Below are 54,748 nucleotides of genomic sequence, written 5' to 3'. Positions count from 1 at the left end.
ATTCTCAAGGGTTTTATTTTTCATACTGGGTGCTTCATTTGTCCCCAGTCACCATGTGTATTTTCTCGGTTGCTGCATATTTATTTTACTGACAGTAGATGTGATTCATCGTATTCTGACTGGAAATTATTATTGTCTTTTTTTTTTCCAGTCACAGCGTGTAAAAAGGACTAAAATGAAGCTGTTGTCTGAGGAAGAGGCACACATACGGGCGGGGGAGAGGGAGGAGCAAATTAATCAAGGACTTTAAACAGTGGTGTAACTTACCATGCATGATTTAAGTGTACTGGAAAATAAGTGTAAGGAGTAAAGTGGTGGAAATGTAAAGTGCAGCCACGGGCCAGTCTGGCATTCAGTGTGTGTGCAAAATGAATGTCTCGTGCACATCCAGGCTATGCCTCCACTGGAGTTTTAAGGTGAGGTTCTCCAACGAGATCACAAACGCACTGTGAAATCTGAGGGTGGACTGGACAAGTTGTAGTTTTACTGAACCCTACAGGAGAACCTAGAGCCCATCTCGACCAACTAAGTCAAGGCAAATCAATTTTTCAACGCACTCGATTCCTAAGACATGTGCTTGCAAGCATAGCACGGTGGCCAACTCCTGCTTCTCCTTCCTTGTGCAAGTGATCACTCTGTCTTCACTGGGGCTACTCACCTGAGTAAGGGAACAGGATGTGTTCCACTGTTGACCAGTCCACAAGTAGGATAAACCCTTCGATGGGCTGTTATCTCAATAATCTACCACTCATGTGGGAAGATTCAGGTTCCTTACAAGTCCCCTAACTCTTTTGGCCAAAACCCTAGGGTTCTTCTGGCGTATCTGTACTCACCTACACAGTGCTTCACCATCTACACTGCTGTTTATACCCGTGCTAGCTGGGCATGCAGTGTGTGTCCTCTACACACCACCATAAATGGAGACCTACCTTAAGAGGTATAGCTTGGAACGTTCAAAGCAGTTAAGTGCCCAAACCCGATTGGCTGCCTCACTTCCTTAGGTTCTATTGGAAATCCCAAGCTCTTGCCTGTTTTGCTAACCCAGAGGAATCTCCCTGGACGTCAACAGAACTGCTCATTCAAGGAAAGCGGTCATTGAAAAGCCTGACCCAAAAGGAGCTCCTGGAATATTTGGAGCGAGAAATACTATCTGTTTAAGGGACTTATCCAGCTCCTATCATTGTAGTCTCTGAGCACCTCACAATCTGTAATGATTTAACCACACAGCACCCCTGCGGGGCAGGGCAGTGCCGTTATCCCCATTGAACAAATAGAGAATTGAGACCCGGAGATCCTAAGTGCCTGATCCAAAGCCTCCCCACAGCAGAGACTTGCTCCTAGGTCTTCCAGCTTCTAGGCCAGCAACCTAACCCCAGATCAGCCTGAAACAGTGAAAAGTTTCTAAAGAAGATGGATTTTTTTATCTTCGCGTCCCAGTTTGTGGCTCATTATTTAAAACGTCCAGCCATGTCTGAGGTGACCTAATGCTAATTCTGTGCAGATTTACAGTTGCTGACTTCCTGTTAACTTCAGCTGCGTATAAATCAGCACAGAATTTGGCTCATTACTCATTGGTGCATTCCCTCTTCGTAGGTTCTTTCTGGGCAAAGGCAGGCTGATTTTGATTCGCCTGTGTTTTCATGCCTGCTGACAACGTAATGTATTATTCACCTGCCTGGTTTGCATCCATCACAGTCTGCGCACCATCAGTACATCAAATGTTAATTCCAAAAATTTAGACACGAGAGATAGCAGGAGGATGACAATTCTCTTTTGCAGCAACTTTCGAGGTTTGAAAGTTGGTCTCCACTTGGAATGGTGCCAAAGTGTCCATTTTCTGGTTGAAACCTCCATATGAAATTTTGTAGGAGTCCACAAAAGAAAAAAGTTTGAAAACCACAGCTGTAAAGCATAAGTCTCACCCACTGCCTCTGACAAAAGCTTTATGGAAACAGCTACATTTTGTCAAAAACATTCCATCAAGTTCCAGTAGACACATCACAAAGAGTGGCTGGGATGGGTGCAATGGAGACATCTAGTAGTAAATTGGTGCATGTATGGTGTTACCTCTTTTCAACTCAACTTATTTGAGTAGCCCCGGTTAGCTAGTTTTCAGGGTCTAGTTGGTTATTTCCATTAGGAGGAGAAACTGCTGATGGAGTCAGGTGCTTTTTTGATGCAATCCTGTTTATGTACAACGTCCCGTTTCCCTGAACACAGCAAGAATCAAACAGCAGGACACAGTTACGAGCCTCTTTCAGTCAGCACTCAGCCCAAAAGCTCTCCCTTAGCTTTTTCTCTTGGTCTTGCTACCAGGGCTTCTCTGGTTGTGTCTGGAGCTTCTTTGATCCTTCTGTACGTTTCTGTTGGTTGTTTCTCTCTCTCTCTCTCTCTCTCTCACACACACACACCCCTGCACCAACCAATGCCCCAACCCCTGCATTCACTATGTCAGTCTCTAGGGGAAACCCCTTGGGCCACATGGCTCAGCTTCTATTTAAGCCTTGCCACGTGCCTGTGCTTTAGTTTAGGTGGTGGCTCCTATTGTTTCAGAAACCTGGTTCCATAAAGTAGCTTCATTGTTTCTTACATTTACTCTCAACGAAGGGCCTCGGTTACTTCCACCAGCTTCAGTGAAGTTTCACCCAACCTCCCAGCATTTTTGGTAGCCTATTGTTCGTTTGTGGTAGCCAGAACATTATCAGATGAAGAGCAACATGCATCTTTCTACCGCACTTGGCCTAAAGCTAGAAGTCCAGTGGATTTATTAAATGCTCAACAGCTTAGTCTTGGTGCACCTTCACTGAGTTCTTCCACTGTCTGGGCCCCAATGAGGACGTGTCATGGTGGGAAGGCCAGGTGTCTGTCAGGAGCTTGTTGAGGCTAGAGAGAGGGAGGAACTAGCAGCAGAAAGACAGGTCAACACAGGAGGGAGTCTGAACTGTGCTGGGGGATGGAGCAAAGGGAGCCAGAAAGTTTGCCGGGGACATGGCTCAGGGGTGGGATAAGGCTGGCTAAGCTTCAGAGACACATCTCATTCTGGGGATACTTATATATGAGCAAATTTAAAAACACAGTAAGAGAACCAAAGAAGTGCCACCGTGGCTAAACAACAAAGTAAAAGAAGCAGTGAAAGGCAAAAAGGCATCCTTTAAAAAGTAGAAGTTAAATCCTAGTGAGGAAAACAGAAAGGAGCATAAATGCTGGAAGATGAAGTATAAAAATATAATTAGGAAGGCCAGAAAAAAATTTGAAGAACAGCTAGCCAAAGACTCGCAAAGTAATAGCAAAAAAATGTTTAAGTACCTCAGAAGCAGGAAGTCTGCTAAACAATCAGTTGGGCCACTGGACGATTGAGAGGCTAAAGGAGCACTCAAGGATGATAAGGCCATTGCGGAGAAACTAAATTAATTCTTTGCATCGGTTTTCACGGCTGAGGATGTGAGGGAGATTCCCAAACCTGAGCCATTCTTTTTAGGTGACAAATCTGAGGAACTGTCCCAGATTGAGGGGTCATATGGGGAGGTTTTAGAACAAACTGATAAACTAAACAGTAATAAGTCACCAGGGCCAGATGACATTCACCCAAGAGTTCTAAAGGAACTCAAATGTGAAATTGCAGAACTACTAACTGTAGTTTGTAACCTATCATTTAAATCAGTTTCTTTACCAAGTGACTGGAGGATAGCTAATGTGACGCCAATTTTTAAAAGGGCTCCAGAGGTGATCCCGACAATTACAGGCCGGTAAGCCTGACTTCAGTAATGGGCAAACTGGTTGAAACTATAGTAAAGAACAATATTGTCAGACACATAGATGAACATAATTTGTTGGGGAAGAGTTAACATGTTTTTTTGGAATGGTAAATCATGCCTCGCCAATCTATTAGAATTCTTTGAGGGGGTCAACAAGCATGTGGACAAGGGGGATCCAGTGGATATATTGTACTTAGATTTTCAGAAAGCCTTTGACAAGGTCCCTCACCAAAGGCTCTTAAGCAAAGTAAGCAGTCATGGGATAAGAGGGAAAGTCCTCTCATGGACTGGCAACTGGTTAAAAGATAGGAAACAAAGGGTAGGAATAAATGGTCAGTTTTCAAAATGGAGAGAGATAAACAGTGGTGTTCCCCAGGGGTCTGTACTGGTACCAGTTCTATTCAACATATTCATAAACAATCTGGAAAAACGGGTAAAAGGTGAGGTGGCAAAATTTGCAGATGATACAAAACTATTTAAGATAGTTAAGTCGCAAGGAGACTGTGAAGAGCTACAAAAGGATCTCTCAAACTGGGTGACTGGGCAGCAAAATGGCAGAGGAAATTCAATGTTGATAAATGCAAAGTAACAAACATTGGAAAACATAATCCCAGCTATACATATGAAATGATGGGGTGTAAATTAGCTGTTACCACTCAAGAAAGAGACCCTGGAGTCATTGTGGACAGTTCTCTGAAAACATCCACTCAATGTGCAGTGGCAGTCAAAAAAATGAACAGAATGTTGGGTATCATTAAGAAAGGGATAGATAGATAAATAAGACAGAAAATATCATATTGCTTCTATATAAATCCATAGTACTCCCACATCTTGAATACTGCGTGCAGATGTGGTCACCCCATCTCAAAAAAGATATATTGGAATTGGAAAAGGTTCAGAAAAGGGCAACAAAAACTATTAGGGATACGGAACAGCTTCCATATGAGGAGAGATTAATAAGACTGGGACTTTTCAGCTTGGAAAAGAGACGGTTAAGGGAGGGATATGACAGAGGTCTATAAAATCATGACTGCTGTGGAGAAAGTAAATAAGGAAGTATCATTTACTCCTTCTCATAATACAAGAACTAGGGGGTCACCAAATGAAATTAATAGGCAGCAGGTTTAAAACAAACAAAAGGAAGTATTTTTTCACACAACACATAGTCAATCTGTGGAACTCCTTGCCAGAGGATGTTGTGAAGGCCAAGATTATAACAGGGTTCAAAAAAAGAACTCGATAAGTTCATGGAAGATAGGTCCATCGATGGCTATTAGCCAGGATGGGCAGGAATGGTGTCCCTAGCCTCTGTTTGCCAGAAGCTGGGAATGAGCGACAGGGGATGGATCACTTGATGATTACCTGTTCTGTTCATTCCCTCTGGGGCACCTTTGGTCTGACCCAGTATGGCCATTCTTATATGTCAAACCAAACCCTTGGAATTTGTGAAGGTCTCCATCCCTGAATACCACGTCTCCATGCCCCGCCATATCAGCTATCAGAGCTGAGCACATTGCAACTCCCAGGCACTGAGGAGCAATGACATTCACATGCCAGGCCTGGGCTTTGCAGAGCCCTGTGCAAAGGAAAGCGTGAATGAGCCTCGGGCAGATTGGGACTGCTTGGCAAGAGGAGGATGCTCATTAGGGAGATGGGAAGGAAGGGGTGGGGGGCAGGCAGGGTGACCAGATGTCCCGATTTTATAGGGACAGTCCCGATTTTTGTGTCTTTTTCTTATACAGGCTCCTATTACCCCCCCCCCCCGCCCCCATCCTGATTTTTCACACTTGCCATCTGGTCACCCTAGGGGCAGGGCTCGGCCCTTGTCATGTCTGTGATAGTGTCACAAGCAGGGAGCAGACAGGAGAGGGAAGATTTCAACCCCTGGGAGGGGGTTGGGACTGCACAGTTCAAAGTAGGGGGAGTCAGGCCATCGAGAGGGGGATGATCTACACTGCATGCTGGGACGAATGCTGACAAAACAAAGGCCTGCAACAGTATGGCTGCGCAATTAGGGTATCTACCTAGGGCTGGCCCTGTTAGCTGAGAAATCCCCAGGGAGCTCCTTCTTCTCTCAGCAGCATCCTCTTCTCACTGACTTTCAAGGCATGCTATTTTGGTGTCTTCAAACCGCTCTGGGCTGAAAGCAGGCTGGGGGGGTTTCACCCCCTCCCTTCCCCAAACCAGATGTATTTTCTTTCAGCTGTTTTGCCCTTTATTGATGGCAAGCAGAGTTCTGCTTTCACTAAGGGCAACTGAAATGCTGCTCCCGACTGCGATTCTGGAGGTGCCAGCAGATCAATAGGACAGCGCCAACATGCTCTGTGAAATAGCCAGCTCTGCACTGGGCCATGTTGTGTAGGATGTAAGTCGGCAGCTCAGCGATCCAATCAGACCTCTCTCACTAAGGGCCTACATCCTGGGGGAATGGCTGCCTGCAAAACATACTGTTGCTTGTTTGTTTGCTGGTTAGTTAGATAGGTTTGTTAGGGACCGAGTCTGACCTCGCTGACAACCGTGTGAATCCAGAGTAACTCCATGGAAGCCATTGAAGACACCTCTGGAATTATGTTGCTGCTGCTAAGAGCAGAATTAATTCATTACCTAGTTGTGGAGAAGCAAATTCTACCCTGCCTTGTACCCCTGGCTCCTGCTCTGTAAACAGTGGGGTTGCTCAGGGCAGAAGTTAGTCAGTTAGTTCCTATCATTTGGAGTTCCAGGGGACTGTTCTGGGTCAAACTCCGGCTGAAGAAGCACATTCTGCTCACATATCAGCAGAGACGCCATAAATGCAAGTTAACGCACACGCAGAGCCATTGCCCGGGACTGCCCCGGAAACAGGGTTCAGAAATCCCTGCTGCGTTCTGCCAAGGTACCAACTGCTGACCCATCGTTGTTGCGTTAGGAAAGCTGGGCCAGCTTTCACAGCGTGCTACTGAAAATGAGGATGCCATAAAGAAATACATTTTTCCCCATTCCCTCTTGACTTATTTGCAGCGCCCAAGGGAAGTCAGCTTTAATGTGTGAAACACTGAAGTGGTCTGATAACCTGTCTCAGGCCTGTTGCTGGCACCCAGTGCCGAGAGGCAAAACAACAGCAGGGGGTTGGTTCGCTACCCGGTGTGCTTCACCCAGTAATCACAATGGGGTGGAGAAGCTGAAAAGTTTATTTGAAGCTTCAAAAAGGTACAGGGAGAATAGAATCTCAAATCCTGCACACAAAGCAGGAAGTTACACAGGCTTTTATACATCCTTTCTTCAGCATACTTATCCAATAGCAAGCTGCCCTAAGTATCCATACAGCCAGCCAATCCAGTTACCAGCTAGTTCCCTTGTTTTTTGTATCATTTGTTAAACTATACATAAAGCTGCTTTATTCAGCATTTTTCTTCCATATCCGCCCTGTTTGGCCTTGCTTAGTTTCAGGCAGTCTGACTCTGCAACATATTGTTGCAGATCCTCAGCATAACTGCTGTGTGTGCCTCCAGGCGGGGGGGCCAAGGACACTTGGGCCTAGTACACAGAGCTGCTGCAAGTGCCTCTGGGCGGGAGGGGGGGACCAAGGACACCTGGGCCTAGTGCGAGGGGGCTTCATCGACACTCGTGGTCTTCCATCCCCTCGAGTTACCTAGTGGCCATGCCCCAGTGTCCCCAACAGGCCTATCCCTGATATTTCAGAGGAAGGAACAAACAACTAACCCATAATGTACCTACTGGACTGTACAATCCTTTGTAGTGGTGGGAAATTCCTTTTGAACCCCCCGGCCGATCAGTGCATGCTCCGGACTCTGAAGCGATCGAACTGGGATCCCGTGTAACTTTATGACTTAGTTTCTGCATCTGACAATGTTATTCTTGGAGATAAACAGCTGATCCTTTCCTAAAACAGGCTAGACCAGTCGCTCCATGGAGTGCTGGCCAGGGTGCAATTCTCAGGTTGATGAAACTGCAGTGTCCAACAGCACTTCCATTGATCCTTCTGGAGCCGGGTGTCACGCCCTTCCAGCCACCCCTTTGGCGGGCGAATCGCTTTAATTTAGTATGAACCAGGGATGCACCTTCAGGAGCTTTCCCTCTCGCTGCTGCTCGGGAGGGAACCTCTGACAAGAGAAAAGAGAAGTTGGATGGAAGGTCCCACGTGTGCTTTGCCACTCCGTGAAGCGCCCCAAAATGGCTCTTCCAGGTTAACTACCTGCCGGGGGAGGCTGCTCCCGTCTAGCCACGCCCGCCCCTGCCCTGCCCCGGGGGAGGAGCCCGTGATCGGAGCGTGCAGCCAACGATCCAGACAGAGGCAAAGGCCTCGCCGCTCCCGGCCACGCAAAGCACCCGCCGGCTGCTCCCGGGCTCCGCCGGGCAGACAGGCCGGAGCGAGCCGCGCGCAGGCGGGGAAGGAGGCCGGCAGCCCAGGCGGAGAGAGGACGCGGGGGGCCGCTGGGGCAGCCAGGCGAGGGTTCAGGGGAGTCGGGGCGGCCCCCGCGTTCCGCTCGGCCGGCTGCGGGGCTGATGCAGGCGTTTGTCACCCGGCGGATCCCCCGCGAGGGGCTGGCGGCCCTGAGCCAGGCCGGCGTGTAAGACGGGGCGCGGGGTCTGCCGGCGGCGGCGGGGCCGGGGCCCCCCGGGCGGGGTCTGCCGGCGGCGGCGGGGCCGGGGCCCCCCGGGCGGGGTCTGCCGGCGGCGGCGGGGCCGGGGCCCCCCGGGCGGGGTCTGCCGGCGGCGGCGGGGCCGGGGCCCCCCGGGCGGGGTCTGCCGGCGGCGGCGGGGCCGGCGGGCCGCTGGGCCCGTCGCGGCAGGCGGGTGCCGTGGCCAGTGGGGCTCTGCGGGGGGCGGGGGCTGCCCGACTCGGGGCTCGATCCTGAGCGGTGCTGAGCAGCCCCGGCCCTGCTGGGAGGCCCGGGCAGCGCCTCGGAGGGGTGGCAGCCTGGGCACCCAGGATTAGCCGCTGCTTCTGGAAAGGCAGGCCCCATGTCCGCGTCCCGGGGGCTGAGGAGTCCGTCACCAGCGCCTGTGACGGGCGCACAGCCCCCCTGAAATGCGCTGGGGTCCTCTTCCGATTGCTGCCACCGACAGCCAGGGGCCTTGTCAAATGGTCCTTGTTGCGGTGTTATCCGCTCTGCGTGTGGCCATGGTGCCCCGCAGTGCCCGCCATGGCCCCTTGCGCTGGGCGCTGTACAAACACCGAACAGAGACGCCCCTGCCCCCAGGAGCTGCCAGCCTGAGAATAAGAACCTTCAGCTGCTGCTCTAGAGAGAAGGACCCAGAAGGGAAATTAAGGTTTTTGGGTCCAGATGTAGTCGCTGAGTTCGTCACTTGTCACTCTGTAAGTGGACCTGGAGCCCTAGTAAAAAGACAAGAGACCCAGCCCTGAAGAGTTCACAGCCTGTTTCAGACAGCGAGATACACAGTGTGATTATCTAGGGTGGGCGCCGGTGTGTTCCGTGTCCCAGAGGGCGAGGGCAGGTGTTTACAGTGCGGATTGTTGTGGTGGCAGTTCCGTCCCTTTCTGACCCTTTCCATGACCAACTCGGATGATCAGAGGCGTTTATAGAAGGGTGGTAATTTCCTTTTTTCTTGTAAATGACCCGTCAGAGGCTGAGGCCTGGGGGACAGAGAGCTAGTGTTTATTTACAAGGAAAGAAACAAACTGCTGTGCCCTTCTTGTGTTAGGCACTTCTGAAAATGTCCTTTGAAGCCTCTGAGTCCCACTGACTTTCGATAAGATTTGGGCTCCTAAATCACTTAGGTGTATAACTATCTCTGTGGATCTGGGGGGTCTAACTCCCCTTGATTTTGGGATATATGGCACTTTTGAAAAATGTGCCCAGAATCCTTTTTTCCCCCTTCCTGTGACTTGAAAAGACTTTGCTTTAAAAAAAAAAAAAAATTAAAAATGCCAAACTATTTTGTAAACAATTGATTTCTGATGCTGGTCGGTGCCTTTGATTCCAGGAAGCAAAAAGTTGAAATAACAATAACTATGCTGTGCATAGAATATAGCTAGCTAAGGTCCCAATTCCAATTGTGTAAACACTTGTGTATATCCTTAATTTTATGCACCTGGTTAATCCAGTTGACATCAGTGGAATTACTCGTGTATAAAATTAAGGCCATGCCTAGGTGTTGGTAGGATCAGGGCCTATGTTTTGCAGCAGGGAAATCAATGGGAGTTTTGCCACTGACTTCAATGGGAGCAGAAGGAGGCCTGTTATGTGTCCTCCCTCCCTCTCTCTGGCTGTGGGTTACCTGAATGTTTTAACCTTAGTTTGACATTGTACGTTATCCTCAGATCACCAGTTTAACTATCTCTGACTTTCCAGTACTTCCCAGACAAAACATTCAGAAACAAAACCTGCGTCTTGTATTGAAAGTTGTTTTCCTAACTACAGCTGACCCCCCTCCCCCTTCATTATTTTGTCTATGCAAAGCCAAAGAGCAAACGGTGCCTTAAAAGAATTAACCTCCGCCACCCCCAGCTCTGCTGTGGCTGCCATTGGATTACGCTTCTCCTGGCGCATAGGTTCCGACAGCTCAGCGTCGTTTCGTGCATTGAATGTGCTAAAATGAGTTACGTTGTGTTTTGTGCCTGTTTTTGTTCTTTAAGAAAACAAGCAACTTTCACATATGACAAAATATCAGTTACTGGGGTTACGGAAATGCAGTGACCCCTGGGGTGCCCCGCCCCCCCCGCTAGTGCCTGGGCAGTAAGTGGTTGTGTGGTGTCTTCGTTTAAATTGCCTGCAGCATTCTAGGCCTTCTGTAAAATTGTAGGCCCCCATGCTGATTTGCAGAAGTGTGTTCGCAGAGCACTGTTGGGGCACCGAGGGCAGTAAAATGAAAAGAGCAAATCGACCAGCATCCAAAACAAGGCCTTCAGAAAGGAGTGGGCAGTTAGGTTTGTGTGATTAAGGGGTTGGCTAGGGATGCAGACTGCCCTATGTGACCTTGGAAAAATCATTTAGTCTGTCTGTGCCTCAGTTTTCCCATCTGTAAAATGGCAATGACAATACTTCCCTGCCTCATGGGGGTGCTGTGGAGATAAATTCATTGTTGATTAGGAGGTGCTCGGATATTCCAGTGATGGGAGAGCCATATAAGAACCTAGAGAGGCAAGTGCCATCCAGGGAAAGTTTCATTTGCTATTTAAAACTGGAAGGATGAAGTGGGGCAAAGGTTAAGGGAAAGCCAGTTCTGCATCCCAGGACTCTCCACAGTAAGGGCTGCTGATGCAGTCCAGCTGGGGGGATCCCTGAAAGATGGGTCACTTCTGAGCACAGATACCGTCCAGGCTGAGGCTCAAGGGGAAGTTCTTGACCTGCCCTAATGTCTGTACCATTTGGAGCTTTAAAAACCAAGGTTTCCACGTTAGACAGCCTGTGTAAAGAACACCAGACCAGTATGCAGTGATCCCAGCTGATGCGGGCTTGAGGCAAGGTTTGACCAAGCTGAAAGTGATGCCAGAGCTCAGAAGGTGTTCCAAGCGAGCAGCGTGCATGTGTTGTCAGGTCATTGCAAGACTAATGTTTTTTGCTCTATGTCTGAAGAGATCCCGCCACTATTCTTCCTCCTTCCGCCGCTGCAGTTATTGAAAGAAGGTGCCGGACCTTTCATGTGCCGGTTCACAGGTGGCTTGCGTGCGCTACACAGGACACCATGTGGCTGTATTTTAGCAACTGTGTGCCACCATCCTGGATGTGAAAGGGCAATCCACAAGGGAGGAAAAGAGGGAATCCTAATCTCCCTGCCTAAAATAAGAGTGTGTTCCTCACTCCATTTTGTTGCTTTCCCTTGGCAAAACAGTACGGATACCTGGGGCAGTACGGAGTGCTGGCTTGAAGGGGGCCTCTTTCTCTTGCTTTAATGTGATTGTGACTTTCCTGTATCCTTGTAGCTGCAGCATCCAGCAATGGGATTCGGACGAACCTATCCCGCGGTCAGAATTGCTGGCGGGGGTGGCTGGGAAGCATGGACTGCTCTGTGTCTTGTCTGACCAGATAGACAAAGAGGTCCTGGATGCAGCAGGTGGGTATGGGCGGCGGCTCTCTTGTGAATGGCTCTAGCTGATCCTTTGTCATTGAAGAAAGAGAGGACATACAGAATTGTGTCCGTGCTGCCTGGATCTCAGTCCCGGTGTCTCGCCCTCACAGCCCTGAGAAGCGGATTGGCTGAGCCTTCCTTTGCTGCCATGCATTAATATGAATCTTCCACTTCAATTCCACCTCACACTGTGTCCCTCCATCACGGCGGCACAGAGTTGTAAGACATGAAGAGATGTGTCTAGCTCCCTGATGTCCGCTGGCCAGAAATTCAGGGTCCAGTGAACCTCACTAGCCAGAATTCACTGTCAGTCCCTTTTGGGTGTGTGTTTTTTCCCTGCAAAAAGAAACTTCTCTGCCTAGGGTAGAGTTCCCCAGAAAATGACCACTAAAGAATGACTTGTTCCCATCCCAGCCAAGGAGAAGAAGCTAGGAATATAGACACAGCATCTTTAAAGAGACTTTTCCTTAGCTAACGGAACACTGTCAACTTTCTTTGATGTTTTTGGCATTTAAAAAAAATCCTATTTCTGGCAAATCCTCCTGATTTTGGTTTCAATTCTTTAAAGGGATTTTCTGCTTCCCTTCCCAGTTAATGTTTACAAGGTGTCTTGTAAAAAAATCTGTTCTCATCCAACAGAAGTTATGAGCTTGATGCAGAAATAACTGGGTGACGTTCCCTGGCCTGTGTTAACAGGAGATCAGATCAAATGGCCATAAAGGTCACTCTGGCCTAACTCTGTGAATCTCAGTGAAGGAGGAAACTGACCAGCTGTGAGGGGGAAACCATGAAACTGACTAGACACAAAGCACTGTCAAATGTCCAGAGTCAGCTGCCTGAGAAAGTAGTATTGACCTCCTTCAGTTTCAGCCCTGTTAGGTGTTTCTGGTCCTTAGAGTAGATTCCGAAGATTCAGACAATTACAAACCAGTAATTGTAAGACATTTTTATCCTTTAATTTTTCCCTTGTTCTGTTGTTGTGTTTCGGTCTTTTTAAGCTCTGTAGGTTTTGAGAGTTCTGTCTTCATGTTTTGCAGGGTCCAACCTTAAAACAATCAGCACGCTGTCTGTGGGTGTTGACCATCTGGCTCTAGAAGAAATTAAAAAGCGGTATTGTTTGCTCCTTTGTGTGCTCACTCGTAACCATGGAATGCATTTTCTTCTGCTATTTTCTATGTCCCCTGCCGTTCTCTTGGGTGAAAGAAATGGCGAACTGTTAATTGAGAGAAACCAATTGGAACAGAGGATGGGTCGGCTTGGGGGTAAGGCATTGCACTGGGACTCGGGAAATGTTGGTTCAGCTCCCAGCTTTGGGAAAGCCACTTAGGGCCAAATCCTTGAAGGTATGTCTGTTCCTAACTCCCATTGATTTCAGTGGAACCTAAATACCTTTGAGGATCTGAGCATAAGGACCAGATTTTTAAAGGATCCCATTTGGCACCTGTCTACATCTTTACGCACCTAGATAGCTTTTAAAACGTGACCCTCAGTCTCTCTGGGCCTCAGTTCCCCATCTGTACTGCCTGAGCTCCCAGCGGGGTTGTGAGGGTCAGTGATTGATTAATTATGGTTTGGTTGATGCTCCGAAAAGATGGTGATATAAGAACACGTGTAGAAAAAATGCCCAGCAGAATGCAGTGTAAAACAAACAGGATTTCATCCAAATGTAAACAAACGAGCATTTCATGTGTTAACACTTGAGGACTGAAATGCTGTGTTTAAATTGCAGTGGAATCCGTGTGGGATACACCCCGGACATCCTGACCGATGCCACGGCTGAGCTCTCGGTAGCTTTGCTCTTAGCTACGTGTCGCAGGCTGCCGGAGTCAGTGGAGGAAGTGAAGAAGTGAGTATTTACAATTTAGGACTGGCTTCTGAGCTGTGTGATGTCAGTGTGAGTCTGGAGTAACTCCATAGACTGTGTGCTTGATCAATCCTGGACCCAAATACACCAAAGTAAAGGCAGTCCCTGCCTTGAGAAGTTTAAATGGATGCAGTTACAGTTACTCTGGATTTGCACTGGACTAGCTGAGATCAACATCGTTCTATGAGCCCAGTGAGTTAAATGCAATTATCTTGCACCTTAACAAAGAGGCGGTTTTAAGTCCGAAATCTAAGGCATAACTCTGTGTGCTTGAGCAGTGATCCAGCTAGAGCGTGTGTAGCAGTATAAAGGGGCCTTAAAGGAGGTGAAAATGGCCCCCTGAAGAGCCCCCTAGATTGTGCATGGGGCCTCCCCGGCCAGAAGAGAGCAGCTAGAAGCGCCCTGCACTGGACCTGCTCCCAGTGTGGGAAGGACGTTGTGGGTATGGCCAGAGTTCACTGCACAAAGGCTGTACCCAGGGGTTGTGGAGAGTTAAACAAAAGTTAGATCAGTCTTGAGGCTGCTCTAATTAATGCTAAGGTGACTTAAAGCAGGAACATTATAGACCCTGTCGCTGCATGTTCGCACCATTCATACCTGTTTCTAGGGTGCTAAATCATTTCTACCAGTATGTGACACATAGGTTGTGAAGTATTTGTGCCATTTGTAATTTGTTGGGTCCATATCCAGACTCCAAGCCAACCTGGAAAATGGAATCGGTCTAACATCTGTTTGTATTTCACTTCCTTTTGTAGTGGTGGTTGGACAACATGGAAGCCTCTGTGGATGTGTGGATACGGGCTGTCCGGTAGCACTGTAGGAATCATAGGGCTGGGAAGAATAGGTGAGTGTATTCTTTTGTGTAGATATATACTAGTATTTATCTCCCAATAATGTGAGCACTGTTGACTGACATAGCAACGCGCGTGTGTGTGTAAGATATAATTTTCCAAAAGAAGACACTTCATTGCACACACTTCTCCCTCTGGGGAGAGGATGAGACAACAGATACAGACCAGCTGTCGTTACTTAATGCACTCATGGAAGGCGCTCAGTTACTGTGGTGATGAGCACAGTACAACTACCTGTATAGAATAGAATGATTGATTAAAATAACGAACTCAGTGATCAGTAAGCTGATGTTTAGATCTCCAGTGTGTACTGTCTGTAGCTTTAATATTTTACTCAATTTTATCACCGCCAGAAACTTTCTTCTCTCTGCCTCTGTTTTCTGTGTGCATGTGAACTTGTGTCCAGCCCCCTTTCCTGCAGGGAACAACCCATGACTCAAGTGTTCTCTTTCTTGTTATTCATAGAATTCGATGAATCCTGGGTGTAGCTTTCAGCCCCTGTGTTCACACAGGCTTTTGCTGAGCAGACATTTATGCTCTCACCCATTAGGTGGGGAGTTCACAAGTTACTTCATTCTTTGGTTATGGTAACAATTTTGTGTTTAACTTTGCCCCGTGGTAGCGGTGCTGAGCACATTCACAGAAACTGCAAAATAAATAAAGAGAACTGTAAAGGACAAAAGATTCTGAGGACATTCAAACCAGTGGCTGATGGGACACTCCCCCATTCACCTGCCCCCCCGCCAGGAGCCCGAGGCTGACTAAGCAGGAATGCATCTCTCCATCCTACCAGTTAGCGTGCGATTGCAATCAGGCTTAGACCTTAATTTGTAAAACATGCACATATTTCCACCTTATCAGACTCCTAAAGCAAACTGGACTTTCTCTTGCTTTATTTCAGTTAAACAAATATCCCAGACAAAGTCCATGATGTACGGGAGTGCTGGCTTGTCTATTAGCTTGTTGAGTTGGTCAATGTTCGTTTTTTTTTGTTTGTTTTTGTTTTTAATCTCCCTTAAATTTTCTCTCCAAAATGTCACTTCAGATTTAATGTCCCATCATTCCCTTTGCTGCAGCCGCCCTACCAATCAAAAATTCCTTCACTTCCCACGGAGTGAATGAGAGCATGTTCCCTCCATAATGAATGGGAAACCTCAGTGACAATCCTAGCTGGGGAAGTTACAGTAATCTCTTAATGAAAGTGGCAGGTTTCATTGCAGTTGAGTGAATAGTGGATGCATTCTGCGGCCTTGCCGAAAGATGCAGAAGCAATACACTCGGTTTTGGGCTGTCAGATTGCAGGGTTAGTGATATACCTCCTGCAGTGCATGATCTCAGTGTGCAGAGACGTGATCTTGTCTTGTTTTTAGGACAGGCAGTGGCGCGCCGTCTAAAGCCATTCGGGGTCAAGAAATTTTTGTATACAGGAAGTCGCCCAAAACCGGAGAACGCCGTGGAGTTTCAAGCCGAGTTTGGTAAGAGATCTAAATGAAGCTGGAAACACAGCTCTGGAAACAAAACTTTCTTCGTAAGTGCAGAATAACAAAGCATACAAATGAGTTGATGCAGGGAAGATCTTGTCCTTGGGTGTGGTGATTGGAAACTTGAAGGATTCCTCAAGCGCAGTGTAGCAGTGCTGAATTATTATTAAGGCCCCAAAGAGTGGCTGGTGTTTGAGTGTAGAGCACGACCACATTTCATATGTTGTTGATTGAAAGTGGTGACAATATCATGAGTGAAATCTGGACCCCACTGACTTCAGTGGGGCCAAGATTTCATCCCAGACCTCTTAGAAATAACTGGCAATTCCCAAATGAGACTCTCTTCAGATATAGTCTCGTTTATATCAAGTATTTGTTTTCCTACCTATAATAATGCACATTCTCTGTACTGTGCCTTTCTGCATGTTCAAACTCACTGATAGACTTTTTCCTGCAAAGTCCCAAGCTGTTGCCCAGCTGTGACTTGTGTTTGAAAAATAAACGGTTCCAAAAAAATCAATTTCTGTTGGGGTCAATCTTTTGGTTTGTAAATCCAGGGAACTCTACCTATTTCTCTCCTCCCTTCCTTGGGTGAAAGCTGAAAGAGTTGTCAAATCTGTCTTCAGGCCTTACAGAACTTAGAATCATAGAATATCAGGGTTGGAAGGGACCTCAGGAGGTCATCTAGTCCAACCCCCTGCTCAAAGCAGGACCAATCCCCAATTTTTGCCCCAGATCCCTAAACTTCTAAATGTTCGTTTAAAATATTATGGTAATATTTTGCTAACTAATCTGTACCACCCCTGAAATGCACAATGCAGCCACCTCTGGGGTAGAAGACGGACTTGCTAAGCATAGGTAAATTTCCTCTTTTGGTTGATGAAACCTGGTCTATTCTTTTTAAAGGTCCTTTAAAATATGGCACCTTGTTTATATGTTGTTTTTGTTTGGGTTTGGCAACCCAGTCATGGGGTGAGGTTAGCAAGGTCTTCCTGAAGCAATAGTCCCTCACTAATGACTATTTAATGGACATTGGGTAGTTCCCAAACTAGTGAAAATAAACAAGACCCTCCCTCCCCCCAGGAAACTCATTACATGTGGGGTTTTTTTGGGTTTTTTCCCCCCAGTCCCACTCGCCAAGCTAGCAGAGGAGTCAGACTTTGTGGTTGTTACCTGTTCCTTAACTCCTGACACTAAAGGAGTGTGCAACAAGGATTTCTTCAGCCGAATGAAGAAAACGTCTGTGTTTATCAACACAAGCAGGTGAAAGTCTTCACTGTCATCTTAAACAAGACTAGATTGTGGGTGCAAAAGGAAAAGCGGGTGATATTCAGGTACCTGATACACGGTGTTATGGAGGTCAAGGGATTATGCTGAAATTGCCATAGCCATGGGGGGCCAGTATTGGCTTGTGGCACCAGCTCTGAGCTTGTGCTTGCTAGCCTTGTAGCTTGGCCTGCTGCGACTATCTTTTAAATGGATATTCTATATTAATGTACACAAGAAAGTAACTTTTCTCCCCATTTGGGTGGAGTTCAGCGAACATCATGGGATTATTGCCGCTCTAAACGCTGCAAAGTGGGTGCCATTTTAGAGTCTCTCCTTCCTGGGAGGAAGTGGCTGCGGCTGTTCTCCAGGGTGGAAAAGCTTTGTGTGTGTTGGTGGTGACGCTCAAACGCCTTTCTCCCAGGAATGGGTGTGCGGGCTGTCACCAGGGAAGATAGGAGCCGCCTGGGTTTGGCCAGATGCTACGGTCCCATCTACATGGATGTTACAGCTGAGGGTTAAAACGGTGCTTAAACACACTTCAAATTATGTGCGTCCAAATGGGATTAGAATGCAATGGGCGACTACGGCAGTGGTTCTCAAACTTTTGTACTGGTGACCCCTTTCACAAAGCAAATCTCTGAGTGCGACCCCCCTTATATATTAACACTTTTTTATATATTTAACACCATTATAAATGCTGGAGGCGGAGCGGGGTTTGGGGTGGAGGCTGACAGCTCACGACCCCCCCCATATAATAACTTTGTGACACCCCCCCCGAGGGGTCCTGAGCCCCAGTTTGAGAACCCCTGGACTACAGCCAGGTTTGTACCTGAGTACAGTGACTGTTACAATAACCCGGTACAGAACATGGAGAAAACAGTTAAGCAGAACCTGATGGTTAGTGGTATGGAACAGCGGGCACAGAGTGACATACAGAGCTGAGTATTCATGCCTAAGGCCCTAATGGGGCAAACGCTCAGGCAGGTGACTCATTCCACTGAAACTGGTGGGATGACTCGAGTGTGTAAAGTTAAGCATGTGGCAGTGTTTGTATCCCATGCTTGTCTGGCTTACTCGTAACAATATCTAGCTCTTGTATAGCTTAAACTGTGTTTCTTAGGGGAGCGGTGGTGAACCAGGAAGATCTGTACCAGGCTTTGGTTAGTGGCCAGATTGCAGCTGCTGGTCTGGATGTCACAACCCCGGAGCCGCTGCCTACTGACCACCCTCTCCTTTCCCTGAAGAATTGTGGTAAGCCACCGTCTTTGCAAATAGCAGCTGTTTGCACCTTCTCTTACATTCCACTTCCTGCACTTCTAATGGGGAGGCAGTGGCTTCTAGTGGCTAGAGGTGGGGGCTCATGTAGTTCTTGCTATTCTGTTTGCCACACTGACCTGACAAGGAATTTCAGTCCTGGTGAGCTTGGCATGGTTCATGTCTAGCAAGGGTTTAATATGAGGGGCTAATTAGTCACAGGCAAGGGAAAGTCAAACCATGTGTCCTTAAGCAAGCTGCTCATAGCATTGAGCCATAGCAAGGCAGTGTGATATGAGGGGCATTGAGGAGGGAAAACCTTGTCAGCTGTGTGTGTGTTAATTAAAATGTATTTGCTCATTTGCAAACATCTCACTGACTGATCTCAGTATTCCATCAGAGAACTTAGATCCCATTTCAGCAAGGGACTTAAGCACATTGTCTAGCTTTGAGCATGAGTAGTCTCATTAACATCAATGGATTGGGACCTTAGTGCTCAGATACCGAGGTGATGAGCGTGTTATAAGTAGGGCTGTCAAGCCAATAAAAAAATTAATTGCGTGATTAAAAAAATTAATTGCGCTATTAAACAATAATAGAATACCATTTATTTAAATATTTTTGGATGTTTTCTACATTTTCAAATATACTGATTTCAGTTACAACACAGGTTTCAGAGTAGCAGCCGTGTTAGTCTGTATTCGCTAAAAGAAAAGGAGGACTTGTGGCACCTTAGAGACTAACAAATTTATTTGAGCATAAGCTTTCGTGAGCTACAGCTCACTTCATCGGATGCATTCAGTGGAAAAACCATTGAATGCATCCGATGAGGTGAGCTGTAGCTCACGAAAGCTTATGCTCAAATAAATTTGTTAGTCTCTAAGGTGCCAAAAGTATTCCTTTTCTAGTTACAACACAGAATACAAAGTGTAAAGTGCTCACTTTATATTTATTTATTACAAATATTTGCACTGTAAAAAAAAATAAATAGTATTTTTCAATTCACCTAATACAAGTACTGTAGTGCAATCTCTTTATCATGAAAGTGTAACTTACAAAGATACATTTTTTTGTTTGTTTTTGTTACATAACTGCACTGAAACAAAACTTTATAACTTTAGAGCCTACAAGTCCACTCAGGCCTACTTCTTGTTCAGCCAATTGCTAAGACACACAAGTTTGTTTACATTGACAGGAGATACTGCTGCCTGCTTATTTACAATGTCACCTGAAAGTGAGAACAGGCATTCACATGCCACTTTTGTAACCAGCATTGCAAGGTACTTACGTGCCAATTATGCTAAATGTTCATATGTCCCTTCATGCTTCGGCCACCATTCCAGAGGACAGGCTTCCGTGCTGGTGATGCTCGTTAAAAAAAATAATGCGTTAATTAAATTTGTGACTGAACTCCTTTGGGGAGAATTGTATGTCTCCTGTTCTGTTTTACCCGCATTCTGCCATATATTTCATGTTATAGCAGTCTCGGATGCTGACTCAGCACACGTTGTTTGATTTACAAACCCTGTCACTGCAGATTTGACAAAGAAGGTACCAATGTGAGATTTCTAAAAATAGCTACAGCTCTTGACTCAAGGTGTAAGAATCTGAAAAAATTCTGTCCAAAATCTGAGAGGGACGAGGTGTGGAGCATGCTTTCAGAAGTCTTAAAAGAGCAACTACAGAACCCGAACCACCAAAAAAGAAAATCAATCTTCTGCTGGTGGCATCTGACTCAGATGATGAAAATGAACATGGGTCGGTCCGCTCTGCTTTGGATCATTATCGAGCAGAACCCATCATCAGCATGGACGCATGGAATGGTGGTTGAAGCATGAAGGGACATAAGAATCTTTAGTGCCTCTGGCATGTAAATACCTTGTGACGCCAACTACAACAGTGCCATGAGAACGCCTGCTCTCACTTTCAGATGGTGACATTGTAAACAAGAAGCGGGCAGCATTATCTCCTGCACATTGTAACCAAACTTCTTTGTCTGATCGATTGGCTGAAGTAGGTCTGAGTGGACTTGCAGGCTCTAAAGCTTCACATTGTTTTATTTTTGAATGCAGTTATTTTTTTTGTACATAATTCTACATTTGTAAGTTCAACTTTCATGATAAAGAGATTGCCCTACAGTACTTGTATTAGAAGAATTGAAAAATACTATTTCTTTTGGTTTTTTTACGGTGCAAGTTCTTGTAATCAAAACTAAATGTAAAGCGAGCACTGTACACTTTGTATTCTGTGTTGTAATTCAAAATCAATATATTTGAAAATGTAGAAAACATCCAAAAATATTTAATTGTATTCTATTATTGTTACAGTTTTTTAATTTTTTTAATCGCTTGACAACCCTAATTAAAACAATTTATGGTTATAATTTGTTCCTTTATGTTATATAAAAACAACCCTTCCTAAATTCAGGAATGGGATAGCAGGGGACTTGAGTTAGTGAGCCAGGAAGACCCTTCCAGTCCTATGTTCTTGTCAAACTGTGAGATGTTAGATTGGGTTTGTTTAGTCTGGAGAAGAGAAAACTGAGAGGGAACATAAGTTTTCAAGTACATAAAAGGTTGTTACAAGGAGGAGGGACAAAAACTGTTCTCCTTAACCTCTAAGGAAAGGAGAAGAAGCAATGGGCTTAAATTGCAGCAAGGGTGGTTTAGGTTGGATGGTAGGAAAAACTTCCTAACTGTCAGGGTGGTTAAGTACTGGAATAAATTGCCTAGGGAGGTGGTGGAATCTCCATCACTGGGGATTTTTAAGAGCAGGCTTGACAAACGCCTGTCAGGGATGGTCTAGATAATACTTAGTCCTGCCTTGAGTGTAGGGGACTGGACTAGATAACCTGTCGAGGTCCCTTCCAGTTCTGTGATTCTGTGTTGGGAACAAGAGGTCATGACTTTATGCTTTCTAATATTTAGTTTTAAAGAGGTAGCTTTTATACTACATAAAGGGTACAAGATCACAAATGCTTTTCCTCTCCCCTATAAAAGTATTAAGCTTAAAATGTATTACTAATTTAATTGACAGAGCTGCTCAGATACCAAACCCATCTGGCATGTAGCTGTGACACCAACAAAAGCAAGGACATTCTGGAGTTGGCTTTTCACTCGCTCTCTTGACCAGAAACACCTTGCTCTTCTGTTCACGGGTGAAGCTACAGCCAGCGCTGCTAATAGACTATGGTTTGGGGAGATGATGTAATTCTGGAAACCTGGGGTGAAATCCTGGCTTGTTACTTGTTACAAGTACTTGTTACAGAGACGTGGCACAAGAGTGCCACCACAAAAGGAAAGTGTACGTGCTAGAGTAAACAAGCACACTGCTTTGGTGCGCAGACCAGTCTCTGAAATACGTCTTCTCTCCCCTGTATAGTGATTTTGCCTCACATTGGAAGTGCTACCTATGCCACCAGAAGCGCCATGTCTGTGCTGGCTGCTAACAACCTTCTGGCTGGCTTGAAAGAGGAAAGTATGCCAAGTGAACTCCAGCTGTGAAGAGAATCCCAAGAACATCGCTGGCTAGGCCAGGTCATACCTTAGAAATGACCGTTGTCTCTTAGCCCAGAGAAGCAGCACAGATCCTGACTTGTTCCTGCTGTAAAGTTGGTGTATGTGCCTCTCTCGTTCTGCAGGTAGAACTGATTAAACCAGGCTTGAGTAACACACAGCTGTGTGGTGGTTTTGTGGAAGCAGTATGTATATTGTGCTATTTCAAGGGAAAAACTGAATGCTTGTGGGACTCTGGAGAGCACATAACTGTATGTGGATGGAAACTCAGAGATCAAAGAAAATCACTGCCTTTCCTGCATCAGTTGGTCCTATTTTCACAAGAAGGCAACAATCCTAATCAGATGGGTGGCTTTATTCTTTATGGCTCTGATAAAGCAAAAGATTTAAACATACTTAATGTCAGATGTGACCCAATGGCCGGCATGTTACGTGACCCCCTCCATGCCTGTTCTGCAGAGGATATGGGTCTGTTATCGCTCTTAACTTGAGAGCAAAGCTCTGTAGCTCAAATTGTAGCAACTCACGATTTTAGCAATGAGGGTCCCCAGTTCAGTCTCCAGGTTGTCAGCCCAGAGGGCAGGTGTCACATCAGCGTATGTCAAATGCCTCCATGGGGGGCTACTCAGATATTCAGATCTCTGGATTAGCTAACAGGTGGCTGAACATTGGAAATTCTGAATTTCACTCTACAAACATTTCCTACTATGCAGCAACTATGAATTCTGCCTTAACTCATGTCGGCAGAATAGTTGTGAGAGGGAAAATTAGTCTCCCAGGAATGACTTTCAGCACATGGGATGGGATCTGCAGGTTTTTGGTAAGATATGGGGTTTTTTTTATTCTTCTGGCCAGAGAAGGTCTGCATATCCCTTAGAGTGGGATGTCAAATAGAAGCGTGTAGTCAGGGAGGGTATAATATAATTAACTTTATATAACTGAATATTTAGACTCTGATGCTCTGATTTACCTTGGAGAGTGTTGCAAAAAGTGGAAAGGCAGGTCCTGATCACTGCGGGGGAAAGTGCATCCCTGCCTATGGCTCAGAGATCCCTTCTAGAGAAGAAACTGGAACTAGGTCTCATAATGGGTGACCCAGGGCTCTGACTATTGAGTCAAAGGACTGGGTGAAGATTCCATTCCCCCGTCTCTATCTTCTGTCTGCCCAACCAATCTGCCTGGATGTTCAACTCCACATTAATATAGGGAGCTTAAAGGGACAGAAGGTTGTTTTCTGCCCATTAATGTAGGAAGTTGGATTCCTGTAGGATGCCTGTGGATCTGGTGCATCCTCGTTTGCTGACAGAAGCTTCTGCCGCTGTGGTGTCAGACATCACTAGAACATCTCAGTTGTTCAGCTCTGTGGTTAGCACTATTTAAAGGCATTCCTGATTGTTTGAGGCCATTTGATACTGTGTTGAAGCTCCTTGTCCATTCATGATCCTTAGATGGATTTGTTCCCTGAATGGGCTCCCCATGCTTTGAGACTGGCATTGGTTGTCACCACAGTTCTCTCCGGCTCTGCCACCGTGTGGTCTGCCACGTAGCTGATTTGCAGCCACCAGGATAGAGATTTGAATACTGCTTTGGGCAATGAGATTCAGGTAGATAGAGTTGATGGGTCCTCTGCATCCAGAGAAATCAGGAACTATTGCAGGACATCTGTGGAGGATACCATCATATCGAGGGATGATATTAACCTTGTAATAAAGTTCAGTGATTGCTGACTTGGGGGATAGTATCTATCATCCTGCATATCCTGTCTGTTGTTAGAAAAACTTAGTGTAGCTCAGTATCTCTCATGACTTCCAAGTGTAATTTGGGCTGTACTGGACTCAATTGGCTGTCTGTATGGTGGATAATGAAGCCAGGCTGCTCAAGAACTTCGGCTCTGCAGAAAATTGTCTCTTGCACTCATTCCAAGGAGTGGGACCTGATCAGAAGACCATACAGGAAACGATATGCGTGCACCCTCCTCTCTGAGAGGCTGGGATAACTAGCATGTGGGTAAATAGTCTGGGGGTGGTTGCAAGGTAATCTATAGCCATCTTCACGCAGCTGTGTTTCATCTAGTTGGGGGAAGCTCAGGAGATCAAGAACCTAGGTTTGGGACTCGCCTGTGACTCTAATGCATAACCCAGGCAGACTCCATCCAGGACTCATTTGTCTGACATGGTGTGGATGCAACCAGCTGCAGATTCTTGTTGCCTGTGAGTGACCATGTAATGGGGTCAGCCCCAGGTCATGCTTGATTAAAAATTGGGTTTTTCCAGAATGATCATGACTGCCCCTTGTGCCCCTGGACCTGTTCCATCTGCCAAGGGCTGGTTGGGTGTCCCTCCACAGATGCTTAGCAGAGCAGGAACAAAAGGAGTAATGTGATCTGTAATAAATAAGGCCTACATTCTCTTTTCGAGGACCTGGATGTCAGGAAAGTCGTCATTGATTTATTTAGAGGATCCTGCTGTGGATTTGTCAAGAGGCTCACTGAATAGCCTTGGCCAGCATCTGTCTGCCATGAGCATCAGCCTTTTCCGTGACCTTAGCCATAAGTGATTACATGAAGCAGGGTCACAGCCCGTTGTCCTCACAGTGAATCTGAGGCTGTCACACAGGTGCCTGCTACAGAGGCTGCTGCTATGCAAGCTCTCTCAGAATGGCTCCCACACAGAAGTATTTTCTGATCTTGAAAGAGAATCAGTCCATGCCAGGATGGCTCAAGTAGAAGAGATGGAGGCTGTGGATACCTAGAGGGTGTCAGAGGAAGCTTCAGAATTCCTCCTTAAGCAATCTGTCTTCCTCTCTGTCTGGTCTTGAGGAAGAAATCACCCTTAACTGGGATCATCCTGTCTTTGACAAGGGATGACAGGGCTGTATCCACATTTGGTAGAGTAACTAGATCTGGATTGGATCTATGAACGTGATACTGCATCTTGGCCAGCCTCTGAGCTCTTGCTGGGTTTTGCATTCAGCCCTAATTACATCTTCCAGTGTTGCATGTAGAGGGAGATAGGTTTGAGATGTTGAACTGAGAGAAAGTATTTGAGTGGTTTCACTCCCTTTTCTGTCTAGATCTATTCTATGTATTCATCTCATCTTTTGATGCCTCCTCCTTTTGAGGTTCTTCCAGTGGTTGTTCAGTGCCTGACAGTACTTGCCAGGATGGAAACAAAACACTCCTCTTGAAACAACTTGTTTTGAGGTTCCTCCTCTGGGGGCTTTAGCTCAGATTTAGAAAATTGTCCTTCCCAGGAATGAGAAGCTACAGAGTCCTTTCTTGATCTCTTTGTCTTCCTGCTCTTTTTTTGCAGCCTTTTGTGTGTGGGGCTTTCTCTCCCCCTGAAAATGGAAAAGGAAGTGGAATAGTCCCTCCATCTCTTGTTGCCTAGCAAACAGGAGCAAGTCTGAGAAATTGAGTCCATCAGAAAGGGTTTGGAACCTCAAACAGTAATCTATAAGCACACTTAAAATTGCTACATATCAAGGAATCAGTGGTGCGGGATAAGTAGAGCCATGGAGTAGAGTATTAACTCTAAGGGAATCTGATATTTTTATGCTCTGCTAGCCTCAGCTCCTGGTTGAAACATATTCAGCAGTTGGCAAATCTCACTGCTTAATTAGATCATAACCCTGGTCTACACTTCGAGTTTAGGTCGAATTTAGCAGCGTTAGGTCTATTTAACCCTGCACCTGTCCACATGATGAAGCCATTTTGGTTGACTTAAAGGGCTCTTAAAATCGATTTTTGTACTCCCCCCCGACAAGGGTGTTAGAGCTAAAATTGACATTGCTGGGTCGAATTTGGGGTAGTGTGGATGCAATTTGATGGTATTGGCCTCTGGAAGCTATCCCAGAGTGCTCCACTTTCAACTCAGATGCACTGGTCAGGTACACAGGAAAAGCCCTGAGAGCTTTTGAATTTCATTTCCTGTTTGGCCAGCAGGGCGAGCTCATCAGTGCAGGTGACCATGCAGTCCCAGAATCACAAAAGAGCTCCAGCATGGACCAAACAGGAGGAACTGGATCTGATCGCTGTAGGGGCAGATGAATCCGTGCTATCAGAACTCCGTTCCAAAAGACGTAATGCCAGTATATATGCCAAGATCTCCAAGGGCAAATGTGAGGTGTTTACAATGCTCACAACCGCAGCGGTGATCTGAATGGGCTCCCGCTTGCAGTGCTATGGCATATGCGTGGGCAATCTAGGAAAAAGGGCGAGGAATGATTGTCTGCCGTTGCTCTCATGGATGGAGGGAGTGGTCACTGATGACATGTACCCAAAACCACCAGCAGCTACCTTGTCCGTTACCTCAATTTTTTGTAATTAAGAAAGAAAGAATGCATGGTTTCAAAACAATAGTTACTTTATTTTGAAGAGGGGAGGGTGATTGGTTTACAGGGAGTTAAAATCAACAAAGGGGTGGGTTTGCATCAAGGAGAAAGAAACACACACAACTGTCATGCTGTAGCCTGGCCAGTCATGAAACTGGTTTTTAAAGTCTGTGATGCGCAGCGTGCCTTGCTGTGCGCTTCAAATCGCTGTCTGGCTGCTCAAAATTGGATGCCAGGCAATTTGCCTCAACCTCCCACCCTGCTATAAACATCTTCCCCCTTACTCTCACAGATATTATGTAGCACACAGCAAGCAGCAATAACAATCAGAATGTTGGTTGCACTGAGGTCTGACCAACAGCGCCAGCGAGCTTTTAAATGTCCAAAGGCACATTCTACCACCATTCTGCACTTGCTCAGCCTATAGCTGAACTGCTCCTTACTACTGTCCAGGCTTCATGAGCCATCGAAGCAAGGGGTAGGGAGGGGTAGGTGCTGCCAGCTGGGAGAGCAGCCTGAGGCAGAAGCCTCCAGCTCGCAAGAGATCAGGATAGCAGAGTTGCAGCGGAAGCGGTGGAGCAAGCAAAACACCATTGATGAGGACGGCTAGCAGTGCTATGGCATCTGCACATACAGGCAATCCAGGAAGTTTTTGGAAAATGTAGGGGACAATTTCCTGGTGCAAGTGCTGGAGGAACCAACTAGGGGCAGAGCTCTTCTTGACCTGCTGCTCACAAACCAGGAAGAATTAGTAGGGGAAGCAAAAGTGGATGGGAACCTGGGAGGTAGTGACCATGAAATGGTCGAGTTCAGGATCCTAACACAAGGAAGAAAGGAGAGCAGCGGAATACAGACCCTGGACTTCAGAAAAGCAGACTTTGACTCCCTCAGGGAACTGATAGGCAAGATCCCCTGGGAGAACAACATGAGGGGGAAAGGAGTCCAGGAGAGCTGGCTGTATTTTAAAGAATCCTTATTGAGCTTATAGGGACAAACCATCCCGATGAGTAGAAAGAATAGTAAATATGGCAGGCAACCAGCTTGGCTTAACAGTGAAATCCTTGCTGCTCTTAAATACAAAAAAGAAGCTTACAAGAAGTGGAAGATTGGACAAATGACCAGGGATGAGTATAAAAATATTGCTCGGGCTTGCAGGAGTGAAATCAGGAAGGCCAAATCACACCTGGAGATGCAGCAAGCAAGAGATGTTAAGAGTAACGAGAAGGGTTTCTTCAGGTATGTTAGCAACAAGAAGAAACTCAAGGAAAGTGTGGGCCCCTTACTGAATGAGGGAGGCAACCTAGTGACAGAGGATGTGGAAAAAGCTAATGTACTCAATGCTTTTTTTGCCTCTGTCTTCACAAACAAGGTCAGCTCCCAGACTACTGCACTGGGCAGCACAGAATGGGGAGAAGGTGACCAGCCCTCTGTGGAGAAAAAGTGGTTCAGGACTATTTAGAAAAGCTGGACAAGCACAAGTCCATGGGGCCGGATGCATTGCATCCGAGAGTGCTAAAGGAGTTGACAGATGTGATTGCAGAGCCATTGGCCATTATCTTTGAAAACTCATGGCGATCGGGGGAGGTCCCAGATAGAAAAAAGCTAATGTAGTGCCCATCTTTAAAAAAGGGAAGGAGGAAGATCCTGGCAACTACAGGCCAGTCAGCCTCACCTCAGTCCCTGGAAAAATCATGGAGCAGGTCCTCAAGGAATCAATTCTGAAGCACTTAGAGGAGAGGAAAGTGATCAGGAACAGTCAGCATGGATTCACCAAGGGCAAGTCATGCCTGACTATTCTAATTGCCTTCTATGATGAGATAACTGGCTCTGTGGATGAAGGGAAAGCAGTGGACGTGTTGTTCCTTGACTTTAGCAAAGCTTTTGACACGGTCTCCCACAGTATTCTTGCCAGCAAGTTAAAGAAGTATGGGCTGGATGAATGGACTATAAGGTGGATAGAAAGCTGGCCAGATTGTCAGGCTCAGCGGGTAGTGATCAATGGCTCCATGTCTAGTTGTCAGTCGGTATCAAGTGGTGTGCCCCAGGGGTCGGTCCTGGGGCTGGTTTTGTTCAATATCTTCATAAATGACCTGGAGGATGGTATGGATTGCACCCTCAGCAAGTTTGCAGATGACACTAAACTAGGAGGAGTGGTAGATACGCTGGGGGATAGGGATAGAATACAGAGGGCCCTAGACAAATTGGAGGATTGGGCCAAAAGAAATCTGATGAGGTTCAACAAGGACAAGTGCAGAGGCCTGCACTTAGGATGGAAGAATCCAATGCACCGCTACAGACTAGGGACCGAATGGCTCGGCAGTAGTCCTTCAGAAAAGGACCTAGGGGTTACAGTGGACGAGAAGTTGGATATGAGTCAACAGTGTGCCCTTGTTGCCAAGAAGGCCAATGGCATTTTGGGATGTATAAGTAGGGGCATTGCCAGCAGATCGAGGGACGTGATCGTTCCCCTCTATTTGACATTGGTGAGGCCTCATCTGGAGTACTGTGTCCAGTTTTGGGCCCCACACTACAAGAAGGATGTGGAAAAATTGGAAAGAGTCCAGCGGAGGGCAACAAAAATTATTAGGGGACTGGAACACATGACTTATGAGGAGAGGCTGAGGGAACTGGGGATGTTTAGGCTGTGGAAGAGAAGAATGAGGGGGAATTTGATAGCTGCTTTCAACTACCTGAAAGGGGATTCCAAAGAGGATGGCTCTAGCCTGTTCTCAGTGGTAGCTGATGACAGAACAAGGAGTAACGGTCTCAAGTTGCAGTGGGGGAGATTTAGGTTGGATATTAGGAAAAACTTTTTCACTATGAGGGTGGTGAAACACTGGAATGCAGTTACCTAGGGAGGTGGTGGAATGTCCTTCCCTAGAAGTTTTTAAGGTCAAGCTTGACAAAGCCCTCGCTGGGCTCATTTAGTCAGGGATTGGTCCTGCTTTGAGCAGGGGGTTGGACTAGATGACCTCCTGAGGTCCCTTCCAACCCTGATGTTCTATGATTCTATTCCATGCACAGTGAACCCAGGAAAAAACCTGCAAAACGATTGTCTGCTGTTGCTTTCACAGAGGGAGGGGCGACTGATGACATACCCAAAACCACCAGGGACAATGTTTTTGCCCCATCGGGCATTGAGATCTCAACCCAGAATTCCAAAAGGCAGCGGAGACTGCAGGAACTGTGGGATAGCTACTCACAGTGCAGCGCTCTGAAAGTCGACGCTAGCCACGGTACTGTGGATGCACTCCGCCAGCTTAATATGCTTTGACTATACAATTGACTATATACAACACACTTGACTATATATAATTGCTTCTGAAAAATTGACTTCTATAAAATTGACCTAATTTTGTAGTGTAGACAGGCATCTGGTCATCCCAGGGGCAGCTGATCAAATAAGAAGTGGGTGTATCACAGCCATTGCCATTAAATGGCCAAGGATTTCTTGGTGTTTAAACCACCATCACCTGCACTATCACCCTGGTGTGGAGTGCATAGAGACACCATTGGCTTGTTTGTTTTGTGCTTAAGCCAAGTTTGCATTATAAGCAATTGACACTGGCAGATAGATCTAAATGTATGACTTTCTCTTGGTATCACTATAGAGAAGCTACAGGCAGATAAACCAAGTGACAAACAATGGTGTTATGTATGTTTAGACAGATAACTCAACAAACGTGTTCTAACTTGTCAAACTTTTCCAGCAGCTAACCTAGCATCAGTCGTTCTAAGACTTTTTTCCATGACAGAGGAGAGCAAGTTTAAAAAATTATTGTAACGCCAAGGGACTTTATATACTGTACCCCATGTGACACCCTGCACCCCATGTTCACCACTTTTGTATGGTCATGATATATTTTGTTTGAAGTATGCCTTGTATCATTTGAAAACTCAATCTGCAGAACAACATTGTCCTGTTAACATATCAAGATTGTACATGGAGCTATGAGATTTTACTATGATTGTTACTGAAATATGCTGTCATTCTGCCTGCTTAATGGGCAATTCACCAGAAGGGGAGCTATAAACAAATTATTTACAATGCCACAGCTTGCAGAACAAGTTCACAATAGAACTGCTGACCCCATGACCCCACAAAGACTTTTCCAGTACAAAGGGTTAGAGTATAAGAAGTGGGAGGGAGAAAGCCTCTGGCCACCTCTCCTCTCCCATGACATTACTAAATATCTGAAGAACACTGAACGAAGGGGAGTGGTTCCCAGCTGGAAAAAGCAGCAGCCTGTGAACTATATTGCATCTAATGGGAAGACAACTGATGTTGCTTTTAGAGTTAGCCTAGGTAAAGTCTAGAAATTAGATTGTGGTTTTATCTTTCTCTTTTGTAACTAAAATCTGACTTTTATGCCTTATCACCTGTAAATCACTTAAAAAAAATCTGTCTTTCTCACTTAAACATGATTTACTGTTTTATCTAAACCAGTGTGTTTGTTTGAAGTGTCTGGGAAACCCACACTTGAGACAAGGCTGGTGCATATTCATTATCCACTGTTGGAATGACAGACTAATTATGAGCTAGTACATTCCAGTGGGCCACTGAACAGTACAAGACTTTTTGGGGGGCAAGGCTAGGACCGAGGGATATGCTGGTGTCACCTTGTATCTGTTTGTGGCTGGCTGGGCATAGCACTCGTGTTCAACTAGGAATGACTTTACATGTTGGGGGCCGTGAGTGAACAGAGCCTGGAAAGGTTGCTGTTCTGACAGTAAGGCAGTGTAAAAGGCAATCCAGGCTGGAGATCTAAGAGGACATAACAGACCAGCAATTCACGTTGCACCCTAAGGAACGTCACAACTGATTCAAAATCTTTTTCTTCCACTATAGGCGCCTCATCAGATACTTCCAGCTATTTACTTCCATATAGCATTCTGCCCAAGAGAGGAAGAGTTGGCAACAAGGGGCATTGTTTTCAAGACAAAAGGTTGTGTTGGTAATATTACAGGATTGTATTTGTTTATTTAGATTTAAATAATCAAGAGACACCTGAGCAAGGATCTCAGTACCCTAGCATAGCATTAGCAATACAATTAAAATAATCAAGTGAATGGGAACTCAGGCAGCCAGACATCCTCCTTTCAGACACTTCATTTTCTAGGAATCATACCTTCAACCTTCTCCAAAAATACCCAAACAGATGTGTTTTACAGCATACCTGGAAGGTCACCAAATTTGGACAGTTCAGAGTCCTCAAGCCCACACACTGAATGCCCTGCCAGCCATCCGCTTTGCTTTATTACAAGAGGGTTCCAGTTCAGGCATTCCTGCAAATGGCAGCATGGTACAGGGAGAGAGACAAGCCCTCAGGTAAGGCCGTCCCAGGTTATTTAGGGCTTTGTAGGGGAGAACCAACTCCACCGAGACCAACACACCGACTGGTAGACCCACTGCAGGCCATCAGTGTTCCAGTCAGGATTAAGTGAATAATTAAATCAAATCAGACACATCAGCACAAAAATGTAGTGTTTATTTTCAGATGCATCTCATAACACTATAAACATACTGATAGCTTCATGTGAGATGGCACTATAGTGCTCGGCTATTAAGTCTGAACACAAGCAGGGTGAGGTTATTTTTGTAATTGTCAGGTTTGGAGATTAGATATTGCTCATTTTACAAGATGGGTCAGTTCAGTAGTGAGTGCTTATTCTGAGATATTGCTTCACATAGGAAGACCAAGAAAGCAACAGCAGTCAGACATGGGTTACTGAAGCTGTAATATGTCCTCCTAGAAACACTATAATTTGATATGCTGAAAATTAAGTTAGTTACATCTAAAAGATTCAAGGTTTATTTTAATTTTTTTTCTTTGTTGTTGTTTCTGAAGAGAGCAGCCCTCCCTACCACTATGGCCTTTCACATAACCACAAACGTTTTATTATAAAAACTGATCCAGAAGTACAGTTAAATACAGGTTTCATTTACATGTTCATATTCATTCTTAAAATTAAGTGCATTAATTGCCCCACCCCCATCTCTGCTTTCTTCCTGTGAGTGGGAGAGTTTTAGACACAGGTGCTAGATAAAGAAAACAGCTGGAAAATAGAAAAAAATAGGTTTTGGAACAAAACTGGAAAAAGGCAAGAGATTAGCAATAAGGCCACACATCAACATAAAATTAAATTAGAGAACACTGCATTGTAGTGATGATCTAGTTTTAATGGAGATGCAGTGAGACTGACGTAGTACAATACTGTTAGTCCCTTGACATCAACATGATTACCACATAAAATGCAGCATTTTCTAATGTTATTCATGAACTTGGCACATTTCCTTGGTGCCTGAAAAAAACAAAAGCCAGAAGTGTAACCATTAAAAAACAGTCATGGGACTGTGAGGTTTTAAAAAAATTGAATCATGTCATTCATAATAGTTCCAAGTTCCTGCTTACCTTAGAAGCTTAAATTGCAAATCAAATGTTAACACCCCCTAGGCAGTTTTCTCACCACAAAGCGGGAGAGAAGAGTACATTTTATTTCTCTCTCAGCCAGATATTGTTTCATACAGAGTCCCGTGTTTCTGTGGTACTGACCATGATTGTTTAGTTCCAGTGTTTCAACTGTCTCAGTCACTCAAGACTAAACTAGCTACAGAACTGAGGAATAAGGATTTAAATTTTCAGCTTTCATTCAAATAAATCCAAGATTTTTCAGGAGGCCAACATCCCTATTAAAAAAATAGCATAGGTTTAATCGAAGTCAGACACAGAATGAGTTTGCTACATAACAGATTGAAGAGGAGGAGGAGGTTGGAAAGTTTGCAAATGCTTTTTTTTATATTAAAAAAAGCCCCAACTGCTGCTTCTGAGAATTAGCTATATTAGATGCTCATGATCTGTCTCTTCTGGATATGACAGATGTCCTGAAGCACTAACCCAAATTCTGCATAAACGGAGTAACGCTGGTCAGCAAGTACTCAACAAGTACTCCTTTCCTTTTTTTAGTTACAATGGTATCAAAGAAGAGGAAATTAAAATAAGATCTGTGAGATTCACGGGAAACAGATTACTGAACTTGTTTTACAAGGTGTACAGTGCTATTTTTTAAATTAAATTTGTGTTGGATTTTTACTTGTGGGAAAGTACATTTATGATACTTCTCTAAATTGAAGAATTAGAGTCAACTGCTACATTTTATCCAGAGAAGCATATGAATATGGCAAGACAGGCTCTTATTCCTGACTGTTCCTCAGATCAAAGTAATCCATGGTTGGGAGGACAATAAGTATATGGAGAAGGAAATTAAAAAGCCTGAAGATAAGAGCATCAGAAAAGGATAGTCTGCTTACACAATAACTTGGATCAGATTGACTGTCAGCATCTGGAAAGGGTAAGAGACTATCTTATACAATAAAAGAAGCCACCACAGATCATATCCCCCATTTAAAATAAAGTAGACAATAACAAGCTCTTTTCAGACATCTATGTATATGGAGTTTTAACATATGAAATACAAGTTGGTTAAAATACTGCTAAGAATAACACATACAGAAACAGTACGTCACTTATCACTCATTACAAGTTTTTACAGAAAAAAAATGGTGAAACACCTAGGAGATCTTGCTGTATTCAAACTATATACACATCTAACAGTCCAAACGTTACTTGTCTTGGACTCAAGGTAAGCACCTTCATTACAGTGTCCATTACAGGAAAACAGCCAAAAATACATTCAGAACCCCTACAACTATTTTCCTAATTAACATTTTAAAGCATTTTGTGGTAGACAGGTGTATCCAAGATTGTTTTTCTTTAAGGATATGCAATCTGCATTAGTAACAGTAAAGAGCTCTTTGCATTTTTGTTCAATGTATCAACTTATTTCACAAGTTATTTATTTAAACACTTTCACAATTTTACAAAATTCCTAAAAAAAATTTGCACTTCAGTTTCTCATCCTTGAAACGTGCTACTTTAACATAATTAGGAGCTGGCTACATTTTCACCCTTCCCTCCTACCTATTTCTTCCCTCCCACCTCCCCCCACAGCAAAGGAACTACTTGGTTTTAGGGATTGCATCCCCATAAGCCCAAGACCTGCATTTACATAATAATAATAATAATACTTAATACGTCTATAGTGCCTCCTTCAGAGCATCTCAAAGCGCGTCCAAACAGTTGTTTAAGCCTCACAACACCCCTGTGAGGTAGGTATGGTATTATCCCCATTTTACAGGGCCAAGACTTTTTTTTTTTTTTTTGGGGGGGGGGGGGGCACAATCACACTTAAGTGTTTACTACAAGGGCAGCTTCTTAACCTGTAGTCTTGAACAAAATAGTGTTAATATTCCAGACAGTTCAGTTCACGTTCCTACAATTTGTATTGGCATTATTTGTATGGGCTTGGGGGGAAGTATTAAAGCAAAGTGCTGGGTAGGTTGCTGCTCTGCCACCGCAGGCAGGTAGTTTTGGAATGTTTATACAAATGGCTGGACTGGCTGAACCGTTTGCCACACTTTAAACAGGCATAAGGCTTTTCTCCTGTGTGCACACGGATGTGCTTCTTACAGTCTGTTAAGGTCAGGAAAGTCTTGCAGCAGATTTTACAGGCATATTTGCGAGCACCTTCTACAACCAAGACATTGTGCTCAGATAAGGCCTTCTTACATTTTGAAAGAACATCAGCAGATGCTCTGGTCAACTGTGGTGGACCAGGCTGGGAAGGATGCCCATTTTCGAAAGAGGAACTGGTCCCATTCATCATCAACTGGGAATTAGATGTACTATCTTGCATTTGGGAGCTTCTAACAGAGGTCACAACAGGCATTTTGGGGGCTATGCGACGGTAGCCGGGAAAGTTACTAGCTCCACCTCTTGGAGAGCCCATCATTGCCCTTGATAAAGAGTGTAGTCCCAAGCCAGACCTTGGAAAGTCCATCCCAAACTGTTCTGCTGCCCGGTATCCAGAAGTCTGTACACATGGAAGACCCATTACATCCTGCATAGGTCTAACAAAGTGAGAGTCTGCAGATTCATTGAATGGATTTTCCACATGAGACACAGTAGCAGAGGAATGGCCATTAGTAGGCCCAGACTCTGGACTCATTAAATAAGCGGCATCTCCATCCATTCTGCAGTCACTGGTTGTATTTGGAATATTGTCATCGTTTTGATTAGCACCAAAATTGCCACCTCGGCTCTTATTCAGAAAATTTGAGATACTGAAAGTAGACTTATGTTCCAGGTTATTTGACACCTCCAAAATATGGATGTCACCAACCCGATCAGTACTAGATTGTGGGTCAGAAAAGCTACGATCACTACTTTCAGGACTCAGTTCTATCTTTTCTGCACTCACTACTCCTCCTTCCACTTCAACAGATTCGCTGCCTTCTGCTTGGGAAGTGACATCACTCACTTCATCTTGAGGCTCTGGGGAACTCAAGGGCTCAGATTTAACCACCACCCTCATGTGTTCTTTTTCATTTAGACTGATCTCCGGATTTTCACACTGAAAGTTGTTTTTCTCAGAAGTAGCTTCTTGGTCAAAGCTAGTTTCTACTTGTGTTGCTTGAGATGCCATGGACATTTGCGAAATATTTCCTCCACTGTTGTCAGACTGACTGGGCACTTGGGCATCTTCTTGGGCACCAAAAGACTGATCAAACATAATGGTGTTATCCTCCTGATTATTGGTCACAACATCAGCTTTAGAATTGTCCACAATCTTCAGTGAATCTGGTGAAAAAAATTCTTCCCGTGAATGAACTACTGACTGCCCACTCTCTGGGGCAACATCTGAAATGATGGACTCGTCTATGGTAGGCCTGATTCGCTGTCTGGCCCGGTCTTCAGAAGACTGTTTACGTTTGTGGAGACGCCGAATAGGAAAAGTAGTGCGCTGTTCTATGTTACTTCTCATTGATGAGTTCATAGTATTTTGTTGTTCCTCTGCATTCTGGGTGGAATTTAATGCAGAGCTCACTATACTCAGTCCAAGCTGCTGAAGCATGAAAGATCTTTGCATGCGTGCATTTTGTTCTTGAACTCTATCGCTAGGTGGCGACATTGGCAGCGTCCTTGTAGTAAGGTAGTGTTTACATGCTTTAACAACAGAGTTCAAATGTAAGTGAGAAGCTGCCAGCAAGACATCCATAACATTGCTCTCTCCAAGCATGAGTGTGGAGGTGTACATCATGTCAATCAGAGCAGCAAAGGCCTCAGCTGTCACTACCTCACTGTCCAGCTGGATCATGTTCATGGTCTGGTCTCCCTCTGCTACAGTAAAGAGAGCTCGAAAATGTGTGCTGCATGCTGCCAAAACAGAGCGATGGGCTTTGAAATGCCTGTTCCCCACCACAATGACACAGTCACAAAGTTGACCATGAAGTCGCTGGTAGTTTAGCTGTTGAAAGATTTGCTCAAAATGTCCTGGAAAATCCATGATCCTACAAAATAAAAAAAAGAGGAAAATGTAAGACAAAAATGGCTGAAGTTCTATTTCTATCACAATGAACCAGGGTTTAAAATTTGAATGCAGATGGCTCAGAGGCAAACTATCAATAACTGATCTTGTACTTACCACCACCATATTGCTGTAATACTTATGCTGGCAACCTTGTGAAGGAGCATAGAAAAACTGCAGCTTCTGCTAGACTCATTCTTTTTTCAGGATTTTCTCTAATGTACTTCCCAGCTAACTATCAAACATATTATAAGCAGAGCTGGTAACATAACCTATAGTTAAAGGTGTCTGATATCTTCCATTATAAAGACCCTACTTTCAGTTGCTTATAGCTTCACCGAACTTTAACCCTTCAGGCTAAAATTCCCATGCCTGGTCTCTCCCTTAGGCTAAATTTTGCTGGAAAGTATTCGCTAAAACAGTTCTGCAGTTTGAGAACGAGATTAGGAGAAAATATGTTATTTCCTCATGCTAAAAAAAATATATTGCAACCATTCACTGAAAAGCTCTAGCACCTCCATACTTTGAAGAAAGGGTGTGAAGTTTGGGGTGGGTGTGGGAGGTCAAGGAGGTTAGAGATGTCCTTTTTGCAGCCCAAGTAAAAATTTACCCAGGCTCTACAAAATCTCAGTTAGCACATGGTCAATACAGACTTGTTAAGAATGTGGCAGTTAAATTCTCTGAAGATTCCATCTTCACTGAGCATTATCCAGCCCCAGTCTTTCCTTGAAATTGCTCCTCCCAGCAGCCAAGAGAACGGACAGCAGGAAGCCTGTCTTGCCTGTGTTCTCAACGGTCCCTCTGCTGGCACCCAGGCAGCATGGAGGAGGAAGCTGCCTGCCAAAAATGCAGAGGGGTGAGGAATAAGGAGAGGTGTTGCACAAATCAGAAGGCAGAAAGGCGGTAGGGGTGCGTGGTGGGAGCAAGAGCCAGATGGACTGGATAGAAGAGAGGAGCAGACGAGGGGGTGGGGGGCGGAGAGATAGACAGAAGGATCTATAACCACTAGGTAACACTCTCCTACAAAACCTGGATTTAACCCAAGAGTTTTCAGTCTCTGCATTCTTCTGCTATCAGCAAAGATAACAGCATATTACCACTACCAGTTACTCCATTAGCTCAAGTGGTAGAGGACTGTGCTGTGGATATAAAGATCCAAACCCTATTACTGACCTAATTTGACGGTCACTGTATGTGTGTATTTAATTTGTATCATGTGCAACCAAATTAAAAAAATTGGAAGTCACATAAGAGCCACATTTTTCTAATGTGGAGGTTGCACAAAAAATTAGGAAATACTCAAAATCAAGGTTGCACAATTCAGTTCCTTTGTGTGTATGCATTATTACAGTTTTTAATTACGTGATCACATACTACACTTCTACCCCAGGACCCTATCTCATTCAGTGCACAGATTGGACGGACAGTGCTCTCGGAATGAATCAGGGTTGCATAGTGAATTAGGGTGTTGCCTGTAGGGCACATTCTCCATTTGTTGCAGAAGTTGGAAGGTGCTCAGTGAATGTGGCAGGGGACTGTAGGAAAAGAAAGGATATTCTAATGGTTAAGGATGCTAAAGCCGCTCTAGAGAATTGAATTCTATTCCTGCCTCTGCCACAGAGTTCCTGTGTGATTCTGGACAAGTCATGTAAGTCAAAATATTCACAGCTGTCTTGCAATTGTGGGTTCCTCATTTTCTGAATGCCCAAAACAAAACTTCTGCCACCAGATTTGGTGAGCACTCACAATTGCAACTATAGTCAACTGGAGCTGTGCTCTGAACATGTAAAGTGCAATAAAACTGCTGAATACTCTGAAAGCCCTATGGTTTCAAGCTGGGCACCCAAAAATAATGGACACTCGATGATTTTGGCCTTTATCTCATAGGGATGTTATGAAGACATATTAATGTTTGTGAAGTTCACAGATGTTATGGAGAGCACCACAGAAATGTGCACAAGGAAACTGATAATTTTGTATTAAGCGCAGGGTTTGTTAAATGAAGACTAGGACCACACATTAATAGATTATAACCTCCTCCATAACTCAGGCCATAAGACTTCCTTGAATTAATTCCTGTTTGAATGACAGCATCTCTTTTAGGAATAACACCCAATCTTGATTTTAAAATTGCCAACAATGGAGAATTCACTACAACCCTTGGTAAGCTATTCCAGTGGTTAATTACCCTTACGTTAAAAATGTGTTCCTTTATTCTAGCCTAAGTTTGTCTAGCTCTCTCTTCCAGTCGGTGGATCTTGTTATATTAGGTCTGTTGACTGAAGAGCCCTTCACCATCAAATTTCTGCTCCCCATGTAGGGTACTTATAAATCGTGGTTAAGTCACCCTTTAACCTTCTCTCAGAAACACAAAATAAATTGAGCTCCTTGCATATTTCACTTTAATCTAAGGCATAATTTTCCCATCTTTTAATCATTCTTGTGGTTCTTCCCTGAACCCTCTCCAATTTATTAACATCCTTCTTGAACTGTAGACATCAGAACTGGACAGAGTATTCCAGTAGCAGTTGCACCAGAGCCAAATACAGAAGTAACAAAACCCTCCCAACTCCTACGTGATACTCTCTTGTTTATACATCCTACAATTACATTAACCCTTTTGGCCAGAGTTGGTCTGGAGGCTCACATTTGGCTGATTATCCATCATAACTCCCAAATGTTTTTCAGAGTCACTGCTTGACAGGATACCTTTGTTTCAAGATGTGTGATCTGAACATTTGACCATATTGAAACATATCATTTTCTTACATCCAGATGACCAAGTGATCTCTATTGCTCTGTTTCAATCTCCTCTCCATTATTTACCGCTCCCTCAATCTTTGGGTCATCTTCAAACTTTAACGGTCATGATTTTATGTTTACTTCCAGGTCATTCATAAAAATATTAAATGCCATAAGGCTGAGAACCAATCCCAACCTATCAGCCAGTTTTTAACGTATTTAACATGTACCATGTTCATTTTGTATAACTCTAGTTCCTCAATCAAAAGATCACATGGTGCCAAGTCCAATACCTTACAGAAGTCTGTTACATGTGTTTGTAGAGTGCCTATCACAATGGGGTCTGTGTCTAGGGCTCCTAAGCACAAGAATACAAAAAACAAACAAACTTGTCATCTCTTCAAATCAAGATATCAAGTTACTTTGACAAGATCTATTTTGTCTGCAATATCATGAATGCCATGTTAATTGGCGTTAATTATGTCACGCTCATATTACATTGAATGTGGAAGATAAAAGAAATACTGCATAACTACCCATCTAATGAACAAGGCAGGGGCACTGGGTGGGAGGAAGGGAGAGAGGAGGGGACAGTATACGATTATGTAATCAAAGGTTATCAAAGCATATACATAAGGGGGCCAAATTCAAGTTGCACAGACAAACCTTATATTGGCACTGCCTAACTTGTGTGCTTGTCTTTGCAACCTTAACCTTCTCACAAATATATATTTATATCAAACTGGACAAGGAAATTCACCTACAATGCCCTAATTAAAAAACAGAGGAAGAGGAAGGATGGTCATGTGGTTAAGGCACTGAATCGTGACTCAGGAGATCTGGGTTCAACGCCCAACTCTGCCACAGATTTCCTGTGTGATCTTGGTCAACTCATTTTACCCCATATCCCCATTTTACCGATTGAAAATTGGGGTAATAGTTCCTTTTGCCTATGCTGTCTGCCTTGCTTATTTAGATAGTAAACTATTCAAGGCAGAGTGTCTTACCTACTATGTATGTACATACACAAGGAGCCTTGATCTCATTCGGGACCTCTGGGCACTAACATAGTAAGTGATCTGTCAAGGATTAAAAGAAGTCTACTAGCCAGCAGGAAGCTCTCATAAACATGGATACTAAGCCACTACTTTCTTCAACATGTAAGTTTTCATTTCAATAGCTAGCCCTTAAGGATGTGAAATAATCCTCCAAACAAACAAATGTAATGCTGTCTTTGTTTATCTACAGACTGTTCTAGTGTTTGAGACTGCCGTATATTGCTTTTCCAATCATCAGCAGCAGCTCAGAGTTAAGACTCATGAGATCTGCAGTTGTTATTCAGAACTTTGTAGGCACAAGTGAAATCATACCTTATTCCTTTTGCTACTGCTACAGTTTTCCCAAGCAGAAGAGGCAGATACCAGAATTGTTTGAAGGAGAACATGACACCACCAAAAAAGGAGGCTGAAGGAAAGGTAGAGCATCTAACACTTGGTGGAAAAGAATGCTCCACTCTTGCAGCAGCTGGAGGCTGAGTCATCTTCACATCTGGCGCACATCAACTATCCAGAAATTGATACTGAAAACAGAGGCCCCAATCTTGTTTTTCAAAAAGATATGCTCTAGGAATTATTCTGAGGAAGTTTTATGGCCTGCACTATACAGGAGGTGAGATTAGATGATCACAATGGTCCCTTCTAGGGATGTAGATATCGTTTAAAAATTTAACCGGTTAACGGATTAAAATTTTATTGTTTCACCGATTAAAGGGAGAGGGACTGGCGCCACTCTGGCCAGCCCGGGGCCGTTCCGTCCGGTCAGCCGGAGCAGGTGGGGCGCTCTAGCTGGGGCCGGGGTCGGCCGGCTGGCGCAGCTGCTCCGGCCATGGGCTGGGGATTAACAGTTAGGGTGGGTTAATGGTAAAACTAATGCTTACCGATTAACCAGTTAATATTTTACATCCCTAGTTCCTTCTGGCTTTGGAGTCTATGAATCAGACTCTAGGGATAGAAATCCCAGTGTCATCAGCCATCTCAGCAGTGATGCTGGACAGTGGGCTTTTCACTACAGTATTAGCCCTGGAATTCCCCCAACTCACATGAGCCTCTAGCTAGCAAGTGTCCAATAAATTTTTCACCTGTGCTGTATGTCTCGTGACATACCGGAGCCAGAAGTGGACAGTATGCACTCTGCTTTCTCCAGTGAAAAAAGAAAAAACAAATGGTAGTAACATCTAGGAGAAAAACATTTAGTGAACCTTAAGAGCGAGATCCTATTTTCTCTGTAAATAATTTTTCCACTGATCTTTCTGGTCCTGCTAGCTCAGGACCCAAACTGTGTTGTATGCTTAGCAACATGAACACTGTTCAACAACAGAAGTGTGGTTAAGGTTTGGGGTTTTAAGTTTCCATTAATACAACTGTAAAGTTAAACAATATCTCAGTGTATTATAGATTGACCCTTGCCTAAAAAAAGGCATTTTTCACTGTCTGTACCTTTCTGATGAAGAAGATTACAGGAGAGTTTTTTTAAGCAAACAGACCAATAGTAATATTGAAGCATATTATAGGACAGAGACTACCAGACCCTATAGAAACAGCTAAGACAGGACTGGCAAATCACAGAAACATAATTTTGACTCCTTTCCCAAGATATAAGAGACAGTCTCCAAATTTAAAGAGTTAATGTTTACATTGGCTTACAATTCCATGCATTTACTTCAAAATGTCATGTAAGACTCAAACCACGTACCTGAATATTCTCATATGCATATAGTCATGCATTAAGTGCATTATGCGTGTACAGAATTCCAGATTCATGGATTCCAATAGAAATGAGACAAAGCAATTTATTTTGATATAGAAAATAAATATCAATTATGAACTGTACAGACTTCACTTCTAAACCAAAGATGGGTACAAGGAATTTAACTTCATTAGACAAGCCTGAAGTTTAAAAAAAAAAAAGCTAGTCTGAAAGATTCCCAATGGATGAATACTTGTTTCAGGGCCAAATTAAAACCCCGCACATAAAAACATTACTTTTTCCATTTTAATATATCTAGGCTTGTTTTTTATAAGAATGACACATGTTAACTTAAAAGGATAGGTTTTCAGCTTTTGGAAGACGCTAACAAATAGGTTTTAATTAGTCTATTTCTTTTATTGCTCTGTCCAAAGCCAATGTGAGAATTAAAAAGACATTCAAAGTTATTACGCCAACTATCCTTTTTGACATATCCGATCATAACTGAAAGCACTCGTCCAAAGAAAGATTACAAACTGAACCTATAGTTCCCCCCCAAAAAAATTTGACATGGGTTAAAGAAGGTATTTATGGTGTGATAGTCTAGGTTTTTGCATCATAAGAGGGGAGGCCATGTCTACACTAGCAAGCTTATAGCGGCACAGCTGTACCGATAGAGCTGTGCCACTGTAAGATTGCTTGTGTAGCTGCTCTATACCAATTGGAGAGAGCTTCCCCCATCGACATAATAAAACCACCACCTAAAACGAGCAGCAGTAGCTATGTTGAAGGGAGAGCGTCTCCTGCCGACATAGTGCTGTGCACATGAGCGCTTATGCCCGCAAAACTTATGTCCCTCAGGGTGTTTTTTTCACACCTCTGAGCGACGTGTTTTGCCGACATATGAAAGTTTAAATATGAAGTAGTGTAGACATGGCCTAGTGTCAATGGTCTCAGATACGCCATAGTTAAACTGAATATCAAAGGGAGCTTGGCACACAGGTAACAACACTCTAAATCATTATTAGTATTACAATTGGGTTGCTTCTTGCTTGCTAGCCAACAGCTTGCAGTTTACTACTTGGAGTCACCCCCTCCCCATCTCCCTAAACCCTCAATATTTAAAATATGTTTGAGGTGTCAGACACCAAATCTGTAAGGATTCCTAGCACAAAATTAATACGCAAAAAGATGCCCAAGGTACGTTAAAGAACTTAAGCAAAAAGGTTGTATCTCGCCAACATTAGAATGTGTTTGTCCTGTGCTCACCTGTTGTGCCAAAAAGTATCAAAACCCACAGAAAAACTCCTTTGGAGACCGTAATAGACACTTAAGTCCAGGTATTTAAATAGTGAAAATCAAGAATGCTTTTTTCTCCTTTTCATCCCTCAACACTTGGATTTTTATTTTATTTAATAAGCCATGGAGAAAAATCTCAAAGAAGTTGACTTTTTCAGTGAATTAACTCTTTGAACAAAGAGCTAAACAGGTCATTAGTTTTAAAGTTATATTCTGGTTAAACACATGCAAAATCTTAATTTAGTGACAGCTAAGGTTGCACCTGGACATACCCCGTCCATCCAAACACCTTAAAAGCATGGAAATAAGGTGAGGGAATCATCTCCTGTGTTCTCTGTCACCTTCTCACTGCCAAGAACACGGTCAGTGGCACACTCCCTCAGGTTTTCACTTCCACCTCCAACAGATAAAGAGAAGCAATATGTACCCAAACATAATGAAACTGACAACCTTATTACTAAATGAAGTTTGTGGGAGCTTCCTAGAGATTTGTGGTTTGGGTTTTTTTTAAATCCAGGGTTGGTAGTTGGTGTAGCTCACTGGTTAACTCCCCAGTATCAGGGAGGGTGAGCTGCAGTTGCTTGGCAATCAGAGGGCCAAGCTGCACTGCCAAAGCTGCTCCTGCCACCTTGACCCTCCAGAAAAGGCTAAGACATGGCTCAGGAGAGCTTTTGTCCCTAATATTTTACCACCATTTAAAAGTTACTGAAATTACAGAGTCCAAACGCAATCTACTGTAATTAACAGCAATGCACAGTTTATCAGTCGAAGCAGCAAGCATCATCACTTGCTTCCTGAAACACAACACTGCCTCTCGTACACCTCTGGAGGTTGACATAGCCAAAAGCAACTGTAGCAGCAGAGCGTATGCGAGCCTGCACTCTGGCAGCAGGGCTACATAGTGTGTTCCTCTTTTTTCTAGGTCCCTTGCCCTGTCCCCCTGTGAAGAGATCTCTCAGCTTTCAAACCTGCAATATCTGACACTTGAAAGCAAAGCGTGACAAATGATTAAAATGTGAAACACTTGTATTTTGGCCCATCACATCAAAGTTTACAGATTCTAATGGTTTAAGTAAAAAACAACAACTCTTTTTTCACTAAGAAAATTAAATTATCTTTAAAAGATTTTCTCAGTGGATCCATAACATCATGATGGGGTTGTCAATTTGAATCCTAGCCCTGCAAATTCCTAGCCAAGACCTTTACCACCTGGGCTTACAGGTGTAATTGCTATCCTGTAAGGGAACACTCACTAGAAGGGGGACTTGACACACACTTTCCTAGTGGGTTTGCTAAATAGTGGTAGAAAATTGGAGACAGGGGTTCTGGATTCTATCCCTAACTTCATGGCAGCAATGTGGTATACTCAGAGATAGGATAAGAAAAAACGCAAAGAACAAACATTCTGAAAGGCATCATGGCTGAGTGGATAATTTTGGGTTTTGATACTAGAGACCTGGGTTCTACTTTACAGCAGCTACAGCGCTGCAACTGTGCTGTTGTAGCATAAAAAGAAAAGGAGTACTTGTGGCACCTTAGAGACTAATGAAACCATGAAAAAATGGGTATTTACCACTACAAAAGGTTTTCTCTCCCCCCACCCCACTCTCCTGCTGGTAATAGCTTATCTAAAGTGATCACTCTCTGTACAATGTGTATGATAATCAAGGTGGGCCATTTCCAGCACAAATCCAGAGTTTAACAAGAACGTCTGGGGGGGGGGGGGGAGGGATGTTGGAAATATTGTATCCAATTTGCAAATGAATTCCAATTCAACAGTCTCTCGCTGGAGTCTGGTTTTGAAGTTTTTCTGTTGTAATATCGCAACTTTCATGTCTGTATGTATAAAAACACCTTCTGTATTTTCCACAGTATGCATCCGATGAAGTGAGCTGTAGCTCACGAAAGCTTATGCTCAAATAAATTGGTTAGTCTCTAAGGTGCTACAAGTACTCCTTTTCTTTTTGTGAATACAGACTAACACGGCTGTTACTCTGAAACCTGTCATTATGCAAGGCACTGCATTTAGCCATATGGAGTGGAAATCTATTAACTGCATAAAAAAACTTGTACAGATACAGACAGACATCATCTTCCTTTCCAGATGCAAGCAGATGGACATCGTACCAAAAGGACTGAAGGTAAAAAAATCCATTACAATCTACATACCACACAGACTATGCTGACAGCTTGTGCCACACGCTCTCAAAGAAACTGTGGAACCACCTGATCAACATCCTCTACAGCGAACAGGGAAAGATAAAGAATGAGCTCTCAAAACTGGATACTCTCAAAAAACAACTTTCCACACAAACTTCCTCGTGGCTGGACTTTACTAAAACTAGACAAGCCATTTACAACACATACTTTGCTTCTCTACAAAAGAAAAAGGACACTAAACTTTCTAAACTACTACATGCCACAAGGAGCCACAGCAATGGTTCCCTCAACCCACCCAGCAATATTGTTAACCTATCCAACTATACTCTTAGCCCAGCAGAAGCAGCTGTCCTATCTCGGGGCCTCTCCTTCTGCCCCTCCACCCCCACGAACATGATACAGTTCTGTGGTGACCTAGAATCCTATTTTCGATGTCTCTGACTCAAGGAATATTGCCAACACACCTCTGAACAACATACTAATCCACAGAGACCTCCCTACCAACAACTACAAAAAGAAGGATTCTAGGTGGACTCCTCCTGAAGGAGAAGACAGCAGACTGGACTTCTACATAGAGTGCTTCCGCCGACGTGCACGGGCTGAAATTGTGGAAAAGCAGCATCACTTGTCCCACAACTTCAGCCGTGCAGAACACAATGCCATCCACAGCCTCAGAAACAACTCTGACATCATAATCAAAAAGGCTGACAAAGGAGGTGCTGTTGTCATCATGAATAGGTCGGAATATGAACAAGAGGCTGCTCGGCAGCTCTCCAACACCACTTTCTACAAGCCATTACCCTCTGATCCCACTGAGAGAGTTACCAAAAGAAACTACAGCATTTGCTCAAGAAACTCCCTGAAAAAGCACAAGCTCAAATCCGGACAGACACACCCTTGGAACCTCGACCTGGGATATTCTATCTACTACCCAAGATCCATAAACCTGGAAATCCTGGGCGCCCCATCATCTCAGGCATTGGCACCCTGACAGCAGGATTCTCTGGCTATGTAGACTCCCTCCTCAGGCCCTACGCTACCAGCACTCCCAGCTACCTTTGAGACACCACTGACTTCCTGAGGAAGCTACAATCCATCGTTGATCTTCCTGATAACACCATCCTGGCCACTATGGATGTAGAAGCCCTCTACACCAACATTCCACACATAGATGGACTACAAGCCATCAGGAACAGTATCCTCGATAATGTCACAGCAACCCTGGTGGCTGAACTTTGTGACTTTGTCCTTACCCATAACTATTTTACATTTGGGGATAATGTATACCTTCAAATCAGCGGCACTGCTATGGGTACCCGCATGGCCCCACAGTATGCCAACATTTTTATGGCTGACTTAGAACAATGCTTCCTCAGCTCTTGTCCCCTAACGCCCCTACTCTACTTGCGCTATATTGATGACATCATCATCATCTGGACCCATGGAAAAGAAGCCCTTGAGGAATTCCACCATGATTTCAACAATTTCCATCCCACCATCAACCTCAGCCTGGTCAAGTCCACACAAGAGATCCACTTCCTGGACACTACAGTGCTAATAAACGATGATCACATAAACACCACCCTATACCAGAAACCTACTGACCGCTATTCCTACTTACATGCCTCCAGCTTTCACCCTGACCACACCACACGATCCATCGTCTACAGCCAAGCTCTACGATACAACTGCATTTGCTCCAACCCCTCAGACAGAGGCAAACACCTACAAGATCTCTATCAAGCATTCTTACAACTACAATACCCACCTGCGGAAGTGAAGAAACAGATTGATAGAGCCAGAAGAGTTCCCAGAAGTTACCTACTACAGGACAGGCCTAACAAAGAAAATAACAGGACACCACTAGCCATCATCTTCAGCCCCCAACTAAAACCCCTCCAATGCATTATTAAGGATCTTCAACCTATCCTGAAGGATGACCCAACACTCTCACAAATCTTGGGAGACAGGCCAGTCCTTGCCTACAGACAGCCCCCCAACCTGAAGCAAATACTCACCAGCAACCACATAGTGGTTCTGTTGTGTGGTATGTGGTTGCTGGTGAGTATTTGCTTCAGGTTGGGGGGCTGTCTGTAGGCAAGGACTGGCCTGTCTCCCAGGATTTGTGAGAGTGGGGTGGGGGGAGGTATTTTTTCATGCTTTCTGTGTATAAAAGATCTTCTACACTTTCCATAGTATGCAACCGATGAAATGAGCTGTAGCTCACGAAAGCTTATGCTCAAATAAATTGATTAGTCTCTAAGGTGCCACAAGTACTCCTTTTCTTTTTGTGAATACAGACTAACATGGCTGTTACTCTGAAACCTTTAGATAAGCTATTACCAGCAGGAGAGTGGGTTTATGTGTGTGGAGGGGGGGGGGGGGAGAAAACCTGGATTTGTGCTGGAAATGGCCCAACTTGATTATCATACACATTGCAAGGAGAGTGATCACTTTAGATAAGCTATTACCAGCAGGAGAGTGGGGTGGGGGGAGAAAAAAACCTTTTGTAGTGGTAAACACCCATTTTTTCATGGTTTGTATGTATTTTCCACATTTTCCACAGTATGCATCCAATGAAGTGAGCTGTAGCGCACGAAGGCTTATGCTCAAATAAATTGGTTAGTCTCTACGGTGCCACAAGTACTCCTTTTCTTTTTGTGAATACAGACAAACACGGCTGTTACGCTGAAACCTGTTGTAGCATAGACACTTTCTATGTTGCCAGGAGTTGTTCCATCGAGAGGCAGTAACTAGGTCAATGGAAGAATTCTTCCACTTACCTAGCTGTGTCTACAGTGGGGGTTAAGTCAACTTAATCACTTTACCCAGGATGTGAAATTTTTTACAGCTCTGAGCAATTTAGCTAGGTCAGTCTATGTTCTAAGTTTGGACCTGGCCTTAGTGCATCTGAAATGACCTTTTCTAACATCTATTTGTTAAAGGGAAAGTGTGGAGGTAAGGTACAGGTGGCAACTTATACTTGACTGACTTGTAGGGTTGGGGTCATGGCCTTGGTTGATAAAGGTGGTGAAGGGCATGGAACTATAAACTGTGTAAGATCTGAAGTCATGTTCTCTGGTTCTCAGCTCAGGGAACTGTTCTCTGAGCTACCAGTATAGTGGCACTCTCTATCTCTTCCTCTAACTGCTACAGAACAATCTGGGGATGGCAGAAACATTATCTTGTATTAAGTTCCATATAGGCAACTCACTTTCAAAAGTGCTCCATATGTTCACTTCATGTTGGTATATATAAAAACTTAAACTGGTGGAAATTATGTAAGAAGAATAGAAACAAATACCTACTCTGCAGATGTGGGTAAAGTGTGATGCAAAAATCAGATCCAAGGAGTTTACACACTTGTCTAAAGGGATAAAAAAGGGGGATGCCACATTCAAAAGTGATCATTCTGGGACACATTAACAGCAGTGTCATATGTAGCACACAGGATATAATTGTTCGGCTCTACTTGTCACTGGTGAGGCCTCAGCTAGAGTACTGCGTCCAGCTCTGGGCATCACTTTTTAAGGAAAGATAAGAACAAACTGCAAAGAGTCAAGATCAGACCAACAAAAATAATTAAATGTTTGGAAAAAATGTCCAATTCTTTCACTCTTTCCATGCTTAGTCTAGAGAAGAGGTAGTTTCAAATATGTAACAGGTTGTTTTAAAAAGGACAGTGATCAATTGTTCTCCAAGCCCAACAAGGGTAGGACAAGAAGTAATTAGCTTAGTTTGAAGCAAAGGATATTTAGATAGAAAGTTTTTCCTAACAACAAAACTATAAAGGACAGTTAAGCACTGGAACAAGTTACATAGGGAGGTTGTGGAATTCCCATCAATGCAGGTTTTTACAAACAGGTTAGCCAAACGGCTCTCAGGGACAATCTAGATATATTTAACCCTGCTTCAGTGTGTGTTTGGGGGTTGAGGGTGGGGAGCAGCAGAACTAGGACTAGGTGGCCTCTTTCTATATTTCTACTGAAATATACATGTCTACATTTCTATGATTATTGTTTTATTGTTCCATTTGTATCAGCCTGACCAGCGCCAAACCACCATGAAAACTTCAGATTTACGTCAGTTTTAATTTCTATCTTTCGTCAGTTTTACAGCATTTCTGAAAAATGAAGCTTTAACACTCCCATAAAAATGAAACTTTTCCTGTAACTTTACTTACGGCCTTGCTACCGCTGCATCATAACATAACACTTGTATTCCCAATCTCCATCTTGATCTGCAAAAGCTGAACAAATCCATAGGATGGCCTCTCTGCTATCTACCACCTGCCTCTCAAATGGAGGCCCCAACTTTAAGAAGAAAATTCAGTTTCCAGCTTTCCCATTTAAAAGCAATCCTCTGTCCATGCATCTAACCTCAAATACCATATGGAGCCAAAGAGAGCTGCATTTAAGTATCCCAGGAGAAAAAGCAGCCACAGATACCTGAGCATGATACCATCTTGCCCAACAGGGCATTAAACTTCTAAATCTAATGCATCAACCTCACTTTACCATTTACTAGAAATTCAAGGACTTCTCTCAACCCTTGCTAATTCTGAAGCAGCCTGGAAACAAGGCATAAGTTTTTAACAGTGAGAGTAATTAACCAATGGATAATTTACCAAGGTTCGTGGTGGATTCTCAATCACTGACAATTTTTTAATCAAGACTGGATGTTTCTTCTAAAAGATCTGCTTTAGGAAATATTTTGGGGAAGTTTTATGACCTGTGTTAAACAGGAAGTCAGAATAAATGATCATAGTGGTTTCTGCTGGCTGTGGAATCTACAAATCTCTGCATGCGGTTTTTAAATTCTAGTCATGTAACCAATGATGATTTAGTTTAACTCAGAATGGAGAAATACACTTTTACCAGAAAAATGTAAAGCAGGCCAAAGGGACAAATATCCTTTGTGCCTTCTCCACTGTAGATGATACATGGGCTCAATCAATTTTCTTCATGATTTTAACTTCCAAAGCAGATTATTTTATCTATAAATTAGACATGTCTCCAGCAAATCAATACTGCATTTTAACTGAGATTTGACATACTCTCCTGCTTCTGGCCTCCTTAAACCTATTAATATTAAAATTATTTCAAGAATATGTCTTCTCATGGCAGTGTAATTTGAACCACTATTAACGGAAAGTCTGTGTTGTACAGTCTTTTATACAAATCCATAATAGGATTCCAGACATTTTAGCATGTACTAATTCATAAAAATATTGATGGCCGAAGTAACAACCATAACTTTGTAATTTTAACTCTTCTAGAAACCTCAGCCACAAGTTTTTTAAAGAGAAATTCATTTATCATGTCGAAACTAATTACTTTTAGTTATGGGAAATAATGAACTAGAAATGAACTGTTACAATCACTGAATAATTTAAACAGTGACAACAAAGTTAATAGAAAAAAGTAGCAACTAACAGGCTGCCTAAATTTAGAACACAGCAATATATACATGCTCTCTTTGCTGTGTTACATATTTCATTTTATATCGAAGTGTAACGGTAGCCACATGGTTACTAGTTTGACCTTTGCCGAATTTGTCTTTGATAGTACGATTGTGTAAAAAAAATGTAGATCCTAAACATATAAATAAAAGAACATAAGAACAGCCATACTGGGTCAGACCAAAGGTCCATCTAGCCCAGAATCCAGTCTTCTGACAGTGGCCAAGCCAGGTTCCCCAGAAGGAATGAACAGAACAGGTCATCACAAAATGCAGCTGCCAAATGACCTCCGTACAGTCTACAGACAACTATCTTTTTGTACTTTGGCAGTTTGTTTTGTAACACATTGCACCCATTTGTTGTACCTTCCATTACATTTGCTAGAACTAGTTCAATGTTATAAATGCAAGCCAATAGTAGTTCTAAAACAGTCACCTAAAATTATCTTTATTCTCTGAAAATTCCAAATAATCAAACCAGAAGTGGGGGAGGTCTGGGAGAAGGGGAGCAGGGGGGAGGAGTAGTTGTTAGAAGTGAGTGGGTGCACTAGGAAGGTAACCTGGTGCCAAACTAAAGAACTAAGCTATGCCAAAACTTGTTTCACACCTACTTGAACAGCAAGTCACTCATAGTAGTACAGATTTAGAATGGTTTCCACACTACCCCTACATTTCACACTTTTGATCATTCACTATCCAAGTTTTAAAAAAAAAATCTGCAAAAGGTTCTTTTTTGAAAACTCTGCTTCACATACTTGGTCACATGATTTTGTAACACTTGATTTGCTTAGAATCACACATTTTTAAAAAAGTGTTTCATAGAGTCTTGCAGCAAAGATCAAATGGCAACTTCATTTCACTACATTCTGTAGTATGTCAAATGCTGTTTTGGAAGACCTCATTCCCTTCTGGCTTAGAAGTCTCAGTAGCATGAATGATGCCTTGAAAGTGAAAGATTTGTGTGAGTTGACAAATATTTGAATTGCCAAGAGAAAATCTATACTGCAACATGAGTATAAAGGCGGATATAAGTATAAAAAAGCTCCCGTTGGTTTTCTGCAAATTACACATTAACCGGTAGCTGTGTTTTTAATATAACACACACCACATTTTTATCATCTACTTAAGTATTCTTATGCAACCACAATTGGTTCAGTAGCACTAACCAATGACTAGGGGTTCCATGTTGCAGTCCTTCACTCACACAGGTAACCCCCACAATGAAGTCAGCAAGATTTTGCTCAGTTCAGAATGACCGGACCTGGCCCTATAATTATTTTTCAATGTGTCTACTACAACTTCCAGTTGTAACACCTGTTACAAAGCTGCACAAATGTGAGGACTTGGGTAGAATTTCCAGCACAAATGGTGAGAGATTGCAGGTATGACTGCCAACCCACTCCCCATAGGAATTCCACCTACGTGCACAAGACAGATCTTCAGACCTGGTGGTTTTCACGACAGACATCCCCCCCTCCCCCCCATGCACACACTTGTTCAGGGGTACCCAACCTGGGGGAACGTCACTACAGCTCTCCCCACCTCCAGTCTTGGAGAATTTTGGGACTCAATTCTCCCCAACAAGTAACAAAGAGCTAACGGGACACGAGGGGAACCTGCATGGAGTGGGGACGGGGACAGGGTCTGGCGATCATGGGAGCCTGAAGGGAAGGCTCAGGGTGGACAGATGAGGGAAGGATGCAGTGGGGGGCGCCTACAGACAGATCTGTCACTGCAGGGGGCTGGGGGCAGGGAGACGAGGGAAGCCTGCGGGGGTGGGGCGGGCAGATGAGGGCAGCCTAAGGGGGGGCGAGGCTGGGTTGTCTGTCCCTGCAGGGGGGCCAGGGACGGGTAGGTGAGGGCAGACTGCGGGGGCAGGGGCGGGGCTAGGGTCTGTCTGTCCCTGCGGGGGGTAGACGAGGGCAGCCTGCAGGGGCATGGATGGGGGGCCCGGTGCCAGCCTGAGCCCTGGCCATAGGGCCTCCCCCCCCCGCCGCCGCCCTGTCACTCACCAGCCGGCCGAGACCCCGCCCCTCCCGCTCAGACTGTCTAGTGTCGGGGACACTAATCGCGCCGTCTCCCAGGCCCCGGCGCATGCGCAGGACCCCGGTCCCCCTCCTCACTCCCTCCCCCGCATCGGCGAGACAAGCGCTGACAAGAGAACAAACCTCCCCAAACACAGCTCGCGCCCGCGCGCGCCCGCCCTGTCTCGCGCGCGCCCCCGGCGCAGCGCGCGCAGCCTCTCCCACCCGCCGCCTCGGGCCTGCCTCACCTGCGCCGTGCCGTGCCGTCCCCTCCCCTCCCGCGGCTCTGCGTCTCCGGGCCGGGGGGGGGCCGTCGTTCTCGGCCCCGGCGGGTTCCTCTCCACCTCGCTCCGGTCTCCTCCCCCCTCCACTCCGGACACAGCAACGGCCTCGCCGGCAGCAGGAAGTGACGCCATCGTATGGCGGCCAATCAGCGGGGTGGGTGGGGACGAGAAGAAAAAAGGCTCCGGAGCCTCCCGGGATGCGAAACTCCTAGCCAATCCCAGGGCGCCATTCGCTGCCCTGAGGCGTAGCCTTAGCCAGTCAGCCATCGGTTTGCTGATAACACCGCCGTGCTCCAGGGGGTTTATCAATAAACTGCTCGCTGATTGGACATGTCCTCCATAATCCAATCAGAACGTGATTTCACTGCAGGCTGAGGCTCAGGAGCGCCCCCTTCCCTCCCAACCAGAACTGCAGCCTCCCAAGAGCTTCAGCGCTCGCCCACTTTAGGGCTTCCCCTCTTCTCCCTTACCCCACGTTCATTGGCCTGGCATCCCACCCTGGCCATCCTGAGCTGGACCCCACTGCACCCACCATCCTGCAGGACCAGCCAGAGCCCCACATCAGAGCCCAGAGCCTGTTAAAGCAGGATGGAAACTCTGCACTCACGCTCATCGGAGGCCTAGGTACCAGGGCTTGGAAAGCGATGCTCCAGGGTGTTTTCCAGCCGGCTGTAAAAGCAGAACTGTTGCCAATCCCAGACGTTCAAAAATCATGAGTCAGGCTCCAAAAATCATGAAGCTGTATTAGAAATCATGAGACTCTTTTAAAAAAATTAACATTGTGTTATTTTCCTTTCCATTCTGGTTTTTGAGCCTTTAGGCTGCACTTGAGTCATGTTCCCAAGGTTTTATCTGCATTTGTGAAGGCCACAAATTTGCTTTTTAATAAAAATGAAAGCTGAGATTTTCATATAATTCTGCGCCTGCAGGAGCTGGGGCTGGAAGGGAAACATCAAAAATTGTGAGATGCATGATAAAAATCACAAGAGTTGCCAACGCTTCACTAAATAAGTAAAAACCTATCCATAAATGATTGTTAAAGTCTTCCAGAAGCATAATTCAACCCACTCCACAAACAGGAGAAAATTTTCGGGCCTGACTGTAACTACCAACTGTACTGATTGGGACAAACCGCACGAGAAAACAAATAGATTTAAAATTGTTATTAAAGATAATGTTAAAATTATCTAATACACATGTTAAGAAAACAGTTTCTATATATCTGAGTATAATGCTTAAATTATATAAAAGTACAAA

The 54,748-nt window shown here is 44.4% G+C and overlaps 2 protein-coding genes across 3 annotated transcripts; one reads left to right on the top strand and one right to left on the bottom strand.

The window, feature by feature from the left end:
• The first annotated feature begins 7,864 nt into the window (after positions 1-7,864).
• LOC311520433 (glyoxylate reductase/hydroxypyruvate reductase-like) lies at positions 7,865-22,176 on the top strand. 2 transcript variants are annotated; one of them, XM_084627876.1, is made up of 9 exons: positions 7,865-7,938; positions 11,641-11,771; positions 12,824-12,896; positions 13,516-13,632; positions 14,406-14,494; positions 15,872-15,976; positions 17,110-17,245; positions 18,372-18,502; positions 21,887-22,176. In XM_084627876.1, the coding sequence occupies exons 1-9, from the start codon at positions 7,880-7,882 to the stop codon at positions 22,006-22,008; spliced, it is 963 nt and encodes a 320-aa protein (XP_084484002.1). In that variant the 5' UTR covers positions 7,865-7,879; the 3' UTR covers positions 22,009-22,176. The 2 variants fall into 2 exon arrangements, with proteins under 2 accessions (XP_084484002.1, XP_084484003.1); XM_084627877.1 differs by lacking the exon at positions 7,865-7,938 and adding an exon at positions 8,026-8,323.
• Positions 22,177-31,820: 9,644 nt separating this feature from the next.
• ZBTB5 (zinc finger and BTB domain containing 5) lies at positions 31,821-53,637 on the bottom strand. The gene is made up of 2 exons (XM_084628769.1): positions 53,456-53,637; positions 31,821-36,760 (listed from the first exon to the last, which is right to left on the bottom strand). Exon 2 carries the CDS (start codon positions 36,754-36,756, stop codon positions 34,729-34,731), a length of 2,028 nt encoding a protein of 675 aa, XP_084484895.1. The 5' UTR covers positions 36,757-36,760; positions 53,456-53,637; the 3' UTR covers positions 31,821-34,728.
• Positions 53,638-54,748: the final 1,111 nt, after the last annotated feature.

The sequence above is a fragment of the Lepidochelys olivacea genome (genome assembly GCF_965140295.1).
Source record: "Lepidochelys olivacea isolate rLepOli2 genome assembly, chromosome: 5".
NCBI classification, from domain to species: domain Eukaryota; kingdom Metazoa; phylum Chordata; order Testudines; family Cheloniidae; genus Lepidochelys; species Lepidochelys olivacea.
The sequence above is the reverse complement of the archived record's forward strand: the minus strand, read 5'-3'. Positions and strand labels throughout refer to the sequence as shown.

Bases quoted from the DNA above. Each gene is read 5' to 3' on its own strand.
- LOC311520433 (XM_084627877.1), top strand. From the start codon at position 8,259: ATGCAGGCGTTTGTCACCCGGCGGATCCCCCGCGAGGGGCTGGCGGCC. The intron at 8,324-11,640 runs GTAAGACGGGGC...GTATCCTTGTAG, and splicing joins GCCCTGAGCCAGGCCGGCGT to CTGCAGCATCCAGCAATGGG. The intron at 14,495-15,871 runs GTGAGTGTATTC...TCTTGTTTTTAG, and splicing joins CATAGGGCTGGGAAGAATAG to GACAGGCAGTGGCGCGCCGT.
- ZBTB5 (XM_084628769.1), bottom strand. From the start codon at position 36,756: ATGGATTTTCCAGGACATTTTGAGCAAATCTTTCAACAGCTAAACTAC.